Raw genomic sequence first — 72,089 nt, 5'->3', positions numbered from 1 at the left:
TTCGGTAGATCTGCCAAGGATATAAGATGTTCGGTTCTAGCAGACCCTCTTATCACCCTGAACCGAACGTTGATGAATCTCCCTTCGGTATAAGGCTTTAAGACCCGAACGTTAACGATCTTCTGAGCGCTCCATGTTTGGTACTGTGGTTGAGCGGCCTTCAGATAGAACTCGATTAACTCCCTATCGACCTCAGGATTAGGGTGAGGGACTTCATAAATGTTGGAGAAGGCGTGGAAGATAAACGCCTTTCGAGTCAACGGCATATCGAACTACGAATCGACAGAATTATAGCAGTCGAAGGAGATCACCGGTTCGATCCATAGGATGCTAGGAGTATCTATGGCCTGCTTAATCATTCTCTCCCGAGTCCAAGCAGGGAAAAGAGTCTTCCTGCTCTCGAGGAGATCGTGGGCTTCTTTCTTCTTGCGTTCGGATTCTTCAGCCTCTCGCGCCACACGAACATTATCGTTTTCCACATTGCGACTGTTTTTGCGTTTAAGCAAGTCAGCAATGGTTTCCTTGTCATCTTCATCTTCTTCCTCAGCTATGTTCTTTCCTTTATCCTTCACACCCGAACCCGAAGTTTGACCAGTCGGAGGTGGTTCGGTTGTGTGAGCAGCTTTTGAGGAAGGAGGTGGTTTCGATCCGGACTTCCCTTCTCCCCCTTGTTTCGGATTGGACACGAAACTAGGTAAGCCTTCGATTTTGCTGAGAAGGTCCATGGCAGGAGTAAGTTTTTCAGCAAGGGTGCGCCTCACCGAATGATTGAGAATGGGATCGTGTGCTTCCAGGATGTTGGATAGGGCAGCGTGTACATCCGAAACACAAGTTATGATAACCTCCCGTTCGGATCGAAGAGCTTCAATCTGTTGCTGATAGTTTGAAAGCTGAGTTCTCTTGACCTTAAGGGCGGTGGTTTTGCTTGCCAGAACGTCCATTAACGAATTTTCAGCAGCGAGATCCTCTTGAAACTTAGCGAGGCGCTTGTCAATGGAGGCACGAAGGGCCGAGTTGTCGTCGCTGATGGATTGGCGAAGAGTAGCAAACGACTGTAACTCCGTTGAGATGAACGTGGCCAATTGTTGAACGATTGGTTCCAACGTTGTCTTTGTAGAATCAGCGCTCTCCTGTAAGGACTTCAACAGGGAAGAGGCGTCAGTGAATAGTTTATCGACTTTTGCGGTTGCAGCCTCACAAGCTTTTGTGGAGGCGTCAATGGCGGATGTGGCTGAAGCGACCGAATCATGCTGAGCCCTGGAAAAGGCATCAACAATCTTCTAAATAGCGGCTTTAGAGAGAGAGGACTGAGTGTTGGAGGATGACGCAAGAAGCAAGTCAACCTTCTCGTTAAGCTCCTTAAGATGCTTCTTTGTTACTGGAGCATCGTCCTCATCGTCGCTTTGAACCTGAAACGGACTAAAGTAGACCGAATCGTAGGTCATATTTTCCCCTCCAAGGAAAGGGTTATCTTCATCAGAGGCATGATCTGGAGATGTTGGGGGTGGTGAAGCTGGGGGTGTTGTGGTATGTGTAGGTTCAGGTTGAGTGTTGGTAGAGGTAGTTTCGGGTGGTGGTTGTGTGTGGGTAGGTTCGGTTGTATGTTGGGTTTCGGTTTGAGGTGGTTCGGTTACAGGTGGTGTTTCAGTTGCATCGGTATGAACCCCCGTATCAGATACGTTGGTTGTAACCTTTGCAGTTGTTGTAGTGGTATCTGTGAAAATGGGTGGTGGTATAGGGAAAGAGGTTTTAGGGATGGTAGTAGTGGGGTTTATGGTGGGAATGGGAATAGGGATTGTTTGAGTAGGAGAGGGAATGGGTGAGACATGAATTTCCATGTCTGGGGTAGGTGATCGGGGTGGGGTGTTGCCTCTGGGAGGGGTTTTGCCTCTTTGAGAGTCATCCGAACCCGAACTCTCGCCTTCTGAGTCACTCGAAGAGGAAGCGATGATAAGCTTTCGCTTCGGTTGAGTCTTCCTTCTCTTCGGCTGCGGGGACTGTGCAGCTTTTGTTTGTTTCCTCTTCATGGGAGAAGGACCTTTAGGAGCTTTGGTCACTTGCTTCCCTTTATCCGCCTTTTTGCCCCTATTCACAGGTTTGTCAGCATCATGGATGGACTTCAGCATCTCCTGTGTGAGTATCCTAGGACCAGATGCCTTGAACTCTTTAATGGTCCGGATGATCCTGCTATCAGAGGGAACATCGCAGTACATTGTCTCCGGAATGGAGCCAATGAAAGAAAACTTGGATGCATCAGAGACGATGATCTTCGTGGTATGAAAAGTACCGATCGAAGACATCGATGCACCAGCAGCAGTGGGAATATCGAATTTGTCCATCGCCCATTTTGTGATGAGTGTCCAGAACCGGGCATACGACACCTCAGAGTGTCGTGAAGAAGAAGAAAGGCTCTGGATGAGTTGTTGCCAGAGAACCAACCCATAGTCAAGATTGACTCCGTTGTAGACGCCAAACATAATCGACAAGAACAGTCGACTAGAACCATCGGATCCTGAGCTCCGTTCAGATAAGCCCTTGAAGAGAACTGTAAACATGCCGTTCCACTGTGGCGGCAAGCAGGATTTCTTAAACTTCGCGACGGAGGTGAGCGCCTCCGTGTACCCCATGTTGTAAAACATGTTGTAAAGATGCCCAATCGGAATCGTCTCCGGATTAATTCTTGATGGGTCAGTACCCAACCCTAGCAGTGTACCAAATCGTTGTCGAGAAATGGAGGTCTTGTGATCAGCAACCTCGAAGAATACCCGCTCGACTGCTTTATCGTAATGTGCAGTCGCATACACCTGCGATAGGATCTCCATGGGCACAGACTCAACCCTAGAAAGTGCAGGAGCAATCTGTGAGTACTTCAGGCACTCGATGATCGGAGTCATATAGGAATCATACAACAGAGGGGTTAGGTCAATCACTAAACATTGCTGAGGGCGAATGGGAAGGATGTGTGATGTGGCATGGACTGAGGATGATTCTGCCATTGTTGAAGGTTGGAAGAAGAAGATGAACAGGAAAGCTTTTGGGAGTTTTTGCTCTCTTGGAAATTCGGATACAGTAAAGAGGTAAATGGGATTATAGACTGCCTTTTATAGTGGGGGAAAGGAGAGAGAAAAATCGGTTCAAATCTTCTATGGAAATACGAAAAGGTTTTCCGGAATGACAGATGCGTGACAGTTAAGGCATGCGATGATCACGTAGGAGAGAGAGTGTCAGATTCCTAGGAACACGCCGCCTAACAAGCGCCGTTTCAGAACAAACCGCTTCAAATCCACACGCGCCTTTAAGTGCCAGAGAGGAACCGCTCGAAATTCGCACACGCGTCCATTATGTCAGTAAAAAAAATGGGCGTTTCAAATTCGCATGCGTCCCCTTTTTAACCGCCGTTTGAAATTTAATCTTTTGATCTCCCGCCTGAGTCAGCAACCCTTCGTCTTATCTTTGAAATGGCATCTTTTGAATTAATTTCCCACGTGGATGATTTTTGACCATAACTTGATAATTAACCACCAAAGCAATAATACAGCCTGTAATTGTTAGTACCGGAATTTTGGAAAATCAAAGATTTTCGTGCTGAGAGTGTAAAAAAGAAAAGAAATAAAACAACTCTTTTTAGGAATAAATGTGATGTCAATAATGACACGAAACAAATGATCACGGGCACGAATCTCTTCCTTCAAGATCAAGAGAGAACTTAAAGTGTTTATGTGGTTTCCCGTTGAATGACGATCAAACATTTATTAATAAATGTTGAAAGGCTTCTTTTAATTAGGCTACATAAGGGTGGCTTTCGCTTTGATTCAACAATTCTAATCTTGAAATAAGAAATAAAGTGAACAAAGTACTTGTGAGACCGGTGTAGTCTGTTGAACAAGTAGGTAGGAATTAATTTTAAATTGGCTTGGAAAATATAAAATCTCAGAAAAAATTAAAAACTGGATCCCAAGGGAAGAAATGTTATGGTGTTTAACAATTTCATAGGAATCACACAAAAATAAAAAATTTGAGATTTCAGTAAGATACATCCGTCAACTCTTTGGTGAAAACTTGAGCAAATTTATTGTTCACCGTCAATTCAGATTTGGTGTTGAATTTTGGGTTTCACTCAGCTTGTAGTGACACAAAACTGAGATCATAAACACAGTTGTTGTGTAACCATAAACCTCAGTGGTAATTTCTGAGAGTCTCAAGGGTTACGTTGATGAAACGAATGTAATGGAGAAATGTAATGGAGATGGTGTAAGAAATGAAATACCTCTGCTGCGAAAATAAGGACCAAGCAGAAAACTCTTATCTCATGTGAGAAGAGAGTGAGGTAGCTCACGATTAGAATAAATGTGATAGCCTAATTGGGAAGACAAGGTTTGTTTATAACAAGTCATTAAGGCTATTATTCAAAATCTTATGAGGCTTGGGACACATACAGCAGCATGCTTCTAAGGACACTTAAGTAATCCAACAATTATATTCCCATAAACGAACGAACACACAAACAAAATTAAAAGAGAAAAATATTTTTGGGGTTTTTGATATATATTAAAAAATAAAAGAAAATAAAAAAAATAATAATAATAAAAAAATAAGCAAGGAAAAAAAATAAGACTTGGAAAAAGTAAAAAAAAAAAACTTTGAAAAACCGAACCCGAACGCTCGGCTGGTTTCGGTTGAGAAAAATTTGAAAAACCGAACCCGAGCGTTCGGTTGGTTTCGGTTTAAGAAAATTTTGAAAAACCGAACCCGAGCGTTCGGTTGGTTTCGGTTCAAGAAAATTTTCAAAAACCGAACCCGAGCGTTCGGTTGGTTTCGGTTGAAGAAAATTTTGAAAAACCGAACCCGAGCGTTCGGTTGGTTTCGGTTTAAGAAAATTTTGAAAAACCGAACCCGAACCTTCGGTAGGTTTCGGTTTTGGAAAATTTTGAGAAATCGAACCCGAACCTTCGGTAGGTTTCGGTTTTGGAAAATTTTGAGAAACCGAACCCGAACCTTCGGTAGGTTTCGGTTTTGGAAAATTTTAGAAAACCAAGGAATTGAGGCATGCATTCAGAAAATACTTTTGACAATAAGATAAACAACTTTGTACAAGAAATATACAACCAAGAAAACTACCTATGTGGTGATGAGCGAGTCAAATTATTTAACCGAACCTGAACGTTCGGTCAATTTCGCTTCTTACGTTTGAGGATGAGAGGTAGTTTGAGGTACTGACTCTGATTCCATCATGCCTAGCCCTTGTAAAATTCAATTTAATGATGCTTCAGGAAGAGCTTTGGTAAAGATGTCAGCCAGTTGATCAGTGGTTCGAACAAAGTGTACTTCAACGTTTCCATCTTCCACATGATCTTTGATGAAGTGATACCTCAATGCTATGTGTTTGGTTTTAGAGTGTTGCACTGGGTTATGACAGATCCTAATTGCACTTTCAGAGTCACAATATAGTGGGATCTTCTTCATATTGAGTCCATAGTCTCGAAGTTGACTCTAGATCCAAATCACTTGAGAGGTGCAGGATGCAGCGGCTATGTATTCCGCTTCGGCAGTAGACAACGACACGCACGTTTGTTTCTTTGATTGCCAGCTAACCAACTTCCCGTCAAGGAATTGACAGCCGCCAGTGGTGCTTTTTCTGTCGAGTCCACATCCTCCAAGGTCAGCATCTGAGTAGGCTTGAACGAAGAAGCCTGATTTGGAAGGATACCATAGACCTAAGGAGGCAGTTCGCTTGAGATATCGTAAAATGTTCTTCACTGCAAGCATGTGAGGTTCGCGTGGGTTTGCCTGAAATCTAGCACAGTAACACACAGAAAACATGATGTCAGGCCTGCTAGCAGTGAGATACATCAGTGAGCCTATCATTTGACGATAGAGTGTGATATCAACAGCCGGTTTGTCTAGGATGGAGTTAGCTTGGTGCCGAATGCCATTGGGACTTTGACTTTGGAGTCTCCCATCATACCAAACTTTGCTACGAGAGTCTTCGTGTAAGCTTCCTGATTGATAAAGATGCCTTCGGGTCGCTGTCTAATATTTAAACCAAGGAAAAAGTTAATAGGACCCATTGAGCTCATTTCAAATTTAACTCCATCAGCTTTCTGAATTCAGCTGTTAGGCTGGGATTCGTTGAGCCAAAGATGATATCATCGACATAAATTTGAACGATCATAAGGTGGTTACCTTCCTTTTTGCGAAAGAAGGTTGGGTCAACCGAACCTTGTTTGAATTTGGACATCTTTAAGAATTTAGTTAGCGTTTCATACCAGGCTCTCAGAGCTTGTTTGAGTCCATACACAGCTTTATCCAGAATGTAGCAATGATTTGGATATTTTTCGTTCACGAACCCAGGAGGTTGCTCCACATACACTGTTTCTTCGAGTTCTCCATTAAGAAATGCACACTTGACATCCATTTGGAAAACTTCAAAGTTTTTGTGGGCAGCATAAGCAAGAAATATTCTTACAGATTCCAACCTAGCTACAGGAGGGAAAGTCTCTTCATAATCAATCCCTTCCTCCTGACAATATCCTTTTACGACCAGACGAGCTTTGTTCCTTATAACGTTCCCTTCCTTGTCCATTTTATTCCTAAAGACCCATTTGAGACCAACAACCGAGGCATCTGGAGGAGTTGGAATGAGGCGCCAGACTTTGTTCCTTTCAAATTCGTTCAGTTCGTCTTGCATCGCTTGAACCCAATCGGAGTGATCGAGAGCAGTGCTAACTGTCTTCGGTTCAACTTTTGATATGAATGAGTTAAACATACAAAACTCAACTTTGGAAAATAAGGATGTTTGTTTTGCCTTCAGTTGTGATCGGGTCAGAACCTTTTCGGAGACATCACCAACCACTTGAGAGACAGGATGATCTCTGGTCCATTTGGTAAGAGGAGGGTAGTTTGGATCAAAGGTTGGGTCCAGTTCAGCATTGATCATTTCTTCTGGTTCGGATTGGCTTTCGTAGTCGAGTGACATATCAGCTTGCTCCCCCTCGAAAGATGAGCTTTCTGGAATGCTTTGAGAAACTTGAGGTTCAGAGGTTTCTTGTGGTGCTGGGTTTTCGGGCGTTGATGCACCTTCGGATGGTGAAGCACTTTCGGTAGGAGTTCTTTCGGTTGCAGTTGGAGAGCTTGGCTCCCCCTCAACATGTGAGCTTGGCTCCCCCTCGACTGAAGCATCGTTTGATGGAGGTTCATCAGAATTCGATCCTCCTTCGTTCATTCTCCCGGTAGCTTCTTCGACAATTTGCTTCATATGGTCTACCTTGTTGTCTGCTGCGCCTGCTTCTGAGAGAGTAGCTTTCTCTGGTTCGTCAAATAGCTCCATAAACTTCTCGAATAGATTAGCGATCGAGACTGTGACTTGGCCAGTTTGAGGAAAGATTTCCCCAGCTGTGTCTTCTTTGGCCTGTAGCTTTTTGACATAGTTATCGTCGAAAGTCACGTAATAAGTCTCTTCGATTTTTCTTGAACGCTTGTTTAGAACTCTGTATGCTTTGGAAGTGAGAGAGTAGCCCAGAAAGATTCCCTCGTCGGCTTTGACATCAAACTTGTTGCGGTGTTCTTCAGAGTTAAAGATGAAACACCGTGAGCCGAACACGTGGAAAAATTTCACATTGGGCTTCCTGTTGTTGAGAATCTCATATGGTGTGAGCGTGAATCGCTTGTTGAGATATGACCTGTTCTGTGTAAAACAAGCAGCAGAAATAGCATCAGCCCAAAAATAAAGAGGTAAGGAAGCGAAACTTAGCATTGTTCGGGCAGCTTCACACAAAGATCGGTTTCGTCTTTCGACAATTCCGTTCTGTTGGGGTGTGTAGGGAGCTAAGAAGTTGTGACTTATTCCCTTTTCTGCCAGAAATTCTTCAAATTCTTTGTTTTTGAATTCCAGACCATTGTCGCTTCTAATGTTGCGAACGACCTTCTTGAGCTGTACTTCAATTTGCTTGATGAACACTTTCAGCTTATGAGTCGCTTCAGATTTGAGCTTTAGAAAGAACACCCATGTAAATCGCGAAAAGTCATCAACAATAACAAGAATATACTTGCTACCACCGATGCTTTCGATAGATGATGGACCACACAAATCAATATGAAGTAATTCGAGTGGTTCAACAACTTTAGTGTTAATTATAGATGGATGACTTTGACGACTCTGCTTCCCCATTTCGCATGTAGCACACAAATGATCTCTGTCGAACTTGAGCAATGGAAGACCTCAAACATGACCTCCAATGACAAGTTTGTTGATATCTTTAAAGTTGAGATGAGAGAGTCTTCGGTGCCACAACCAGCTTTCGTCAGATTGTGCTTTTGATAACAAGCATATAGCTGGGTTTCCTTTGATGGGTTTGAGGTTTAGAGGAAACATTTCACCCTTACGCTCTGATTTGAGAATTACTTTCTTCGTCTTCTTCTTAATAATTTCAGAACCTTCATCGTCGAATGAGACTTTAAGATCTGTACCTCCAACAAGCTGAGATACACTGATGAGGTTGTGTTGTAGTCCTTCCACGTATGCCACCTTTCTTATAGTGAAATCACCATTGGTAATCATTCCGTATCCCTTTATGGTGCCGAAGGAGTTATTTCCAAACTTGACACTACCACCATTTGAAAGAGACCTGTATTCCCTGAGCTCTTCTTTCCTCCCTGTCATGTGACGCGAGCAGCCACTATCGATGTACCATTCTTCGTCAAACTACTCGTCACTTATAACCTGCAAAAATTAAGCAGATTTAGGAACCCAAAGTTTCTTGGGTCCTCGTGAGCCTTTCACAGGTACAGGAATAGTAAGAGAGATGTCAACAAGATATGTTCGTTTTATTAGTGTTGTTTCATCTTTCTTTTTGATGGTAAAAACTTTGATTTTATTAGGATTAGGTGCGTTCGGTTTAGACTCTGGTTTGGATTCAGAAACCTTCTGTTTGCCTTTTTGTTCAGATGACGAATGAGATTTTTGAGAATGAGCTGAGTGAACTTTAGAGCGAGATGGAGATGAATTGGAAGAATTAGAAGAATTAGATGAGTGAGAAGGAGTGGACTTAGGTTGAGATGACTTCTTGGCTAGAGACTCTAGGTGACCCTTTTGCTTTTGATCATTGGTGGGACTGACCTTAGAGTTTTGATCTCTTTTGATATCGGAACCGAACCTTTGCTTTCGGTTGGAGTCGTTCTGTGAACCGAACCTTTGCTTTCGGTTGGAGTCATCCTCAGAACCGAACCTTTGCTTTCGGTTGGTATTCTTTTCCGAACCGAACCTTGGCTTTTGGTTGTTGTGGCTCTCATGCTTTTTGACAGGATTATTCTCAAACTTCAGATTCTTGTCTTGATGTGAGAAATATGCATTCTGGGATTGCCAGAATTGTTTCCTTTCAGAGAGATTCTTCCTGTATCTCTGGTTCCTTTCACGTTTCTGATTCCTCATCTGCTTCGGTTGATGATGGATATTGGCTTTCATTTTCGGTTTCTCTTTGGCTGGTTCACTTTGAACTGTGGGAGTTTCACTTTGAACTGAGGAACTAGAGGGAATGTCTTCTATGGCCGAACTTCCATTCTCTTGAGGAATGTCTTTCGTACCACTGGTACTTGGCACATCGAAATTATCTGGCTTGTTCAATGGTTCTGGTATGTATCTGCCTTTACTTATCCATGAGGTCCTTTCTGATAAGCCTACCGTTTCATCTGCGTTATCGATTGGAGCTGACCAGAAGAACTCATCGCAGCCATCAACATTATCTTCGTTAACAATTGATGTGAGTTCAGCAGTCTGATGTTCGGTTACTCGTGTGACCTTGTATACTAGATTTGGAGTGGTCCTAACCTTTTGATATACAACCGCTTTCTCTGCTAAGATCGGGGACTTTTGTTGGGACAATCGAGCGACCTCCACTGAATTTTCTGAAATTAGATTCTTGTGATTTTCAGGTTCGCTTTTCACAAATTCTGAGCAGTCAACCGTGTCCTCTACAGAAATTTCACTCATATTGTCATCCTCATTAAGCTCAGATGCATTTTCAACATCAATTTTGTTTTCTGAGCTCAAGTTGGCGTTTAAAGAGTCAAATTTTTGTATGGTTTCGGTTCTCAGTTTAAGTCTATCATTTTCATCCAAAAGGTTTTTGAGCATGTCCTTATGGTCCTTGGATTTAATGAAAATTCTATTTTGTCCAGTCCATACATATAGGTCGGATTGACGTCGTCAGATGATATCACACTCTCACAATTATAGGCTTCAGCATCAATTTCATCCTCCTTAAACTCAAGGAAGGGCAAAATCATGCGATGGATCTTTTGTCCTATTTCACAATCCAAGTGAAGCTGAGTAATATTAGTGTAAAGACATTTTGCAATTAAAAAAAAAACATTTCGCTGTTTTAACAGCTTTAAATTGTCTCTCTGTAAATAAATGTTTTCGTCTTTCATTTTAACTAATTCTGACTCCTTCAACTCGATCCACATGCGCCGCTCCTCACTCTTCGAAGACACCCTGCTTAATTGATCAGTTAGGTTAGAATTGGTGACTCGAGTTTGAGTTAAACTACTATCTAAATGAGAGATTCGTGAATTAACACTTTTTAGTTCTTTTTCATATGAGCTTTGTGGTACTTTAAATGAAACAAAAACCGATTGTACCTTCTTGATCAGTTCATCGAGTTCGTTGAGCTGCACGCTGAGCGGTTTGGCCGTAAAGCACATATCATGCTGCTCCTTCGGTTCATTGCTTCCACCATCAGTGTTGTATCCCCTCATCTGATATACTTCAGACACCATCAAGCACCTTCCTCCACTGCTGTCCTCTTTAGCCACACAAGCCTTTCCATGAGAAGGCTTCCTCACTTCATCGTCTTCAGAGTCGGTTGACCAAACTTCCACGCCACCGAACTCGTCATCAGCAACCGAACCCTGCACAATTAGAGCATTCATGGAAGGGTTAGCGGTAGATTTCTTCTTCCTCATCTCATCAAGTTTTTTCTGCAGCAAAGCTTCCTCATCCTTTTCAGCCATCTTTTTGAGGACACAATCCTTAGCATAGTGATTTTTCCCTCCACAGTAGTAACAGCTTACTCCAGAATCACCTCTTCGGTTCCTTCTTGGGCTCTTCAACCTTCGGTTCATTGTTAACCTTTTCTGAACTATAACTCCCCTGCCAGTTTCGGTTTTTGTTGTTGGGGAATCTCTTCTTAATGAACCTCTTGGGGTTAGACACCATCATGGCATAATCCTCAGACGTGAGGTCATAGTCCTCCAAGTTGAGGTCTTCGTCCTCCATCACAGCTTTACTTTTTGACAGGAGGGCCAGCGAACCTAGGCTTGAGACAACATTCTTTTCCTGTAGCACAGTCTTCTCCTGAGACTTGAGAATACCCACCAGTTTCGCCAAAGAATATGATTTAAACTGCTCATGGGCTTTAACTGAAGACACCACTGCTCTCCACTCTGACCTTAGACCATTTAAAAACGTAACCTTCTGCTCGATAAGCTTCCTTTCGATGTCATGTTTGATCATCTTGCTGAGAATATGATTGAAGCGATCGAACGTTTGGGTCACAGTTTCTTCGACTCCTTGCCTGAATTCTCCAAACTCAGATAAGAGTAAGGTTTGGATAGAGTGTTCAAGATCCTCGTCTGTAGAATACAGTTCACGAAGTCTATCCCAAACTTCCTTTGCCGTCGTGCATGAGCTTACCAACCTGAAAGTGTCGGACTGAAGGGCGAATCTGATCAATCTTAATGCCTTGATATTGCACCGTAATTTATCCTTTTCATCTTGCGCAATATCTTTAACATCCTTCAGTAGATCATTATACTCCTTTTGAGTTTTAATAATCCTTGACGTTGCAGAGTGAGAAAACGGTCCATTGATAATTGCTTCCCAGATGAGGTATCCATTATCCTCAGATCCTATAACATAGTCTTCAAAGTGATGCGCCCAGACTTCATAATCATGGGTGTATAGGATGGGAATCTTCGTGGTTGAACCAATGCTGTTGGAAATATTGATGGGATTCGATTGCGACTCGTCCATAATGATCGAATAACCTGTTCAAAGATCAGACTTGTAATAAATCAGATTAGGGCAAAACAATAAATATCAAGATACGTCAATAATGAGATGACGGCTCAATAAATATCAGTAATTGCGGAAAAACCCTAATTGAAACTTTTTCACAGAAAAGAAGTGTATCGATTACACAGCCTCCTGCTCTGATACCAATTGATGTGATTAAAACTTAATCTAGAAGATCGATTAGATCTTAAACAGATAAATAACGATTAAACAGCAAGAAAACGAAAATAATGAACAACTCAAGAATGAATCAAACGAGTCGAATGATTATAAAATAACCCTCAGAAGAGCTCGATCAAGAACATCAACTGTAGAGGGTTGGAGGTTTACAAGAACGATAAAGAAATCTGCAAAGCTATCGTAATAATCGTTTTCTCTAAAATCGTTAACCTAATATGCATGCAAGCATATACTTATATAGTAAACCTAACAAGCTCATGGTTGGACAGGCCCAAAACCGGAGCACAAAACAAATGGACTAACAGCCGAGCCCAAATGACGCAATCCTTAAGCGAATCTTCAACCCAACAGTTTTCGATTGTTGAGTATTTCATATGGAGTGACATTGAATCTTCGATGAATGAATGACCGATTCTGAGTAAAACATGCAGTCGATACAGCCTCAGTCCAAAGATATTGAGGTAAGTTCGTGTATGTTAACATGGTTTTGGATGCTTCGCATAGAGATTGATTTCTTTTTTCAACAACACCATTTTGTTGTGGAGTATATGGTGATGAGAAATTATGCTAAATGCCTTTGCCTGTAAGAAAGAAATCCAATGTTTGATTTTTAAACTCAGAAACATTGTCACTTTTAATTCTGCGAACACTCCTTTTAAGACTAATCTCTATCTTTTTGATAAAATCAATCATCGTCTGAGCAACTTCAGATTTTAACCTGAGAAAAAAATACCCATGTGAATCGAGACAAATCATCAACAATCACTAAAATGTACCGCTTTTTGTTGATTGTAGCAACAGTCGACGGTCCACATAAGTCAATGTGAAGAAGTTCCAGTGGTTCCACGATCTTTGAATCTATCACAATTGGATGACCTTTTCTATGTTGTTTTCCTTGTTCGCAAGCTGCACACAAAATTTTAGTATAGGTAAACCTCAAACTAAATCTTGAGTGACAAGTTTGTTAATATTGCGAAAGTTCAAATGCAACAATCTTCTATGCCAGAGCCAACTAACATCATTGGAGGCCTTTGATAGTAGACACACTGCAGGTTTGCCCACAATTGGTTTGATGTCTAGTGTAAATATTATTGGATATAGTGTCTAAGTCCATAACTATATTTGGTATGTACTTGACCCGACCCGGCATGGTCCATTTGGGTTGCACTTCACCCGAACAATTTATGGATAATCTATTGAGAATAGTACAAGTTATGATTTATTAATATATTATAAGTTCTAATATATTAATATAAGATCATATTATTTAATTAGTATTGATCTATAATTAATCTAGGATTAATTTAGAGATCAAAGATATTACTAATTAAATATGGGCTTCTATATTTATATAGTGTGGGCTAAGGCTTATTTGGAATGGGCTAGGCTTGCATGGAAAAGTCCATGGATACTCCATGGAGCTTTAACCCATGGATCTCATGGAAATGAAGAGACATGGGTATTAGGGTTTACATGGATGTAACCCTAATCCACCACACTATATAAAGGAGGCTTTGGTTCTTGAAATCAAGGTAATGAACACTAGTTGACACTTGTTGAGGTGAGGGCCGATTTCAAGATAGTAGTGACTATTCTCTCAAAGTTCCAAGTTTGTGGTGATTTGTGATTTCCATTTGAGGCATCCACACTATTGGTGCTAGGATCTAAAACTCCAAACAATCAACGACAACTACAAGGTAAGTATTTCTACTAGCTTTATTTGATTCATGTTCCCCATGCCATGCTACTTAGGATATGAACCTTGGAAAAATAAATATTTGCATGTATCTTAGAAAAACATAGATCCAAGGTTTATTAGGGTATCATGTACACTTAGGAAGTGTTAGAATGCTCAAAACCCCTCAGTGGTATCAAAGCCTAGGCTTGTTTGTTTGATACTTGATGCAAATTAGTTGAAAAAGTCAAAAAAACTTGCTTTCTGCCTGATGAACTCGCCGAGTCCATGGGGGGACTCGCCGAGTTCATGTGTATCTTCAACCTACTCGCCGAGTAGGTTCATGCACTCGGCGAGTAGAAGCCATAGAGTGGAGATTTTCGACTTTAGTTGTTGGAAATGGACTAGAAACATTACCCTAAACTGTTTTGGTACTTGAAAACTTGTTTTAGATGGTGTAATGTCTTTGCTAATCCATTTACAACAACTTGTTATCAAAATTACAAAGTTTTATGTGTAACTTTTTGATTCATGAAAGTGTTCATATTCATGTTCTTGATCTTATGATGTTTAGATGATCATAGGAATTATTTGTATCCTATGTGGTAGTTTAATTCTTGATCATAATGTGTTTTAATGGAGTCCATAACTTGTCCTTAAGTTATGGAAAACCAAAAGTCACTTGAATTAAAAACCATTAAAAGAACACAAGAGTTAGAAAAATGAAGAGTCTTCATTTTTATTACTCTATTAAACTCATAAGTTACAAGAAATGAAAAGTTTTGAAAGTTTAAAAAACTTTCCTTCAAGTTTTGGAACAAGTAAAGTCATATTAAAAACTTTAGTTCCAACCCTTAGAATTTTAAAAGTTAAAATTCAACCCTTATACTTATAATATTATAAGTTAATAATATATATATATATATATATATATATATATATATATATATATATATATATATATATATATATGTATAAGATTAAAGTCGTCTTACCGCTAGTACGCCTCATTCACGAAGCCGGTCTATAAGATGGGTATAAGGTTGTTGCCTATAAAATGGCAACTTAATGGGTGTCCACTCTCACCCACCGCTTGCTTGACTGGTGGAGGGTCGTTAGCCGAACGGGTAAGACAAAGACTTATAAATTCTCATTAAAAGTATGATGAATATTATAAAGTAACTAAATGTTTTATTAAATTCCCAATCTTAGTTACTTTAGGAAAAATGTGAATAAGGTGCTAATCCATGAAATTACACTTTACACTTTGTCTAAGTCGTTAGTGGAGCGTGTGTGGTTAACCGGCACACTAACTTGGACTTAACAAGGTAGGTAAAGGGTGACTTAATATTTATCATAGTATCGATGGAGCGTGTGTGGTTAACCGGCACATCGATTGAGGGGTAATTTATTAAGGGTACCAAGTAATTTGCATGGTTACTTCACACCTCGTTTTGTGATCCTCGGCATCCCAGTCACAAAACTTGGAGGGCACACTCGAGATTGAAACATGCCTTTGAAAAGTTCATTGAATCTCAAAAGAATCTAGGAGTTTCTAAGAACCAAATTAAATATTTTAATATTTCGACTTTGGTGGAAATTGGTGAATCGCCATTCACCTACCTTTCAAATATGTTATTACTTAGATTACGACATACCTCTTCTAAGTATAATATATTGTGATTGGTTCATAGCCTTAATATTACATTTGGGTGTTTTATTAAGGACTATCTCTATATCTAAACTAATTCTTTCTTTCTTCTCTTACTAGATATCTACAAACAACGCTGCTTCTGGCTCTAATCCTAGTGGCTCCTTTTCTCTTATGAACTTGTGTGGGAAAGTCACTTTTGATGGATCCAACTTTAATGAATGGATCAAAAACATCAGAATGATTACTCGCTACGAGGACAAGGAATATGTCCTCGATAAGGAGCTTAAGGAGATTGGTGAGACAGTTGCTACTCCTCAAGAGATTGCTGAGTTTAGGGAACATGAAAGGGATGCCACCAAAGTGGCATGCATCATGATGGCCACTATGACCGCGGATCTCCAAAAATCCTATGAAGATTTCTACCCCTATGAGATGCACCAAGACTTGATGGAAAGATACCATCAGAGTGCTCGTCAAGAGAGGTATGAAATCATCTCCTCCATGATAACAACTCGCATGAAGGATGGAGAACCCATCACGGGCCACATGCAGAAAATGCAAAGATTTGTGGACCGTTTGTTGAAGCTTAATGTGAACTTCCCGGAGGAGCTAGCAATAGATATTATTTTGCACTCCTTACCTTCATGTTATGATCAATTCTGCATGACATACCACATGAACAAGGAAGAGGCCACTCTCAGCAAACTTCAAGGACTCTTAAAGACCGCGGAAAGTGGTCTTAAGGGTAAGGCGGTTGTTACTACTCCTACGCCTACCAACTCCGCCCCTGTCTTGGCAATCGGGAAAGGATGAGGGAAGAAGAGAAAGAGTTCTTCGAAGGGTACCAAGGTTAGGACCCTTGATGGCTCTTCTTCAAGTGGAACCAAGAAAGGTTTCATCACTCCTTCTTCTGACCCAAAAGAGGCTGAATGCTTCTATTGCCATGAAAAGGCACATTGGAAGCGGAACAGCCCAAAGTACCAGCAAGATGATAGTTGCGAATCATGCTTACTTGGGAAAATGACAAAGTCACCCTTCACAGGTTCTTGTGAGAGGGGTGAAGGTTTGTTGGACCTTGTACACACAGATGTGTGTGGACCATTCAAACATGCCACAAGGGATGCTAATCGTTATTATTTGACTTTTACTGATGATTACAGTAGATATGGATATGTCTACTTGATCAAGCATAAGTCAGAGACTTTCGAAAGGTTTAAGGAATTTAAACAGGAAGTCGAGAATCAATTGGGCAGGAACATTAAGATGCTTCGATCCGATCGAGGTGGTGAGTATCTTAGTTCAGAGTTCCTCGACTATCTTAGGGAATGTGGGATTGTCTCACAATTGACACCACCCAGGACACCACAGTTGAATGGTGTAGCTGAGAGGCGTAATCGAACCTTGTTGGATATGGTTTGTTCCATGATGATTCGAGCTTCGCTACCAATCTCATTATGGGGGTATGCCTTAGAGACTGCCGCCCATATTCTTAATCTAGTCCCTACAAAGAAAGTTGCCAAAACTCCTCACGAGATGTGGACTGGTAAAGTACCCAACCTAGACCACATCAAGATTTGGGGTTCCGAGGCTTTTGTGAGGCACGAGACTCATGACAAGCTAGAACCCCGAAGCGAGAGGTGTATTTTCATCGGCTACCCACAAAGATCCTTTGGTTACCTCTTCTACAGACCTAGTGATAATGTAGTCTTTGTAGCAAGAAGAGGAGTCTTTCGAGAGAGTGAGAGTTTATAAGCCAAGGAGACAGTGGGGGGCAAATTGATCTTGAAGAAATTCAAGAGTCAAGTGGTGAAGGAACTTCAAACGCTAGCCCTCAACTTGAGGAGGAAACTCCTGTTGATCCAATTGACGAATCTGTACATCTGAGGCGTTCCACAAGAGTTAGGAATGCACCTGAGCATTACTATGGTTTCCATATTACTGCGGAAGGTGAGACACTTATTAGTGATGAGATGCTAGTAGGTCTGGATGAACCTAACAGTTACACGGAAGTCGTGGCAGGCCCTGAGGTTGCTAAATGGAAAGAGGTTATGGATAGCGAGATACAGTCCATGTATGACAACCAAGTTTGGAACTTGGTTGAGAATGTACCAGGTCGTAAGACTGTAGGGTGCAAATGGATCTTCAAGAAGAAGACCGACATGGATGGTAATGTACACACTTATAAGGCTCGACTAGTTGCAAAAGGTTATTCTCAAACTCCAGGAGTTGATTATGATGAAACCTTTTCACCAGTGGCCAAGATAAAGTCTATTAGGGTTCTGTTAGCCATTGCTGCATTTCATGACTATGAAATATGGCAAATGGATGTCAAAACCGCTTTCCTTAATGGAAAGTTGGCTGAAGATGTTTACATGTTTCAGCCAGAGGGTTTTGTCAGTACAGAGTACCCCAATAAAGTGTGTAAACTCGAGAAATCCATTTATGGATTGAAACATGCACCTCGCAGATGGAATCTTTGCATTGATGAGAAAGTCAAGGAATTTGGCTTTTCAAAGAGTGAAGATGAATCTTGTGTCTATATCAAGGCTAGTGGGAGCATAGTCAGCTTTTTGGTACTGTATGTGGATGACATACTACTCATAGGAAATGACATCCCAACCCTGCAGGAAGTTAAGTCCTGGCTTGGGAAGTGTTTCGCTATGAAGGACCTTGGTGAAGCTGCCTATATCCTAGGGATAAGGATTTTGAGAAACATGAGTAAAAGACTAATTGGACTTAGTCAAATCACCTATGTGGACAAAGTGTTGAAAAGATTCCACATGCATAACTCCAAGAAAGGTGAGTTACCCATTCAGGGTAATGCCAGATTGAGTTAGACACAAAGCCCTAGTACTGAGGCTGAGATAGCAGAAATGAGTCGACTACCTTATGCTTAAGCTGTAGGATCGATCATGTATGCTATGACGTGTACTCGACCTGATGTAGCCATTGCTTTGAGCATGGTTAGCAAGTATCAGGGGAACCTTGGCAAGGCACACCGGATTGCGGTAAAGAATATCCTCAAGTACCTGCGGAGGACTAAGGACTGGGTCCTTACCCTCGGTGGGAGTGATGACTTGAGAGTTGTAGGGTATAGTGATGCTAGCTTCCAGACTGATAGGGATAATTTCCGTTCTCAGTCGGGCTGGGTCTTTACCTTAAACAGAGGAGCAATCACTTGGAAGAGTTCCAAGCAGGAGACAGTGGCTGATTCCACTTGTGAATCAGAGTATATTGCAGGAAGTGAGGCAGCAAAGGAGGCTATATGGCTAAAGAACTTCATCGGAGACCTTGGAGTTGTACCAGCTATAAAAGAGCCAATGGAGATTTTCTGTGACAGCAATAGTGCGGTTGCCTTAGCCAAGGAACCAAGAGATCATGGGAGATCCAGGCACATTGACAGAAAATATCACTTCATCAGACATCGAATAGAAGAACGAATCCTCGTGGCAAAGAGGGTATCATCGGATGAGAACCCAGCAGATCCCCTCACAAAGGGACTGAGTAGGGTTAAGCATCTCCAGCATGCTCGGAGCATAGGGTTGAAGGATGATATAAGTTTTAGTAGTTAGATAAATTATGAAATTTGTAAAGTGTAATTGACATTAGATGATGAATAAAAGGTGTTTTATTTATGAGTAAAGTGTTGCTATCTCTTGTCGATCGTTTACTATATTTCTTTTGCATGTTTTGACTTCCAGAATAATTATGTTTGGTATATCATATTATTCAAACCTCCACAGTCGGTCATATGTCGAAAGTAGGTATGAATCAAGACTGTCATGATTGGTTAAAGAGGTCTAAGGTGTTGGACATGGCTACAACAATCATGAGTGCTCATAAGTTCTGAGCATTGGACTCAACCCACGCTCATTGGAATCACTTCATGGAATTTTATCTCGAGTGATCATGAGACGGTAATATCATATAAGTCTTCAAACCTAGAGATATGATTTGTTACTTACGAGTTGGTTATGCATTGATTGTACGAAAACGCATTGGTAACTCGATGTTATAAAACGTGCCTTTGTGTATAATTCAATGAGTGGTAGAACAAACATATGAGTCGAAGCTTATATGTTCCTTCTTGGATTAGAAGCTGATATCTGGGCCCCTCGATGATTTTGTTTTGACCTATGTACCGGGCCCGGTCATAACTAAATTGATGTGTTCAGTTAAGTTCTATGTCAAACAAATCGGAAATCGGGAAACAAATGCTGGGCAATAAGTAAGACCATGTTCCATGTATTTGTCCGGCTGATATCTAGAACAGAGGATTATATGATCACTTATCTAAAATGGCGCGTTCTAGTTCAACAGAGTTTAAAGAGCTACGATTGCTGATCGGTTCCTGAAGTCATACTTGCAACTATAGTTATTAGACTTATCCAAGTGGGAGACTGTTAGATATAGTGTCTAAGTCCATAACTATATTTGGTATGTACTTGACCCGACCCGGCATGGTCCATTTGGGTTGCACTTCACCCGAACAATTTATGGATAATCTGTTGAGAATAGTACAAGTTATGATTTATTAATATATTATAAGTTCTAATATATTAATATAAGATCATATTATTTAATTAGTATTGATCTATAATTAATCTAAGATTAATTTAGAGATCAAAGATATTACTAATTAAATATGGGCTTCTATATTTATATAGTGTGGGCTAAGGCTTATTTGGAATGGGCTAGGCTTGCATGGAAAAGTCCATGGATACTCCATGGAGCTTTAACCCATGGACTCATGGAAATGAAGAGACATGGGTATTAGGGTTTACCTGGATGTAACCCTAACCCACCACACTATATAAAGGAGGCTTTGGTTCTTGAAATCAAGGTAATGAACACTAGTTGACACTTGTTGAGGTGAGGGCCGATTTCAAGATACTAGCGTCTATTCTCTTAAAGTTCCAAGTTTGTGGTGATTTGTGATTTCCATTTGAGGCATCCACACTATTGGTGCTAGGCTCTAAAACTCCAAACAATCAACTACAACTACAAGGTAAGTATTTCTACTAGCTTTATTTGATTCATGTTCCCCGTGCCATGCTAGTTAGGATATGAACCTTGGAAAAATAATTATTTGCATGTATCTTAGACAAACATAGATCCATGGTTTATTAGGGTTGCATGCACACTTAGGAAGTGTTAGAATGCTCAAAACCCATCAAACATGTCACCATATCTTTTGGATTTGAGAAGTACTTCATTTGTTTTTGCATTTGAAATGATACTTCCTTCTTCGTTAAACACAACCTGATTTCCAATACCCACAACAAGTTACGAAACACTAATCAAGTTATGTTGAAGACCTTCAACATAAGCAACCCTGTTAACTGTGAATTGTCCATTTGTGACTTTTCCATAACCTTTCACTTGACACTTGTGATTATTTCCGAATTTGACTACTCCAGCGTTTTCCAAGCTTCTATAATCTCGCAAGTTTTCCTTTCTTCCAGTCATGTGACGAGAGCAACCACTATCAATATACCATTTCGCATCATATTGCTCGTCATATATCACCTGCATTTATTGAAAAAATTTAGGAACCCAAGACTTATTGGGTCCTTCATTAGTGATATTGAACAAATTCTTTGAATTTAAAAACCATGTTTTCACTTTGTCTGTGAGACTATCCATTAAATCAACATCATCAGATCTAGATATTGAAGTATAGTTGTTCAATAGTTTTGGATTTCCATTGACTTTCATCTCATCCTTCACAACATTCGCAACTTTCATAACTGGTTTCCATTTTTGTACCGGAACTTGCGAATCATGAGAAGATGAACTACCAGTAGAAGACTTATTCACAAACTTGTCAAATGCAGTCTTTATCTGTTGCTCTGAAAACTTCCCATTTTGATATTGTTTTCCTTGCGCTTCAAGCCAACGGTTGATCGTACATACATCAAATTTTCTTTTTGTATATGAAACTTTGGTCGGTTTTGAGATCGAAGGATTTGGAAAATTTGGTTGTTTAGGTGAAAATTTTGGTTTTGCTTGAGTTTTGACATTCAAAGTTGATGAATTATTCGTTAATTTGCCAACATTGTGAAAGTTATGATCATTCACAAATTTTGCGAAGTCTCAAATTTTCTAATGTTGTCATATTTCCGAACAAATTTATCGTTATTTTTCATTGGAATTTGTCAACAGAATATATTGGTTTGTGAAAACTTATATCCTTTTGGTGATTTATGTTGGGTTTTGAGCATTCTAACACTCCTAAGTGTACATGCAACCCTAAATACCTTGGATCTATGTTTTCTCTATTATACATGCAAATAAGAACTTCCAAGGTATTATCCTAATCTAGCATACAAAACAATGACTATAGCAAGATAGAATACATACCTCTTTGGTGTAGAATGTCTTCATGAAGCTTGAGTGCCTAGTGCCCCAAGTGTGACACCTCAAATGGAATCACAATCATCAAAACACTTAGAATAACTTGAGAGAATTCTTACAACTCATGAAATCAGCTAGCCCTCTCTAGAATAATACTAGTGCCGATTTTGCCAAGAATAATATCTTTATATAGTGTTACAATTAGGGCAAACCCTAATTGTCATGACTTTCCATTTCCTTGGATCCATGGGTTCAAATACACCATGGAGCATCCATGGACCATCCTATGGGTTTTAGCCCAACTTGATTATCCATGGAGCATTAGCCCACTATACAAGTATGGATGATTTACACAATCAACCCATATATTTAATTAGTCTTCTTTTGATCACTTAATTAATCCTAGATTAATTCTTGATCAATACTAATTAAATAATCTTATTATTCTTATTATTAATATACTAGAACTTATAATATATTAATAACCATAAGTGTCTTATTTCTCTCATTATAGTCTATCCAAGTGCATGATGGTATGCAACCCAAATGGACCATGCCGGGTCGGGTCAAGTCTTACCAATTATAGTTATGGACTTAGACATTAATCCAACAATTTATTCTCTGAAATTTTGATGATTTTTTCTTTGAAATTTGTGCTTTTTCAACTTTTGGTTTATCATTAGACATAACTTGCCAAAAGATTGCTTTTCTTGCTTTTCTTTTTGAAACATTATTTTCTGTTGAATAATTTCCAACCATCAATTTAAATTCATGAGAATTTAATTTCACTTCCATCTTTGGTTTTTCATCTCTTTCAAAAACTTTGTTTTCTTTGTCACCTTTAACCACCCATTTTTGTGACGATTTTTGACCTTGAAAAACATAAGAATTTTGAGTTAAATTGTTTTCTACTGTATTTTGATTTGCAAAGAAACCTTCAGTAGTTGACTTTTGATTATCATTTTCAACCATTTTGTTGAATTCAGGTTTAATTTTCTCAACATTTCCAATTGTGACAAAAACTTGATTTGGAAAAATTGTATTATCTGTACATATAAAATTTGGATAAACCACAGTGTTACTTTCCAAATAATGTGCACCTTTGTCATTAAGAATTTTGCCGAATTCTTTTGTATCACCAAACGCATGATTAACAACAACTCGTTGAGGTGTTTCATGTGAATCCTTCACTTCTTCTTTGTCTTCATCAGTGTCATCAGCCTTCCAGCTTTCAACTTCCATATTATCAAATTCACAATGTTGCGAAGTAGAGGGTTTATAATTTTCATCCTTTACTATCGAATCAACGATAATTTCTTTACCTTTGACCTTAGATGTGATATTAATGATTGACAATTTAGAACAATCGACCTCTTCTTCCTCTTCGATCTCACTGATTTCACTCACATTATCTGAATTGTCATCGACATCAGCATAATTGAGTTGAGAATCAAGAGTTGAAGTTTCAGTTTTCTTTAAGATTTTCACTTGTTCATTCTTTGTCAAACTTTCATTGACAATACTAACCAACTCATCAGCATTCAAGAATTCATCAATTTTGACAATTCCATATGTGAATCTATCATCAGGTATTTTGTCAAATTGAGCAATTGTGTTTTCGCAGTCATAAGAAACAACATCAAATTTTTCGCGTTCATATTCAAGAAAAGGTAAAAGTTTCCTATGTTGTTCTTTGCTTATTTCAAATGAATGATGTAAAGCAGTTAACTTCGCATACAAACGTTTAGCAGAGTTACAATAAATGTTTCGTTGTGCTAGTAACAACCTAACTTGTTTTTCAAGATTGTCCTTATCACAATTTACATTTTTCATCTGTAATTCAAGTTTATCTACCCTAATTCGTTTTATTTCTAATTTTCTCCTTGTCTCAACTAGTTGCAAATTTAGATTTTGATTTTTCAGTACTAGCAGACACAATAACCGAATCAAAATAAGCCACAGTATCATCAAATGAAGTAATTTCAACATCATAAGCAGATAAAGGAATATTAAAAGATTTAAGAATAGCACGTACCTTGGTGGTCATTGAAGATTTATCAGTGGACTTGGACACAAAGCATCGTCCAGAGACATCCTCTTCGCAATTATCTTCATAACTTGCGAACATTGCACCATGAGTTGGATGCCTCATTTCTTCATCATCAGATCCTGAAGACCAGATCTGATATGTTCCACTTACTTCTTCATCAGACTCTCCTTTCACAACTAATGACATTCCTTTTGCCTTCGCACGCACCACTTCAAGCTTTTCTGAGTAGTAGGCTTCATCTTTGATTTTGCTTTTCTTCTCCTCTTTCTTTCTCAGCATGCAATCAGCTACGAAGTGATTTGCACCATTGCAGTAATGACAATAAATTCCAGAATCACCTTTTAGTTTCTTCTCTTCCTTCGCATCTTTCTGCATTTCTTCAACCTTTTCCAATTTCTTCTTTTCCTCACCTCCAGCTTTTATGAAACCACTCTTCGCATCATTTGACTTTCCTTTTGGATTGAAAGGCTTTTTGAAAAATTTCTTAACTCTGTTGTTTGAATAGAATGCAACTGCTTCGTCATCAGAATTTATTAAGAAACCTTCATTGTCTGATTCTTCCGTTTCACCAGTATCAATTTCTGAAATCTTTGAAACCAAAGCCAAAGGACCTCCTAGTCTCTGTTTTGATTCTTCAAACATTTTTGTAACTTCGCTTTCATGAGTTTTCAACTGATTGTAGAGATCATTCAACGTGGAAGTATCAAAACTCTGTTGGTTCTTTATGATCATACTCACACTTTGCCATTCCTTGCGAAGGCCCATGATGAATGTAAGATTGTATTCCATGAGAGATCTTGTGATTCCATACCTGCAGCAACAATAAAGAAGCTCATTCAGACGATCATAGTAGTTTTCAAGAATTTCAGCATCCTTTTGTCTGAATTCCTTAAGTTCAACAAGACATTGCTTAACAGAATTGATCTTCGTCTTTTCTCTACCTTGATACTTCTCTTTAAGAGTGTTCCATATCTCCTTGGCTGTTTTACAACTACGAATGTAATTATAAACCACAGGAGGTAGAGCACCTCTTAGTTCCCTCATACATCTCTTCTCATTTTTCTTCAAGCGGTTCTGTTGTTCAGCAACATCATTTGAAGTAGCAAACTGTCCAATTGGTTGAACATTTACAGGAGCTTGAACAGTTCTATTGATACAATTCCAAAGTTCTTCATTAATTCCATTTAAGTAATCCTCCATTCTATCAACCCACTGATCATAGTATTCAGGGATTAACATTGGAATTTTGGTTGAAGAACCAAGTAAGTGAGAGAAAGAAGTCATGGTATTCATGTTGAAGTTCGCCATTGATGAACACAAGAATTTTTAGAAAGCTTGAAAAACTTGATGAATTTGTGAATTGATCAAATGAAATGATCACCGATTGCTAATCGATCACTCGACTAAACAATTCAGATGCAGAATCGATTCAAATCTGAAGATCAAGAGAGATTTTTAGAACCAAAATACGCGGAAAATTTTGAGTAAAGTTACTACTCAAAAAGCAAATGATTCTAAAACGAAAATCAGATCAATGCAGTTTGAAATCCTGCTCTGATACCAATTGAAGAGAATTGTGATCGAGATTTAGAAAGCAATCATGATTGTATGAATGAAAAGTAAGAACACAGAAATTAAATATTAATCAGATCTTATATTGATAAAGAACTGATTACAGAGTTAAGCAGAGAGAACTTGAGAATTATTAATGAAGCACACCTGGCTGCACACATGTGCTGGCAGCACACCAGGCCGCACACACACATATAGTGTGTATCTTGAACGTACACCTTCTTGTATAGCCTTATAACCCTTCAACAACATGCATATTGGGCCGTTAGCCTGACTGGACCCCCCTACAGGGCCTACATTCTACTGCATCTTCACCGAGCCTTCGGCATGACGGGACTGCCACGTGCGCCTACAGTCTTCCCGGACCGCTCATAAGGTATGTTGGCCTTCAACACAAAGCAGGACCGCCTCAACCCAAATCAACGTGCAAACAATCATGTACATAAAACTAACATATATTGGCATATATAAGCATCAAACATAGCTAACTCACTAAACAACAATCATAGCAATCTCTCATGACTAGAATACAGACCTAGCAGGCCACTAACATCCCGATCCCTAAGGATCATAGAAGCATAACATACTGTCTATCCTGATTCCAATCTATCAGATCATAACCATATATATATATATATATATATATATATATATATATATATATATATATATATATATATATAATAACGATAACAACTAAAGGGTCGGCCTTGGTGCCTTAGACCCTTTTGATATAATGAGGATAACTCACCTCACAGATGTCGACTCGGTAGATAAATCCCAACTCTCAGATCAATCGCCAAAGACTCCTCCACCTATTACCATAGTACGAGCATACTCATAAATCCTCAACCTCACAAGTACTCCATAAACCAACCAGTCAACCCCAGGTCAAAGTCAAAGTCCTCAGTCAAGGTCAACAGTCCATGTTGACCTTAACTCGTCGAGCACCCTCGGCTACTCGCTGAGTTCCTTGAAGCACTATCCAACTCGCCGAGTCATCGAGGTGACTCGTCGAGTTCCTCTGATTCTTGATCACACTTCTAAGCCACCCGTCGAGTTTCCTTCTTGCAACTCGACGGATACACACGCATACATATGCTGGAGAAAACTCATCCGACTCGTCAAGTTGTTCATACAACTCTCCGAGTCTATGATAATCTTCATCGGACTCGTCGAGTTGCTCATCCAACTCTTCGAGTTCAAGGCCATCTTCATACGACTCGTCGAGTCAACCTTGCGACTCACCGAGTTCCTTCAGCCCTTAAGCCATACAGACTCATTTAAGCCATGCAATGGCTCCAAATTACAGATCCAAGCTTCTAGAGCATGCTTTTCACGTAAAGTTGCAAACTTTACGTGTATGCATGGCTAAAAAGGCTCTTAATGGCAATTCTAAGCTCTTAATGGGGTTTCATGCACAAGGAGGGTTTTAATCACCCCCACACCCGCAACTTTATGACTCTAGGACTTAGGAAGGGTCCAGATCTGAAGTTACAACTTCAGATCTATCCCATAGCTCCCCATATCAACTCAAAATCCATAAAACCCTAAAACTCAACCAAAAGAAAAGAGATCTATAAGGAAAGGGAAGTAAATATTGCAACTTGATACCTCCAGAAGATGCTAGCTGAGGTAAGTTCTGTTTCCCACACTTCCTTGCTTCAACTCCCTTGTTCTTCAAGCTTTTCCCTCCTAGCCAACCTTCTTTCCAAGGCTTAAATCACACCAAGAAGAGTACCACACGAATTAGGGTTTCACTGAACTTCTCAAAGACTGTAAAGAGGCCATAGGAGGCTGAGGCTCCTTTAAATAGGGTGCAAAACCCCGGGATTTAGGGTTTCATCTGTCAGCTCCTACGCGTCGAGTCCCTATATAGACTCGGTGAGTAGGTCACTACACATGCGATCCCACCCCGCTGCTACTCGACGAGTAGGGCAACCAACTAGTCGAGTAGGACTTAAAACCAAAGAACCTTTTATATAATCAATACCTGAGAATCTGGGCATTACATACCGATATCTTATTGTGGATGTCAGAGCTTATTAGCTTCTTAAATTCACATTAAATGCTATCTACCCAACCATCTAATTTTTTATGTTCATCACCATTACACAAGGAGTTGAATACGATAAGAATGCAAGAAACAAATCTACAAATTTGGAGAAGAGAAGCCCCAACTTCAGCTTTCTATGTTTATAAGTTCAAATTTTGGCTGCAATTTATTTATATATTATTTTATAATCACAAGAGGACCATATTATCTGTCTTGGTAAGTTAGTATGTTTTACCTTTTAAATTGTATGGTTTTTATATAATTCATATAAACTGATGAAAATATAAAAATGTTGCAGTTCTATAATCAAATGTCTCAATACTGTGGATAGATTTAAATTCATTGTTCAATACGTAACTTGTTGTATCTTTCCATAACCCTTGACTTTGCATTTGTGATTATTGCCAAACTTAACCACTCCTCCATTTTCTAGGCTTCGAAAATCACGCAAGTTTTCCTTCTTCTCAGTCATGTGACGTGAGCAACCGCTATCAATATACCATTTGTTATCATATTGCTCGTCACAAAGTACCTGCGATCATTGGAAAAATTTAGGTACCCAAGCCTTGTTGGGTCCATTCATATTAGATTTGTTTTTCAATTGTAAAGTATAACCGTTAACCCAATCACAAACTTGTATTTTCAAACTGTCAAAAAATTTAACATTTTCATTCGAAGGGTCAGATATATGAGTTTTTACTATTTTCAAATTTTCACTGATTATACCCTTCGCATTTTGAGTTTGTGATTCTTCCCTTTTTGCTTTTGAGACCGGCTGCCAAACTTTAACTGAAATATTTGACTCTTTGGATGACGAACTACCATTCGTTGAAGGATTAGCATACTTGTCATACGCCTCATGTATCTGTTCTTTCGAAAACTTACTTGATTGATATATTTTTCCTTTTCCTTCCAACCAATGATCAATATTTCTTTTCGTTGTTATTCCCTTCACATATGAGACTTTGTCAGCTTGTTTCTTCAAAGGATTATAACATTTTGCTGAACTTGGAACATAATCCACTTTTGGTTTTGAAATATATGATTCATGATAAGATGTATTGATTTGTGATTTTGAAATCTATGTTTCAACCTTTTTCTGAAAACTTTTTCTTGGAAGTGTTGTTTTTGTTCTACTTGAAAATGAATCATTTTTCTTTTCAAAACTTTGAGACTTTAATTTTTCTCTAAAAACTTTTCTTCCTCTTGAAAAATTTGTTGATTTCATATTTAATGATTCAATAGTTTGCCAAAAAAATGTTTTTCTCGCTTGACGTTTCGAAATATTATTTTCCTTTGAAAATTTTTCAACTTGAGCTTTAAATTCTTTTGAATTTAATGTTATTGCTTTGTTGACTGTTTTAACATCTGTTTTAACACCTTCGTGCTTTGTAAACACATTTTCAGTTGAGTTAACTTTCTTCTTTTCAACTTTTGACTTTTCAACCCATACTCTTTTTGGTTTTTGATGTTGAAATTTATATGAATTCTTTGTAAGATTGTTTTCAACTGTGCTTTGATTCGAAAAGAAACCTTCATTTGAAGTTTGCATATTGTCTTCCTCAATCATCTTTTTGAATTCAGGATTTATATTTTCAACATTACCTGTTGTTACGAAGACTTGATTTGGGAACACAACATCATCAGTGCATTTGAAGATTGGATACACAACAGTATTCGATTCAAGATAATGAGCACCTTTTTCACTAAGAATTTTCTCAAATTCTTGTGTATTCAAATAGACTTGATCAACAACCACTCGAGGAATTCCAATTTCTTTTGATCTTTGAATTGGCTTCGAATTTGTATTTTCTTCCTCATTGTCACTATCATCGGTTTGACTATCATGTATTTCCACAAACTCCATATCACAAACTTTCGAAGTTGAGGGTTCATCAGTGTCAATTTTTAAGAATAAATCTTCACACTTTTATTTCCCTTTAAAAGAATTTGCTACATTTATGACAGACAATTGAGAACAATCTACATCCTCTAAATCACTAATTTCACTAATATTATCAGAATTATCTTCAATATCAGCAAAATTAGTTTCACAATTAGATGTAGAATTCTCAGTCTTTTTCAAAATTCGAAGTTGTTCTGATTTAGATAAGGTCTCATTTACAATTTTTACTAAATCATTAGCATCAAGATAATCTTTGACTTTAGCAATTCCATATCTAAACCTATCATCTGGAACTTTGTTAAAATCAGAAATTTCTTTTTCACAATCATATGAAATACTATCTACCTTAGCTCTATCATAAGCTAAAAATGGTAGTGATTTTCTATGTTGTTCCTTACTTATCTCACTCGAATGATGTAACTCAGTTAATTTTCCATACAATCTTTTCGCAGAATTACAAAAAATATTTCTTTGTGAACAACAAGTTTATTTCCTTTGCTAAACTTTCCCTATCCTCCATAATATTTGAAACTTGCAATTCTAAGTAATCAATCCTAGTGACTTTTGAATCCAACTTTTTTCTTGTCTCTAGTAATTGATCACTTAACTTTTTCGCTTCATTGCTAGCAGACACAACAATTGAATCAAAATAAGTAATAGTTTCATCAAAAGATACTAACTCAGAATTATATGCAGAAACTGGAATGTTAAAAGATTCAAGAATGTTACGTACCTTGGTAGTCATGGGCGACCTGTCAGTAGACTTTGAAACGAAGCATTGCCCACACACTTCGCAAGCCTGTTCTTCATCTGAATCCTCTTCCATCTTTGCATACATAGCTCCATGTGATGGATTTTTCATCTCTTCATCATCTGAACCCGAAGACCATATTTGATATGTGCCATCTGATTCAGTTTCTCCATGAGCCAATAATGACAAATTCTTTGCTTTCTTCTTTACTTCCTCCAGTTTCTCAGTGTAGTATGCTTCATCCTTTGTTTTATTTTTCTTTTCTTCGTTCTTCCTCAACAAGCAATCTACTGTCAAATGATTTGCTGCATAGCAATAATGGCAATTAATACCTGTATCACCTTTCAATATCATCTTCATTTGCTCCAACTCATTCTTCGAATCTGTCTTCATTTCTTTCTTCTTTTCATCCAGTTTGTTTTTGTTCTCAAAACTACCCTTCGAATCCGATGACTTCTTTGGATTAAAAGGTTTCTTAAAAATTTTCTTTACTCTATTGTTTGAGTAGTATGCAACAGCCTCGTCATCAGAATTCATCAGAAAACCTTCTTCTTCATCAGACTTCGATTTTTCATTCTCTCTTTCTGAAACCTTCGAAACTAGTGGTAATGGTCCACAAAGACTTGCTATCGCTTCCTCAGCTATTTCATTAACTTCATTTTCATGAGATTTTAATTGATTGTACAAGTCATTCAAAGTCGAAGTATCAAAACTCTGTTGATTTTTCGCCATCATACTCACACTCCTCCACTCCTTTCGAAGTCCCATTACAAATATCAAATTGTACTCCATTGATGATCTTATTATACTATAACGGTTACAACGATAGATTAGCTCGTTGAACCTATCATAGTATGCTTCAATAGACTCATTATCTTTTTGTCTGAAATCTTTGAGTTCTACCAGGCATTGTTTCACAAATGTGATCTTCGTCTTTTCACTTCCTTGAAATTTGTCTTTGAGATTGTTCCAGATTTCTTTAGTTGTTTTGCATGTTCTGACATAATTGTACACAACAGGAGGCAACGCACCTCTTAATTCCCTCATGCATTTCTTCTCCAGTCGTTTTAAACGATCGGTTTGATTATCAACTTCTGAACTACTTGAAGACATTCCGATTGGCTGAACTTGTGCAGGTTGATTGATTTCTCCTGTGATACATTTCCATGATTCTTCATCCAATCCGTTCAAGTAATCTTCCATCCGATCTGCCCACTGATCATAATATTCTGGAATAAGCATCGGAATTTTTGTGGATGATCCAAGCAAATGAGAAAATGATGTCATCGAATTCAGATTGAATGACGCCATTGTTGTACGGACAAGAACTTCAAGATGATACAAAAACTTTTGAGAATATTGAAATCAAATTGTATAATTCATCTCAGAATCACACAACGAACACTCGATTTACAAATATTTTTGCAGAATCAAATCCTAGATTGAGATCAAGAAGAATTTTTCAATTTCAAAAAGGACGGAAACTTTTTAAATCAAATAGTAGATTGAAAAACCTTTTTGATCGTATGAAAATCAAATCACAGAAAGGATTCCTGCTCTGATACCAATTGATGAGATTTGTAATCGAGTTTAAGATCAATTCAATTCAGAATTCAGAAAGAAGAAAAACGATGAACACGAGAGTAAATATAATATTTGTTCAGCTCATATTATGCTTTTGATTTTACAGAGTACAAAGAATAATCTGTAAAAGACTGAGTGAAAAGTTCTTATACTCACTTAGTACAGACCCATATTTATAGGAGAACAAAAGCGTAATAAAATACTAAGGACTAGACATTAAGACTATTCATTATAATGCCTTAGTAAAAATAACATTACATCCGAAGACACTTCTTACGAAGACAAAAGATACTTCGTAACAACCTAACTAACACTTCGACATATTACAACATTTAAACCCTAACAAAGTGATTTATTCTGTATATTTGTTTTTGAATTTATGGTTAAATCACTTTTGAATGTGTGGTTTTATCGATGTGTTTAAATTTATTGGTGGTTTTATTGAGTTTTAAACAGAAAATGTGTTTTTTTTCGTCTTAAGGCTATCAGGAGTGGGAAGGAAAAGACGCGTGGGAGCTGACGTGTCAGCCCCCTTCACGCATGAACACCGCCCCACCTTCTGGTGGGTGTCTTGTTCCGTGGAGCTGAAGACGGGTGAAGACGATGGATTTGATTGGCACTTTCTTTTTGACCGTTGCTTTATTACCGTTTGTAAAAAAAATTATTAATTAATTAATTACTACCAAATCTCTATATATATCAACATATATTTTACCTTTCAAACACACACCAAACTTTGAACACAAACAAATATACTCTCATTCAAAAAATACACTTTCCTCCATGGATCCAAACCAAAATAACCCACCCACCCCAAATACTCCAAATGATCCGTTAGCAAACATTGGCTATATGCAATTGTTATCATCCCCCGTTCAACAATAACATTTATTTACCAATCTTTCATACCACCCACACTACTAACAAAACCAACCACAACCACAATTTGTTCAAACCCAATTTCAACCCTTTCAACAACAACCTCCTCCGCGTTTTCAGCTCCAAACTTTCCAACAACCACAACCAAGTTCACAACCATCTCAAGTTCCATTATCGCAATCTCAACCCGTAAACCTCGACGATGAAGACGACGACGAACGGGTTCAAGAAACACAACCAATTCGTAGAAGGCAAAAAAAATCCAAAGATTCAACAAAGAAGAAAAACACCCAATGGACCGAGGAGGAGAAGGCGATTTTAGCTAAAGCTTGGATTGCCATATCACAAGACAGGGATGTCACCAACGCGCAATCGGGACATAGCTTTTGGAATCGTATTTTAGACCACTTCCACGCGTTACTGGGAAGGCAAACGAGTCGGACATATGATTCAGTCAATGCTAAATGGCGCGATCTTAGAGCAACGTGTACCAAATTTAACGACGTATTTGACAATTTAAAAAATATGCATCGAAGTGGTAACAACGATTTCAACATTTTGTCAACGGCGTTGCACCAATACAGAATTACCAACAATGGTAAACCTTTTGGCAACCAAAAAGCGTGGGAAGTTTGTCGCAATGGCCCAAAATGGGTCCTTTATCCGGAAACGGCGCATTCGGGATCTACCACCGGTTCCAACAAAAGGCCGAGAACGTCCGAGTCGGAGATCGGTGCTAACCTCGACCTCAATGATGAGTTCGACGCCGCCGAGGGTGAGGGTCCATCGGACATCCATCTTCGTCGACCACCGGGTAGGGACAAAGCGAGAAAGGGGGCTTCGTCTAGCGGAAAATCAACCAACGAGGACGTGTTAGCGGAGAAAATCTAAAAAACTCTACATTTTTTAGAAAAAAAATTTGATTCAACGGAGGAGCAACGCCGGCGACAATTGGCACTCACCAATCTTCAAATTGTAAACACAGTGCCGCAACCCGATCTCGACCCGGAAAATTTAAGGGTCTTTATGAAAATTCAACAAGAAGTTCTCGACCAATATCGCAACTAGATTTGATGTTTTTTAATAATTTAGGTTTAATTTTCTAAGTATGGATTATGTTTTTTTAGTATTTTAGTTTTAATTTTCTGTGTTTTAAATTATGTAATATGGTTTTAATTAATATAAAATATGTTATTTATAAAATATATTATTTATTTAATATTTTATTTATTTAACAAAATGGTAAAAAAAATAAAAAAAAATAATATAAAAGTGAATGTTGTTAGTGGTGACCATTTCCATAGTGGAGTGGGTTGGTGGTGAAGATGACGTGGCGCATAGGTGGTGTCACTTTTCCAGTGAGTTTGTAGTGACCCCTCCATATAGCCTAATACTCATAAGGGTATGAAATTGTGTAAAAATGATTAATGTGAAAAATGTGGATTGATTTTTATTGAAATAATCAAAAGAGCTGCAATAATATGAAAATGAAAATAAAAAGTTAAGATGTCAAAAAAGAAGAGATCATATGTGTTATTTAAAAAAGGCAATTATTTTCAATATATATAAATTAATTAAAACGTATAATTTATTAAAAATAGTCCATGACTTATATTAATAACAAAGTAGAATAATTACATTAATATATAAACAAAAATTATATTATAAAATGATCGTATAATAAGATAAAAATTGTGTGGATCTTATGTGTATATATATATATATATATATATATATATATATATATATATATATATATATATATATATATATATATATATATACGTTTCGTGTGTATTATCAGACGTTTTACAACTTCAAATTATCACTTTTCCTGATTGTTCCATGTGTCCCTTGGTTTTCCATGCGTCACAAACAACCTACACGTGTCCCTTGCATGAACACATTGATGCGCTACGTCAACCATAAAATGCGCCACATCCTGTCGTTAACTTTATCCAAACTCAAAGTATGTTGCTATTTTTTGAAATAGCTATATCTTCTTTGATGGCTATACTAAAATTAGTTCTACATGCAAAATAAAGCATAGTCAAATACTCAATTTTTTTGGTCATTACAATTCATTTACCCTTATAATGATACCTTCCTTTGAATCGTTTACAATTCACGATCACGATTGGAAAGTAATCACTTGATTTTTTACACATCTTATAGTTTAAGCTTAGGTATAGTTATTCGAAACCTAATTCGCTTATATTATGGCTCTAATGCCACTTGTAACACCCAGTGGCGGACCTATATGGAGAATTGGGAGTCCCGGGCCACTGCTCAATTTCCGGCTCGTAGTGTAATTTTTTTTTTTTTTAATTTTTTCTATTAGGTGCACCCGCTTAAAGTATGAGGGACACCCCTACTAAAATAGTCTGCGTTCGCCACTGGTAACACCTATACTTTTTAACAACCATTATTTCACTGTTGGTTGTACAAATATCATGACATGTAATCATGATAAAATCCAGCCTTACAAAAACTTCATAAAGTCTATCATAGTTTACAAATATTTGGCATTACCTCAATCCATTCCAAAGACTTTACAAAGTCTTCCATAGCCATCAGTTTCTTTTCAACTTTCACGATTGCAGTATCATGAAAACAAATTTTAATATTTAAGACTTCAACTAGTCATAAACGACAAACATGAGGAGTTTGTTTCCCAACATAAGCTTTACATATAAATGTATATACCGAAATCTATAACTGTGTTTCTCAAAGGAAACCTTTAACGATGTTTCCCGAAAGAAACCTTCAACGATGTTTCACGAAGGAAACCCTTAACAATATTTTTCGAAGGAAACCTTTAGCGATGTTTCACTCAAGAGAACCTTTAACGATGTTTCCCTAAGAAAACTTTAACGATGTTTCCTGAAGGAAACTTTTAACAATATTTGCAAAAGAAAACCTTAAACAATGTTTCCCATAGGAAACCTTTAACATTGTTCCACTCATGGGAACCTTTAACTATATTTCCCGAAAGAACCTTTAACGATGTTTACCAAACGAAACATTTAACGATGTTTTCCAAAGGAAACATTTAACAATGTTCTACTCACACGAAACTTTAATGATGTTTCCTAAAGGAAGCCTTTAACAATGTTCTACTCACACGCACCAAAGGAAACCTTTAACAATGTTTTCCTAAGGAAACTTTAACAATGTGTTCCAAAGGAAACCATTTTTTAGTCTCGTTGAGTGGACGACCTTTTTATTCCACACGAGCTCTAAATTAGAATCAATTATCTAAACAATGCTTGTGGCCAATACGTTTCATGAGAAAGTGAGAAAAACTCACATGCTAAAGTATCATGTATGGTAGATTGAAAATACAACAAGAACCATACATTTTGCAATTTAATCTCAAATGGGTATACTAGTAATCAGAAATTAAAAACAAATGTTCAAAAACAAATTGTATTAGCTTTAGGGAAGAGTAATAAAAAATCAAACCGTCTACTATGGCAGGAAACGGAGTCGACGTGTCTACTATTGTCGAAGATGAAATTGTATCTAGATGTATGAAGCCATGGTGGGCTCATGTAGAGTTAGGTTACTATAAAACTATAATTATTCGAGATTAAATTGTAAAATCATTTTCTTTTATCAGTTTTTTAAAAATTATATCTAATTTGTTTGAATACTTTTGTGAAACACTTGGTAAAAAACTCCAATGAAGTGACTGATTATGTTTACTTTAATCAAATCACACCCTTAGAACATCTTTAAATGCATAAGGTGTTGTTTGTTTTTTTGAAGCAAAAATCCATAAAGTTTGTGGACCAACTCTGCAACCATCTGCAGTAGAAGAGGTGGACAAAATGGCTGCATATTGTAATAAGAAGCGAGTTTGTTTTTTTAACATCTGCATGTTATTGCAGATATTAAAAAAAATTAAAAAACTGATTTTATAATCCGAAAATAGATTTTTAATACCGAAATTTTAATAATGTATGACATTTCAGCAAAAATTTATGATATTTCAGCAAAAAAATAATGATATTTTAACAAAAAATGAAGATATTTTAGCATAAAATAATGATATTTCATCAACAAATTATTATTAGTCAATATTAAAAAAAGAAAAAAATTTCAATAAGAATAAACAAAAAAAACGAAAAAATGTGAAATAAGATTTCGGCAATATATAATCAATATTTTAGGAAGAACAAAAAAAAAGAGGTTCGAAGAGGTGGGAAGAGACAAAACAAATGTTGCACCAAGAAGAACACGCACAGATGTTTTTTAATTCGAACTGAAAAACAAACAATTGCGAGATGAAAAGTATTGCACATGTGTTGCGTCGCACAACAATAAGAGGTGTGAAGAGGTTTTTTCCGAAAAACAAACAACACCTAAGTCTTTGTAAAGACTTATAGAATTTGCCAACTATATTTTCCTCTAACAAATTGATAAAAATGCTTGAGTCATATAGAATAAACAACTTTTGCTAAAAAAAACATTTTGCTCAGAGGATCATAACCCTTACAAATCTATAGCTATAATATTAAAAACAACTTCGTTATCACAATACAACGACTGAGAAGGAAACAAACAAGCTACACTGATAAGCTTTTTTCTATGGTCAAGCCAGTTCATTGCTAAATTCTATTAAGAAGTTTCATCGCATGTAGTGCAAGGAAACCAAACATATCAAACACAAATGGTATGAACACATGTTGATTTTTCATGTTTTATGATATTGTATTTAGCAGTTTTTAAAGTAGCATGCCTCTCCTTGATAGCCCTCAACTCCATGAGAGAGGATATCCCTGTAAGGTCCATATAAGCATGTTTTCCTCCAACCCATACAAAAATCAAAACGTCAATAGGTTTAAGGACCGATCTTCCTTCCGTCAAGAAACTCAAATAATAACTCTTTAAATGCCCTATTCCAATGATAAAATACTTTTCAAAAAACTTGTGTAAAATGTGTATCGTAGATACTCTTAGAATTTATATAAATTTTTTTCTTAAAAAACTTTTTGCGTGGCGGGTCATAACTTTTTAAATGACCTATTCAAATGATTAAACACTTTTCAAAAAAAACTTGTGTAAAATGTGTATTGTAGATGCTTCAGAATTCAACAGACGGTTTACAGAAAATACACTTTCATTTATACCCCTTCTATTTGTGTATGTATTTCAAAATTTACCTTTTATTTTTAAAAACTTTATGAAATGCCTGTATTATTTTAACGTATTAATATTATACTATAGAATAAAATTTTGTATGTATTGTTTGTGTAGTAAGTCTAACTACATAATAGATCTCTTTTATTCTATATTGTGGTAAATATGTATCAAACTTTTTTTTGTGTCTATCGATATTTTTACTTGCATTTCCTTCTACTAATCAAAATATAGAAATCATGTTTGAATTTGTAGAAGGTGGGCCCGTTTTCTATATATATCATATATGTATTCACTTATCATAGAACATGTTGTTCTGTATTTAATTTGCATTGGAGTAAAACTGTGATCAACGTCAAGAGGACAAATATTATAAACTTGTCGTACCCAAATAGGTGGTTAATGAGTACATGACTTGCTCTTGATCTTTCTTATATTCAAATGACATAAATGCCCTTTTTGCCAAAAATAGATAACCATTGTTGTGTTACCTAGGGTAGAATTGACTGTGGGAAATTGTAGCAATCGAATAAGAACTTTCCCTTTCATGATCACCAAGTATAGTTTGTGTAATGTTGTTGAGTTCCATAGTTTTTTCGTCTATGAAAGGGGGATTAGAAGGGAAGGGTAAATGTTCATCTTTTGCCAACATTTTTAGTACAGTTGACATTGTTGGCCTTAAAGATGGAGCTTCTTGGGTGCAAAGAAGTCCTACATGTACCACTTTTATTGCGTCTTTTTTGAATATAATGTTTGGGTAAATACCCATCAATAGATTCGGGTCAAAGATTTGCTCCACTGTACCTTCCTGGAAGTGCTTCCATGCCTATTCATCCACAAATATAAAATTTCTAAACTTATTATAATTGGAATGTTTTTACTTCTTTTAGAAAAAAAACAAAAAAAAGAACTTGAAATATTATGTTTTAGGCGAAGGGTTTATACTTACAGTAGAGACTATGCTGTCCGTATATTCTGTTGTATTGCTTCTGTTGTTTTCTACACCACTAACTATTTCTAGAAGTAAAACACCAAAGCTGTAAACATCTGCCTTTTCGGTTAATTGACCATGGGCTAGATACTCTGGAGCCATATATCCACTGATGAAGATGAAATAAAAATTAAAAGATTGTTTTAGTAATTTATTCACATCTAAAATAGCTTGAAAGAGGTAATGTTTTAGTCTCATTTAGACCGCTAATTCCGTCTAGAAAAAAAAAAAAAAAAAAACAAACTTTATGTATGCTAACACTTTATCTATACTTGGGGAAAAAGAAACAACCCCTTAATTTGGTAAGTTATGTATAGAGGTGTTTTTTTTTCCTTAAAAAAGAACGACTTACAGTGTACCCGCAATAGCAGTACTGAGGTGAGTTTGATCATCTTGAAAAGATCTGGCTAACCCAAAATCGGCTATTTTAGCACGAAGACGCAAGTCTAACAAGATGTTAGAAGCTTTGATATCCCTGTGAATAATACGGGTCTTGGTGTTCTCATGAAGGTATACTAGACCTTCTGTTGTACCAATAATGATCTCAAATCTCTTCTCCCAGTTTAGTGTTCTTCCCTTTGTTTCATCTGTAGCACAATTCATAAATTTATAAATATATATCGGATTCTTGGATTTTGAAACTTTTTAAATTTACCAAAAATGAAGCGGTCGAGACTCATGTTGGGAAGATATTCATATACGAGAATGCTTTCGGGTCCTGAACAACTGCATCCTAAAAGCCTGACAAGGTTTTTGTGTTCAACACTGCTAATTATGTTAACTTCGTTGTAGAAATCTGCTACTCTGAATTTGTTGTTGACGTAAAGCCTCTTCACAGCTATTTCTCTTCCATCTGAAAGTACCCCCTGAGTGAAATTTTCACTGCCAATATTAGTTTTATAAATATAAAGGACAAGACAGTCTGAGTCTGAGTCTCAGTACCAGTCCAATGCATGTCAAAAGCAGTACCTTGTAAACGGTTCCAAATCCTCCCTGGCCAAGCTTGTTGGATTCATTCCAATTTGCTGTGGCTTTCTCAACAGTGGAGTATTTGAAGTTTAAGCTACTGTCAGTAAGAATCTTTGCCAATTTCTCAGCATCATAAGAGCCTGAAAACATTAAGGACCGATTGAAGGTTGTTTTAATAAATTAATGAAACAAATGGTGTTGAATGAGTTGTACCTCTTCTCCTGTATTGTATATATCTACGTCTCCTAATATATAAAACAATAGTCAAAGCAACTATCAAAACCACCACAAAACTAACAATAGAAACAATAACCGTTACCATCTTTCCTGTAAAACACATAAATAAAAAAGTTAATCAAAAATGAAAAAACGCCTTTATTTTTTTAATGGAAGAGTCCATATTTCGGTTATCATATATTCGTATTTGATTTTATTTTTATATACCTCATCATGATTCTCTATTTTAATTAAAATAAAGATATAAAAGTCTATCATCATATTTTTAAACCTTATTTTTAAATGGACAAATCAAAAACTTTTGGTTTGAAAAAAATAATTTTCCCAAAAGAATCTCTCAGTCAAACATTTCATTTAAAAAAACGTCATATTTTTAAACCTTATTTTTAAATGGACAAATAAAAACTTTTGGTTTGAACAAAATAATTTTCCCAAAAGAATCTCAGTCAAACATTTCATTTAAAAAAACGTTAAAAAATATACATGATTTTTTTATCTCCCAGTGGGTCGTTATTAAATTGGTAGCTATTTTTATAAAAATTAATTTTAATCTAACAAATATGGTTAGATTTACCAAAAAAAAAAAAAAAAGTTGATTGTTACCTCTATTGTTGGAGCTCTGTATCACCTCTACAGGATTCAAAAAATCCCTATCAGAATACCTCATAAAACACCCCGTATTCAACGCCCTTCCCTCCGTCGACGGCAAACATTTCGAAATCGCCGCCGACGCATTCTCCAAACACTTCCTACAATCCGCCGGACTCAAAGTCCTCCAACATTCCGCCATCACAAACACCGACTCATTACCACCACCACCACCACCACTCGCCACCACCACCTCCGCCCTCCCAAAATACTCATCACTACTCAACGCCTCCGACACAACATCCACCACCGCCTGTTGAGTCAAATCTCGAAACCCTAAACTCTCCCTCGTTACATTCCCACAAACAATCGTATCATTAGGTCCTTTATACTCTTGAAAAAAGCTATAATTCTGAAGCCGCATATAACAACCGTCGATGTAAATCCGACCACCGCTATGGGGATAGCAACCGGGAAGAACAGTACGGAGTTGGGCGTAGCATAACATACAATCTTGTGAAGAGAGATCGTTGAAGCATTGAGCGAGAGCGTAATTTTTGTTGAGTCCTGTTCCGATTTCTATGGTTGCGTTGTTTGATGTTCGTAATCGGACGTTGATGATTTCCATTGCTTGTACGAAATTTGGGACGAATATGGTTTGATTGTTTTCGAATCCTTCGTCGCAATACATTTTGATTACTTGTGTTCTAGCATCCCCGTTTGATGTTGATATTAGTAGGGGGATTGTGATTAAAGCGATGAGGAGGGTTGATTTCTTCATCTTCTAGTTGATCTGAAGTACAGAAATTTTTGTTAGTATTGGATTTGAAAAGTGAAGTATGTTTGTTATTTTGGTTAAGGAAAAAAATGAGTTGAAGGAAAAGAATACATAATTGTTGAAGATAAACATTAAACAATAGTTGGTTTCATTTTTGTAAGTAGCAAATCAAAATAAACAATAAACAGAGTCTAATTTGGTGGTTATGGACTTATGGTGGCTTTAATGCAGAATTTCAACTTATCCATTTTGTGGTTCAATAAAGTTTGACCTTCAAAATTTATTTCCCTTTTAGTTTATCGACCTAAATTTATTTTGGTTTAAATCCATCGATTTATTTTTCTACAAACCATATACTATAACAACTATAGTCGTATAACTTTTGCTATCGGGTAAAAAACATCTCAATTATCTTGTTACCAACAAGTTTGGTTGGTATAAAGTTATAATGATAAATACCAATTTTTTCTACTTTTCAATTGTAATAGTAAACCTACAAGAACTAATGATAAAAGTTAGATATGGTTGTATTTATTGGTAGGTAAATATATAAAGTCGTTATCGATGACTAAATCTAATGTACACCGTTGAGCAAAAACGTATTATATGTGATCAAATTTATACTTAAAAACGTACATAAAAATAAACATTAAAACGTAAGAAAACTGAAATTTATCGACATATACATAAAAATAAGTAAGTGTTTTTTTAGTTAACGAACGAAAGTTCGAATATGTGACCAAATTCATTTGTAGAAACATACATAAAAATAAGCATTGAAACGTAAAAAAAACAGAATTTATACAAATACACATAAATAAGTATAAAATATTTTTTTAAGTTAACAAACGGAAGTTCAAATAATCAAAAACGTTTTAAGTGTGACCCGACTCATACATAGAAAACGTATGTAGCAATAAGAATGAAAACATAAAAAATAATCAGAATAATAAAGAACTCACATTGAAATGTAGATTACAGAGGATAAACACGAAAATTTAGAAAATAAATAGGTAAAAACCATACTTTACAAAGTTCAAAATCGAAGGAGTTAAAGTAACATTTTAAAAAGCAAAGAGGAAATGTCATAACAAATATTTTAAAATATAATAGGTGGAAAGTATAATTTCTGAAAGTTAAGGGTGCCATCTGTCGGTAAAGACGTTGGATTTTAGTATAGATATAATGTGGTAATAAATTTGTACATTATTATACCATAATTACTTAATTGGTACGTTACCATCCATCAAAAATTTTGGCTTTCAAACATCTTGACTTCCAAATTTATTAGTTAAGTTGGTCATATATTTGTTGGTTTTCTATATATATATATATATATATATATATATATATATATATATATATATATATATATATATATATATATATATATATATATATATATATATATATATATATATATATATATTGGTTAAGTTTGTTATATATTTGTTGGTTTCTATAGAACATATATTTGAAAGCCGTGGTATTACTATTTCTCTAAATATAAAATAACATTAAATGTAAGGAACTTTTAGTTTTCAATTTTAGTATTTTATATTTTGGGAAGTGATTCATACACAATATGTTTTCTTTCTCTCTCTCTCTCTCTCTCTCTCTCTCTCTCTCTCTCTCTATATATATATATATATATATATATATATATATATATATATATATATATATATAATTGTATATTACAACATTTTAAAACATAAATTATTGTGTATTGATAAAAACTATTGTGTACAAATTAACTATGTTGTATTTTAGCCTTATATATATATATATATATATATATATATATATATATATATATATATATATATATATATATATATATATATATATATATATATATATATATATAAGGCTAAAATACAACATAGTTAATTTGTACACAATAGTTTTTATCAATACACAATAATTTATGTTTTAAAATGTTGTAATATACAATTATATATATATATATATATATATATATATATATATATATATATATATATATATATGAATATAAGTTTATTTTGATTATTAGTTATAATTTAAATGCATTAACTATTATATCTGTAATATTATATTATATTTTAAGCATATTTAGTTAATCAAAAATATAAAGTTTAATATTTATCTATTGAATTTAAATATATTTAAGAAAAATAAAAAACAAAAACATAGTTTATAAAAACTTATAATTGAGATATATTTTACCATTAATATAATTTGTAAAGTATACCAATAATTTGTTTAGTTATAATTTTATGATAATATCATTTATAAAACTGTTTTAATAAAAACACACACATTCTTGTTAAAAATCTAGTTAATTTCTTTTAAACAAAAAAACTCGTAATGTAAAAGTTCAAATAGTTTTTAAAAACATTTGTTTTTGTATAATTTTACACATTTCAAAAATTTGTAGTCATGTTTGTCAAAAACTTCAATACAACTAAACATTATATATTCCAAACTTCCAACTATTTTTGCTTAACATACCCTAAACATAATTCTAATTTTATATTATGTATTTTCTAAATTATGTAATCAAATGAAAAATAAAATGAGCAGTTACGCACTTCTGTGTCTACGATAAAATCTATTATATATATTTCAATCAAAATTATAAGTAGAAAATGTTGGATGTTAAGACAAATATAAAACTATGTTTGATGAATTCACTGAAAAAATTGATGATAGATTAAAAAAAAAACATTTTAACTACAAACTTTTAACTGATAAATAAAATAACCTTTGATTCAACCATACCAATTTTTATGATGTTAAAATTGTGATCAATTCTTTTTATAAATGAAGTATTTTTTTTTTTTTTTTTTTTTTTTTTTTTTTTTTTTTTATTAATGTACCTAACTTTGTCACAAAGGGGAGAACCAAAAATCCTAATGCAAGAAGCGTAAGACAAAATTAATAGCCCAAGATACCGTGGCCAAACTTGTTGGTTTTTGAAAATAAAGTTAGAGTCTATAAAGTTAAAAGAAGAAGACATTCGTAGGATTCCCTATTCCCTAAATAGGAACTTTTAGGTTTGTTGACTTCCAAAATTATCAATGATTTAAAAGGCTTCATTGAAAAGAGACTATTCGATCTATTTAATAAACTTAAAACCGAAATAAAGGGAGGCAATATCATCAAACTTTATAGAATTTACATGCAATTTGTTAACATTTATACTATCTAAAAGAAATTAAAAAACTCACGAGTTTGATGTCTTGTTGATTAAGTCAGATTCAACATCATATGAGGTTCGAAACCGCAATACGAAGCAAATTAGAGTTTTTAATTATGATATTAAACACATAGTCAAATTTAGTATGTTATTAGACCAATAAAAGATATATTATATTGTTTTTAGTCTTGTTGATTTATCTAAAAAAACCAAAAGGTATATATTCTCTTACATTTTCTTCATAAGTATTTTCTTGAGTTCTATCATTATTTAATATAAATAAGAGGATAGATAAAAAAAATATAGAAAAATATTTAATTTCTCATAATATAATAATAAGTAGGTAAAAATTATCATCCAACTTATAATTTATGTTTTGCCACATAGTATTAATGCATGTGGTACCATGTTCTATGAATTAATTGAGCAACACAAATTCAAAACGCATCATTCATTACAACTTCCACTGTTCAACAACTCTACAGATTTTCTAAAGGCGCTGGGCCCATTGTGGCGTATATGTGGTGTGTTGAATGCGTATACAATTACCAATGGATATGTGATGTGTTTATATATCTAAACATATAATGGAATAAATATATATTCCCAGTAAGTAAAGTACAAAAACAATAAACAAAATTCTGCAACAACCTAACAGATACTTATTTTGTAACAGAAGCATCAAATTGGTTGCTATAAACTTATATCGATGTTACAACATCATTATTTCACAGATTTACCATGAATAATTGACATAAAACTCCTCCGTTTCTTAAGATTTAATCAACGTCATAATATGTGACGAATCAGATTGGGATTTGTTCGTTTTGACTACATTTGTATAATGAAATCGCAAGAGTAATTTACAGAAAGGGGATGAAGAAATGCTGAAGAAAGGAGCATCAAAATTATATGCGCTAAACTACGTGAAGAACTTGAAGATATTTAGTAAACAGTAGAATTTTATAGTTCTAATCAAAGTAATCGCTGAAATTCCTCTGTTTCTTAAGCTTCTAAAGCTAGTAGTAATTTAGCAGAAAGTAAGTAAAATCCGTTGTTGTCGCTAATGAAAAACAGTTTTGGTATTATCAATCGCACAGAGTTTACGATGATCATCAATCAGAACACTAAAATCTAACTAAACTCGATAAATATCACATGTAATCCTGATAAAAGAGTATAAACGAAAAAGAAATTGAGATCCGAATCGTACCTTTTTCACTACACTTGATTCATGGAGTTTAATGGAGGTTGATCGATTTTTGGTTTAGTATATATAAGTCCTGGTCGTCTGGATTAATATAGAACGTTGAAGCCACCTTCTGTAGACAGAATTTGAGTGTAGACTGTCCAAGGAGAAGAAGAAAAAAGGAAGAATATTTGACCGAAGCTAATAATGTTGATATTAATTCGTTTTGCTCATTTTCCTACCTTTTTTGTAGTTATCATTTGTAACTCATTTGTTTTGAAATTATTTCAAGTGACATTATATTTATAATTGATTGATAAAATTTCTAATGTTAGTTTAAAATAAGATAAAATATTTTAAATGTTGCCTATAATATATTAGGTTTTCGAATTATAGCTTGCCAACCATGTTAAAAGTTCAGCTTAAATAAATATGTTTGGCAAAATTAATTAGGGATGGGCATCGGTTCTAACCCTGAGTGGGAACTAAATGCCCAGGAACTGAAATGCATAGAAATATAGGACCGAAAGCTAGACCGGTTAAGTGGATATCGATTTTGATGGTGGCACTGATTTTCGGTTCCAGAACTAGGTTAAGCTAACGAAATGTTTTTTCAAAAATTGGTTTTTGGTTCCAAAACCGTGTTTAGCCCATGAAATGTGTGTGTTTTTTTTTTCGAAACCGATTTTCAGATCTAAAAGGGGGACATAATTCCCGAAAACTGAAAAAATGGATATCTTGGAATGGGAAGCCGTCCCAACAGTATGTAATTCCGGTCCAGGGTTAGTTCCGTTTCTACTAGGCCAAATGTTCATTCCTAAAGTTAACTATTATATAAGTTGGAAGCTAGTAGTTAGACCATCTCCAACCCATTGCTATTTTTTTTCCCAAAAAATGAAGTAAAAAATAGGATAAATAGTGTTTCATCTCCAACCCTACTTTATTTTTTACTCCATTTTTACTTTCAAAAAGTATATTCCATTTTTATAACTTATATAAATTGTCAAACACACTCGTTCTATTAATTTGGTTTTAACAAATATATAATCTATATTTTTTTTTTCATTTTAATAATATTAAATAAATAAGATTATATTTATAATACATAATTATAAGTTTTTGTAAAATACGTTATTATGTTTTAAAATTTCAATATGTATTTAAATTTCAATATGAATTTGATAAACAAAAAACAAACTTTATATTTATAATTAATTAATATAATTTAATATATAACACAATATTATAAGTATTAAACATTACGTTTAAATAATAATTAGTAGATAAAAAACCAGAAATGTATAAATATATAAAACGAGAGACTAGAACCGACAATTCAAAGTTCATTCCATTTTGGGGGAAATGAATAGTATAACACCAAATATGGTGTTATACTATTCATTTCCCGAAAATTTGGGAATAAATGGGATAGGGTTGGAGAGTAATAGGGGAAAAAATAGGAGAAAAATGGAGAATGAGCGTAGGTTAGAGATGCTCTTAGACCATCATCTCCAATCCATCTCCATTTTTTCTTCCATAATGGAGTAAAAAATAGAGTAAATAGTGTTTCATCTTCAACCTTACTTCATTTTTTTATCTCTTTTTTTACCCTAAAAATTATATTCCTAAAATATTTCATTTTTATATCTTATATATTATCAAATATACCCCTCTACTAATTAAACTCTATATTTATGATTAATTAATATAAATTAGTATATAACATATATTATAAATATTTATTATTGTATTTAAATTATAATTAATAGATAAAATAAACTAGAAATGTATAAAATAAAAACAAGAGGGACTAAAATTGACAATCAAACTTCACCTCCATTTTTGGAGATATGAATAGTATTCCCCCATATACGAGGGAATACTATTCATATCTCCAAAAATGAGGTGAAAATGAGGTAATGTTGGAGAATAATGGGGGAAAATGAAGTTTAGGGGTGGATTGGAGATGCCCTTAATAGTTAAAACTAAAAACTATAACTTTTAACTGAAAGATTTTATAAGCTTTTGAACACTATGAAATAACAAAACACAAAAACTAAAATATAAAAGCTTTCGAAAACTATTTGAGTTTTTTTTTATTATTAACTTTTTTTTTTTCTGAAAAAATTGTTATGAAAAAATGAACATTGGTGATAAATACCATTATTTTTAAGAAGTTCTAAAAATATTACAAATATAAAATGGCACCTCTAAAAAAAGGTAATTACACCGTAAAAGAATGGATATGTGTGGTTCTAAAATAATTGTTTTCACTTTCGTTGAGAAAATTTTCAGAAAAAGAGTGAAAATGTCATTTCTAGTTTCTATGGGAAAATTAAGAAAACATGTATTGTTTAAAATGATTGAGTTTTGATTTTTTATTTTTTTTTCAAATAATATAATCTTTAAGATATTTGAACATGAAACAAAAATTTAATATAAGAAAAAAAAATTAATATATGATATATGATTCAACATAAAGTTAAAAATAACAATAAATAATTTTAGTAAGATAGTTTTACTATTTTAATGTTATCAAGATTTCAACTCTATGTGACGATATTGCATATATATTTTTCGTAATATCTTAATACTTGAATCTCTAACTTGAGGCAATTATCTTGACTAGTTATATCTAAAAGAAAAAACTCTTTTCAGCCCTCGTTTAGACTTTCTTTAACATCTTCAACCAAGTTGCTAGTAAATAGAAAGTTCAAAAAAAAATCTTAAAGCTTTTTAAGAAACAATATTAAACCAAACACGTTTTAAAAAATAAAAATAAAAACATCTTACAATTCTGTTTTTTTCTAGAAAACAATGTTTTTTGTCATAATGAATTGAATTACTCGCAAATGGTCTCTATAGTTAGCTCAAAACTGTTATTTTGGTTTTAAAATGTTTGGACTAGTACAAGAGGTCCAAAATTTTCATTTTGTTGTGAGTTCGGTCCAATTTGCTTTGAACTTTTTTCAATGATAGATTTGCCCTTATTAATTTCTTCTTTTAATTCTTTTATAATTTTATTGTATTTCTTATTTAAAATCAAATAAAATACCCCACCCACATACCTCCAGAAACATTAACACACACACACACACACTCTCTCTCTCTCTCTCTCTATTGTTGTCGGACCAACACCTTCTATCGATCACCACCGACGGACATCCACCACTTAATGGACTGTTGGGAATGAATCTGAGATGACAAATGCGGAATATCATGAACAATCAAGAATCAATAACCATAATATGCAAGTAATCTGATAAAGGGTTTTTGTATATTGATTATCTCATGAACGAGAGAAAAACCCTAATATGGTAAAAAGCTTACACCAAAAGTAAACCTAATGATTATTTATAGGGAACAATAAATATCTACCATAAATATAAAATAAATGCCTAATATAAAACCAATGTCTTAGCAGAGTTCGATTAAGAACTTCTAGTGTAAAGGCACCGTAGGGAATCATAAAATGATTAACCCTAAAAAGGCTTCCCTAAATAACCAAATATGCCATATCAGTTTCAATTCTCAAATACTCAACAATCTCCCCCTAGATGTTGAAACTGATGAAGATCACGATTTCAGATCTTCTTGGCATTTCTCCCCCTAAATTGTGATACTCATCAGCACATGGGGTCTTCAAAGCGAGAGAATTAGAAATAATCTTCCAAATACGAACTCCCCCTTGAATAATCATCACTCCCCCTTGAATCTTCAACAAATACCATGGAGAGAATCCGGAAAGTTAAGAAGTATCAGCAACAATCATCAAAACCCGTTAGATATGATGAAATAAATCCCGTTAGAATAAACCCATTTCTCAAAAATTAAAACCGGAAAAATAACAAAAATTAATTTTGTATTTTCCAATATTTAAATTTAGACAAAAGAATAGAATAAGAAGCAATTATTTTAGAAGGGTTTGAAAAGAATAAGACCAAAGAAAAGGATAAGAAATGAAAATATTTTGGAATGAATGGGTAAAAATCCGAAAAGTTTGGAAAGAATTTGGGATATGTGGTTAAATCCATGAAGTTCTGAAAGTCAGGGGGCTGAAGATGAAAATATATCTCATTGCTTCATTTTAACGCTAAAAGAAATAACATTGAGTCATCTTCTTCGTTCATTCAGAGAACGGCGTTTCTTTGACTTTTAAAAAGTCCAAATAGATCCCGCTTAGAAATTTACTCCTGATACGAACCCATTGAAGCTCCATTTGAAATTGCAGAAGAACACAAACATCATTCAAGCAAATAGTTCCGATTACAATATCAAGTTTCGGTTTTGATTTGTAAAATCTGACTCCGAGTCAGTCCAATTCCGTATTCAATTTTGATTCTCGAAACTTTGATGTTTATAACGACGAACAGATTCCGATCGTAGTTTGATTGGTTCAGATCCCAAATCGCTTTTGATACTATTGATTTCTGTTTTCAAACAAAATCCAAATCGATTTAGAATAATGACGTCGACTGATTTTTGTTCCTATTTCCCAGTGTCAAATTCACAAGCTAGAAGACCCGTTATCATATTTGGAGTGCCGATTATATAAAATATCAAACAGCGACTTCACGATGCCGACGATTTTTGACATCTAATTCCAACAAAAATTCTGATTTCAATTTGCTTGAACCCCGATTTCAGTTTCGTTTTGCTTTCAGTATTCACATTTGAAATCGAACTCTCTTGATTTGAGCGAGGGTAACTGAGTTTAGAAACATCGACAAGGTTCGCTGCAAGTTCAATGGTGCAAATCAAGGCAGCCCGGAATCGTTGACCTCTCGCTCCTATGAGTTTTGCTTCTTGATTGTAAGGTTCTGGTGAGTTCGGTTCTTGATGAACCAACCTTCACCTCTTGTGGCATTCGGTTCCAACTGTGAATCCAGATTCGTTCCTATCGCTCCCAATCGAATGTTCATGAACCGAAAGCTAATCAAGGACCGAGAGCAGGTTCGCTTCAATTTCATACCCAAAACGAAATAGACCGAACGTTCGGTCTATTTCGGTTCCAATTGAGTTTCGCTTCTTAATCTTGAGTTCGGTTCTTAGGTTCGCTTCAAATACAGTTGCAGGTTCGCTCCATCAATTACACAATCGAAAGCGAAATCAACTGAACGTTCGGTTGTGAACAGTAGATTTGGGTTCGGTTGTTAATCGAGAGTTCGGTTCTTTAATTGTGAGGTTCGGTTCTTAATCTGAGTTTCGCTTCTTTAACTTGAGTTCGGTTCTTATTCGTGAGGTTCGCTTCTATGAGTTTGGTTCATAATCTCCTTCTTGACTGAGACTTTCGTTTTTGAGTCGGCTTCAAAGAAACATAGATATACAGTATGCCGACTGCAAATGAACAAATGAAACCTTGATTGCGATTAATTGCAAAATTGGAAGTCTATACCAAAGTTATGATTTTGGCCCCTAGAGAATCAGCGAAGTGACACATTCATCCCTTTACATCTTCATAGTTGAGAAAAGAACCTTTTATTGAGATTAAATCCGGAAGCAACCCCTCCTGTTACAACAAATTGACAGTTTGTACGCTTTAAGCAGAAAAGTGTCAGAGAGCAGCTTTATTTTTGCAGAATAATGACACTTTTCACCCCTTTTTCAACTTTTTCAGCTTTTTGTCAATTCCAACACACAAAAAAACAATAAATTTGATTTCTTCAATAAGATTTCATATCTTTGACCCAATATTCACCAGATTTCACCAAGATTTTGTCCCCATTTTTTTTTTGTTTTTTTTGTTGTTTTTTTTAAATAGAGAGCAAAATTGTTATGGGACTTTTGGTACCCATTTAAGGTTCAACTTTGAAGTTGGTTTCTTGCACACCCACTTATTTGAAGAAAATATATCATCCTCTGAAAATAATACCCTCTTTTTAGCTGGAAAACAAAAATTTCCAAAAACTTCATTGATACTCTTTTCTCTTTTCTCCAACTTTTACCATATTCATCTGAAGAAAAGTGTGAACGGAATTTCTTTTGAACATTCTTGACTTCAACTTTCTAAACTTTTTCACAAGCATTGGTTACTTGTACCTTGGGCATCCAAACTTTCTGCATTTTACTCTTGTTCTTTCTTTTCTTATTTCTAGGCTTCAGAAACAAATTTCTGATTTGAACAACCTTTTCATCTTTCTGAATTTGATCATCTGTAGTTGTTCCATTAGAGCAAAACTCCTTCACTTTCACGATTTCCGGAGATATACTTTGAGATTCTTCTTCAGAACAACTAGATTCGGATTGTGAAGCTTCTGAAAAACTTGAAACACTTGACTCCCCCTCAACAAGAACATCTGGAGTCGCTTTTTCTTCAGAACCTTAAAGAACATCATGAACTTCTTCAAGAATATCAAGAACATCTTCTTTTTCTTTTCTTTCTTTCTCTGACTTCTGTTCTATATGCTTCAAAAGTAAGTATTCTTTGATGATAATAAATTGTTTTAAAAAATCTTTATCTTGCTCTACACAAGTACTTTTAAATCCACCACTAGAGATCTGTGTAAAATCACCAATCATCTCATCAACATAGAGATTATACATCTCAATGGCATTCTTTAACATAGATTGTTCAGGAACATCCCAAAACAAATATCCTTCTTTAAGACGAAACTTTGGATCTGTAACTTTTAATCCTAGTCTCTTAATTTCTTTTAACACCTTATAATCTGCCATTTAATCTTCAACAAGAAAGAAAACTTGAAGAGAGAGAAAGTAGATCTGATGAGAATTCTAGAGAGAGAAAAACGGATCTGAAAGGGTTTTTAGTGAGAGAAAACAGATATGAGATGGATTTTAGAGAGATAAAGTAGATCTGAACACGAAAATTCAAACAAACACAAAATTTTCTTCTAACTCTCTTCCAGAACACGATTCAAGAACAAATCATATGATAGAATGGGTAGAAGATAACAGATCTGAACAAGATTTTGCAATAAAACGAGATATTAGACTTTTTCTTTTCATAAAACTTACAAAACTTGAAGAACAAGGTGAGATTCAAGATAAAATTTCGCCAAAAACAAGTTCGATTCTTGCAATAATCGCTGAGATCTACAAGAACCTGCTCTGATACCACTTGTTGGGAATGAATCTGAGATGACGAATGCGGAATATCATGAACAATCAAGAATCAATCACCATAATATGAAAGTAATCTGATAAAGGGTTTTTGTATATTGATTATCTCATGAACGTACAGAGAAAAACCCTAATATGGTAAAAAGCTTACACTAAAAGTAAACCTAATGATTATTTATAGGGAACAATAAATATCTACCATAAATATAAAATAAATGTCTAATATAAAACCAATGCCTTAGCAGAGCTCGATTAAGAACTTCTACTGTAAAGGCACCGTAGGGAATCATAAAATGATTAACCCTAAAAAGGCTTCCCTAAATAACCAAATATGTCATATCAGTTTCAATATCTCAAATACTCAACATGGACCACTATCATCTGTTGGACCACCGTCGTGTGTCAGCCTATCTTAGTCGCTGGAGAATCTTTTTTTGCTAGACCACCCAAAACCACCTCCGACGACGTAAATCTGAATATTCGACGATGTAGATCTGAAGCACTGCCACCTATCGGTATCTTCCTAAAATTTCATCGTCGCCAGGAAACCCTAGATCTCCGGTGAAACCCTACCAAATATTGAAACCCTTCTCATTGGTCTCTTATAGAATGTCACCGCCGTCAGAAAACCATACCAGATCTTGAAACCCTTTGCAAGTATTTCGATCTATCTCGATGTGATGACGATTCTAGGTGATAACGATGCTACCAGAGAAGATGGATGGTGGTGATGACTGTCATACCCCAAAACCACGAACGGCGGAAACGTTCAGGGGTGGAGTACGTCATGTACAGTATCACAACAGTGTAATATAATAAATAAGCAACAACATCATCCATTGCATTATAAGTAAAGTTTAATACATGTGTGTTCTTTCATTGTAATAAGACACCAAAAATATACAATCAAAATAAAAGATGAGACTTGTCTGCTTCGTCTTCTCAAAACCTGGCCATCGTACCTGTCTACTGTTGACCTGAGAATACAAGTTATTTTGAAAGCGAATATCAGCTTTAAAGCTGGTGAATTCATAAGTAATTAAGTGTCGTTGTCTTGCTTATGAAAATCTGTTATGAAGGCCATGTAAACCTTTAAATGAAAATGTTGATGTAAGTATGAAATCCCTAGAAAATCCCTTATTTTCTATAAGTATGAAATGTAGTCTTCTACCAAGACCCGAATGTTTTGTAAGTAAAATGATAGTTTTCCTTTAATTGTTTAGTACTAAAGTACTTAGTCTAACTCATCGTTTATGTGAAAGTATCACAAAATAAAATAAACAAGAAAATGTACTACTATAAGTGTGGTCATTGGGTACTAAGACTAACACAACATCGCATTAAGCGAAATATGTAACCTAATGAACATCCAAAGATTGTCCAGAAAAAGTAATAATGTAAGTGTCGTCGTTGGGTACTAGGAGTAACACAACATCGCATTAAGCGAAAGGTATAACCTAATGAACAATCGAAGATTGTCCACTTGTCCTCTGTAGCAGCAGCAGGTGGGTGGAGGGGTTAGCCCCGGTTATCGATCTACCTACTATAAGTAGTAACCTTAGACCTCCGTAGATGGTCATCGACCACTGGTGCTAATCAGTGGGGTTCGGAATGGTGAGTCCCGCCGAGCTATCCCATTGAACCGGGATAGGAAAGATAATTTACACAGTAAGTACAAATAAATCATCCACGTAGTTCTAAGTACAAGTATCCAGGTAAGTGAATACAGGATAATGTACCTATGTAAAAGTGTTCCTGTATGGTATTCATGTATGTGTGTCCATGTAACAGGTAAGTATATGTAAACATATTCATGTATGAGGTAAACATCTGTAAGTACTCATGTATCAGGTAATGTACTAGTATAGACTCATGAATGAACTGACTCTTGTGTGATTCCTTGTAATAGAAGTAATGTTTGATATCTTCAAATTATCCCTATGATAATTTACTGTAATATAACTGGTTGATCATGTAGGTTTATACACTCTTACTACTCAAGGGTGTGGGAAACTAAATGAAAGATGTAAACTATAACATCAATACATATATAAGAATATAAGTGTATATGCATAGTTTAGTTCAAGAATGTAAAATGGTTTTGTAAGACATCTTATGGGTTTTGAACAATAATTAACAATGACTTGATGTCATTTTAATAAACATTTCAAAGATAAAACATTTGATAACAATGTGTTTTTAAGATTTAAAACCATTTCATGCATCACATTTTGTAGCATGTGAAATCTGTTAAATGACAAACACAGTTATAAAATACATATTAATGATTTAATAACATGTTTGTTTCTACTTGTATTCCCGCCCCCCTTTAAAGCATTTAAAATCATTTAAAACATTGATTAGGGGTATGAACTCACCTGAAGTTGGTGATTGGGATGAACTGAACGGTATAGGATTGCTAGGTGTTAAGCGAGGACTTGTACACACACTACGATCCTAATGAACATATAATCACACATATATGCACTCAATTAGTCTCAAATCACTAATTGATAATGTTAAGACATCCTAGACATAATAAACACTTTATATAAGTGTTTTAAGCCCTAAGGATTGCATCTAAGCTATTGTGGGACAAGGTACTTGTGTTTAGGGTTCCAAAGGACCCCATATATGAGTTTACTCCCCATATACCATCACACATGGAGTTTAAGGTTGTAAACTCTTGAGTTTACGGCCGTAAACTCCCAACCATGGGGGTATTGTTTGTTTTGAAGTCCCAAATGATTCCTAGAATTATTCCAACTTGGTGGTTCAATTCTTGAAAGGGTTTAAGGTCTAGAAACACTCCAATTAGGAGTTTACGGCCCTAAGGCCATTTCCTTTGGAGTTTACGGCCGTAAACTCCATTGGAATGGTGTTCTTGTTGTTTTCAAGTCTCAAGCATAGGTGGTATAAGTTCTAGGCTTTTATTCCAAGCATATGAAGACATTAGGCACACTTTGGTGCCATCCTTTCATGTTTACGGCCCAAGAACAAAGTCTTGGCCGTAAACTCACTTTGATAAATGATTTTGATGTGCTTAAGGCCTTAGATTAAATGGGAACTAGTCTTGATAAAAGTCTTAAAGCTTTAGGTGCCTTAAAACACCATTTTGAGTTCGAAAAGGGAGTTTACGGCCTAAGAAACTCTTGGGCCGTGAACTCCCGAACTTGGGTGATTCTAGGTTGTTTTCTTGCCCTAACACACATACATATGAGTCTAAGGCAGTTGCATAACACAAGGGTCGGTCTCGGCTTTGTTTCGGGAGTTTACCGCCCAAGAACACCTTGGGGAGTAAACTCCTAGATCTAGTGATTTAGCCTTCTAAATCATGTTATAAACACATATAAAGCTTTCTAACATTAATAGAAAGAGGTACTCACGATTTGGGATATAAATCCAAAGATCCGTGAGAGAGAAAATGACTTTTCTCTAGTTGGAAATGCGAATAATGAATGAATTTGGTTCAGAATTCTATTTATAGTCCTGAAATATTTTTGGCAGAAAATATTTTTATTCCTGAAATGATCTCTAATATAATAGAGTGTTGGAATAACAGTGTTGCACAAAACCCTAGTGCACCCACTCTCCTGATATTTCCTGAAGTGTAAACCCTAAATTACTCAAACTTATGCGAAAAGTCTGAAAATTAAATGTGACTGCTACAACTTCTATTAAAGTGATATAGTTTGTACAAAATGGAGATTCCGGGTTGTCACATCATCCCCCCGTTAGAAGGAATTTCGTCCCGAAATTAGAATTTAAGCAAATAAGAAATTACAAATAACTAAGCAAAAAGGTGAGGGTATTTCAGTTTCATCTGATCCTCATATTCCCAAGTGAATTCCATTCCACGCTTTGCGTTCCAGCGCAACTTCACTTTCGGGATACGGCTCTGCTTTGTTTGCTTGACCTCTCAGTCCATGATCTCTACTGGTTCCTCCACGAAGTTGAGGCTCTCGTTGATCTCGATCTCGTCGAGTGGAATAACAAGAGTCTCGTCGGATATACACTTTTTCAAGTTTGACACGTGGAAGGTAGGATGTACGTTACTGAGTTCGTGCGGTAGATTGAGTTTGTAAGCCATAGGGCCGATTCTTGCAAGAATCTCGAAAGGCCCTATGTATATTGGATTGAGCTTCCCACGCTTTCCAAAGCGTATCAAGCCCTTCCAGGGTGAGACCTTCAGTAGGACTCGGTCGCCCACCTGGAACTCCAATGGTTTCCTACGCTTGTCAGCGTAGCTTTTCTGTCGGTCTGTAGAGGCTTTCAATCGTTCACGAATTTGAACGATCTTCTATGTCGTTTCCCGAATGATCTTAGGACCCGTGAGAGCGCTTTTGGGAATTCGTCCCTTAGCTAACTGGGTATCACCCACTTCAGCCCAACACAAAGGGGATCTGCACTTTCGGCCATAGAGGGCCTCGAATGGAGCTGCCTTTATGCTCGTATGATAACTGTTGTTGTAGGAAAATTCAAAAAGGGGTAAATGGGTATCCCAATCTTTTCCAAAGTCAATCACACAGGCACGCAACATATCTTTTAAGGTTTGGATAGTTCTCTCACTTTTCCCGTCGGTCTGTGGGTGGTAGGTTGTACTCATGTCCAGCCTAGTTCCTAGGGAACTTTGTAATGACTGCCAGAATCTCAAAGTGAATCTACTATCTCGGTCCGAGATGATAGATAAAGGAACACCGTGCAGCCTTACAATCTCCCTAATGTAAGTTCTGGTAAGTTTCTCCATCTTGTCTATTTCTTTGATCGGTAGGAAGTGTGCAGACTTGGTCAGTCTATCGACGATGACCCATATGGAATCAAGTCCACCCGTCGTCTTGGGCAACTTGGTTATGAAGTCCATAGTGATCCGCTCCCACTTCCATTCTGGTATCTCCGGTTGTTGTAGAAGACCGGAGGGTTTCTGGTATTCGACCTTGACCTTTGCGCAAGTAAGGCATTTACTCACGAAGGTAGCAATATTTGCTTTCATGTTAGGCCACCAGTATAACTTTTTAAGATCCAAATACATCTTATCTGAACCCGGGTGGACGGAATAACGAGTGTTGTGAGCTTCGGTCATGACCAAGTCTCTGAAGCCACCGTGTTTCGGTGTCCAGATCCGATCCATGAGGTATAAGGCTCCGCCACCCTTGATTTCTAAGTTCTTATCCATCCCTCTAAGGGATTCACCCGCCACGTTTTCAGGTTTCAAAGCGTCGAGTTGAGCCTCCTTTATTTGCGTGGACAAGTGTGAATGGATAGTTAGAGTCAAAGATTTGACTCTACGACCAGTATATTCTTTCCGACTTAGCTCGTCGGCTAATACATTGGCTTTACCCGTATGATAACGAATTTTGCACTCGTAATCACTAAGTAGCTCGACCCACCGTCGTTATCTCATGTTCAACTCTTTCTGGTCGAAAATGTGTTGTAGACTCTTATGGTCTGTAAAGATCGTGCTTTTTGTACCGTACAGGTAATGTCGCCAGATCTTCAGAGCAAACACAACTGCTCCTAGTTCAAGATCGTGGGTTGTGTAGTTAACCTCATGTGTCTTCAGCTGTCTCGAGGCATAGGTGATGACTTTACCTCGCTACATCAGAACACATCCGAGTCCTTGATTGGATGCATCACAATAGACAATGAAGTCTTCTATCCCTTCGGGAAGGGATAGTATCGGGGCGGTGCACAAGGCTCGTTTGAGCGTTTGGAACGCTCTTTCCTGTTTCTCTTCCCAGTCAAAGGCCACGCCTTTCTGGGTCAGGGTGGTAAGAGGTTTCGCTATACTGGAGAAGTTCTGAATGAACCTGCGATAGTAGCCAGCTAGACCTAGAAATTGACGTATTTCAGTAGGTGTCTTTGGTGCTGACCAGTTCTCGATGGCCTTAATTTTGGAAGGGTCCACGTGTATTCCCTCTTCACTAACAACATGGCCCAAGAATTCGACTTGCCGAATCCAAAATCCGCACTTTGAGAACTTCGCGTAGAGCTTCTCCGATCGCAATGTTTCTAAGATTTTACGGAGATGTTGACTATGCTCCTCCTTACTTCGAGAGTAGATGAGTATGTCATCAATGAAGACGATGACGAACTGATCCAAGTAAGGACGACACACCCGATTCATCAGATCCATGAATACTGCGGGTGCGTTAGTTAATCCGAACGGCATCACTACAAACTTGTAGTGCCCATAACGATTTCGGAAGGCTGTCTTGGGAACATCCTCCTCTAACACTCGTAGTTGGTGATATCCGGATCGCAGATCTATCTTCGAGAAGTAGTTGGCTCCTTGAAGTTGATCAAATAAATCGTCAATGCAGGACAAGGGATAACGATTTTTAATGGTAAGTTTGTTGAGTTCTCTATAGTCGATGCACATGCGAAACGATCCATCTTTCTTCTGGACGAACAAGACCGGTGCTCCCCATGGTGAGAAGCTTGGTCGAATGAATCCCTTCTTGAGAAGTTCGTTAAGTTGACTGGAAAGTTCCTGCATTTCAGCCGGTGCCAGACGATAAGGAGATTTAGCGACGGGGGTAGCCCCTGGCACTAAGTCGATTTTGAACTCGACTTGGCGTTGTGGTAGTAAACCGGGAAGTTCTTCTGGGAATATGTCGGGAAAGTCACGTACTTCTGGGATTTTCTGGATGTATTTCAGCTCTTGACTGGTATCGACGACGTGTGCAAGAAATGCATGGTACTCCTTCCGCAAGCACTTCTGGGCTTGAATGCACGAAATGATGCGAAGGCTCGTACTAGGTTTTTCGCCGTAGATAACTAAAGTTTCATTGTTAGGAAGGTTAAGACGAACTGCTTTTTCGAAGCACATAATGTCGGCGTGAAGAAGACTCAACCAATCCATACCGATGATAACGTCGAAACATTTAATTGGGACTGGCATGAGATCTATGTTGAAAGTATGGCCATCTAAAGTTAAGGTACAACCTACGTATATGCAGTTTGTACTCTTTGTTTTCCCGTTATCCATTTCTACCGTGAATGAATTATCTAATGCACATGGTTTTTGTTTAAGCAGGTGTGCAAATTTGTGACTTACAAAACTTTTCTCGGCTCCACTATCGAAAAGTATGCAAGCATATGAGTTATCGAGGAGGAACGTACCAGTAACTATCGTAGGATTAACTACTGCTTCCTCGTGGCCTAGGGCCATAACTCTTCCTACTCCGCTAGCCATCCCCGCTTTAGGTCAGTTCCTCTTGTAGTGGCCCACCTCGCCACAACCGTAGCAAATTTGGCCCATACCGGCATTAGGAACTTGGGCGGCTTGAGCTGTTGGAGCCTGGCAGAAACGGGCTGTGTGCCCTTTCCTGTTGCAGTTGGTGCATTGCATCTCCTTGTAAGTCCCGCGGTGGTGGAAGCTGCATTTGTTGCACTTCGGGAGAGACCCAACATAAGTTTTTGCTGGTAAGGGGTTCGCAGGGAAAACAGGAGTCGCTGTGGCAGCATTGATCGCCACACGTTGTTGTTTATTGGAGGATCCTTGCGAAGCCCCTCTTTTCCTCTTATTCCACCCTTTCTTTTTGTTGTCGGGGTTGGACTTTTGGGGTATGGGTGTAGGGATTGTTGGGTTCTGAGGTTTCCGGTGATCGATGAGAGATTATGCCAGTTCTTTGGCGCTATCAAAGGTAATAGGCCTAGAAGCAATCACACTTGACTGGATCTGGGGCGACAGTCCCCAGATATATCTCTCTATCTTTTTGCTCTGGAGAGAAACCATGTCAGGACATAAGTTTGCCAGATCACAGAACCTATTTGTGTAGGTCGTGATGTCGGATCCAACCATTTGTAGACCCCAAAATTCTTGCTCGAGTTTTTGTATTTCACCTCGAGGACAGTATTCTTTCATCAGCATGTCTTTCAACTTTTCCCAGCCGATGGAATACGCCACCACCAAGGTCAGATATTTAACATGGCTGTTCCACCATGTTAGTGCTCTGTTAGAGAAGGTACAAGCCGCAAACTTGACCTTGTTGCCTTCTTGGCATCCGCAGATCTCGAAGACAGATTCCATCTTCTCAATCCACTATCTTAACACCATAACCCCACCAGTACCATTGAAGCCGCGGGGTTTGGCGTTTATGAAGTCCTTGTAGGTGCATTCTCGAGGGTGTCCATGGCTTTCGCCGTGGTTCAAGGGTGGTGCACCTGTTCCTGATCCACTAGGGGAAGGAGCATTGATTGCTGACACAGCAGCTGCAACTGCTGCTGTGAAAGCTGCCTGGAACATGTTGGCATCAAAAGGATTAGGTGGTTGAAGAGGTTCAGGTGGTGGTATTGGTGCTTCGTTGTTTGGGTTACGTCTTGTACTTCTGCGTGGCGGCATCTTTAACTGTACGTTTAAAAGATGACGACATGGATAAGAATAAATTATTAATGAATGTGTCTCATGGACTAACTCCCCATAGTCCAACAACAGAATGAATAGAATGATTTAAATGAAGATGACAACATTTAGATAATGATTTCCATAAGATTAGATATCTGTCAATAATACTGGAATTACAGATGTAAAAAGTTCGGGAAAATGGCCTAGAAGTAGGCCTTACATCAACCAAGATGGAAAATTTTGACAGAATTAAGACTAGATCAAGACCTAACAGGTCTAAGATTTATAAAGACAGGAAATTTGACCAAAGTTTTACATAAACTAGGTTATATCCAAAAGATGAGTTGAGGATATTCTATCGGCGACGAGAACTGCTAGCATGAGTCCTCAATCCCGACAGTAGACGTTCAATGTCCCTTATACGCCTATCCGACCTTGCTTGTTGAGCTCGAAGTTCTCTAACTTCAGCTTGGGTTTCAGCAAGTTCCCTTTGCAGATTTGCATTGCGGACCAGAGTCCTTTCATAAGTAGACTCTAGTTGGCGAATGTGGATAGTGTTAACACCAGAGTTGGCGTCAACTTCCAAGACTTGATTGATAGTCGCCTGAGCCATTATCGAGTTCCGAGAAATCCTACGCACCATGATCGGTAGGACTCTATCAGCAGAACCTCCTTCAGTGAGGTTGTAGAAACTTCGGTCTCCATTGTAGGGAATGGGCTGACCCTGTTCATGACTCCAAGTAATCAAGTCAGTGGCCCACAGAGGTGTGGGTCCTTGAAACACAAGGCGAGGGTTCAGGTTTGGGTTTTGAGCACCTGGGGGTAGGTTGTTGACTTCAGGCTCTGAGTTAGAACTATCGGAAAAACCCTCAGCATGGTGATCATCCAAAGGGATTGGGTGATCATCTTCTGGTTCTGCCTCTAGCCAACCAGCATTGCCTTGGTTTGGGAAGTACGGATCGCCATGGTGAAATCCAGCCATTTTAATCTACGCGAGAAAAGGGATGTAAGGAATAGCTAACTAGACGAACTGACTAAGATAATTACAGTAAGGCCAATACCCTTATGGTATTTCTTTATGGTTGTGTTGGTAAGTTGTTAGACTTGTTGCCATATCACAACCATTCTTGGGCATATTCTAATCACTCCTCGGACCAACATAGTTGATCAGGCTATGCCATTCCCAAGACTGACCATATATCCTCAGGCTTACTTGTGATATTCAACAATCGTAATACTTTTGTACTTGTCGTTGTGACACTGATTTTAGTATGAATGCAGGCATGTATACTTTGTTAAATATTTTATTATTTAAAAGTATAACTCTTAGACAGAGTGTTTTAATCCAGATGTATTTATAGTTAGTATATCTTTTATGGGTTGATATACTTTATTCACTATAAACAATGCTCTGATACCAATCTGTCACACCCCAAAACCATGAACGGCGGAAACATTCAGGGGTGGATGACGTCATGTACAGTATCACAACAGTGTAATATAATAAACAAGCAACAACATCATCCATTGCATTATAAGTAAAGTTTAATACATGTGTGTTCTTTCATTGTAATAAGACACCAAAAATATACAATCAAAATAAAAGATGAGACTTGTCTGCTCCGTCTTCTCAAAACCTGGCCATCATACCTGTCTACTGTTGACCAGAGAATACAAGTTATTTTGAAAGCGAGTATCAGCTTTAAAGCTGGTGAATTCATAAGTAATTAAGTGTCGTTGTCTTGATTATGAAAATCTGTTATGAAGGCCATGTAAACCTTTAAATGAAAATGTTGATGTAAGTATGAAATCCCTAGAAAATCCCTTATTTTCTATAAGTATGAAATGTAGTCTTCTACCAAGACCTGAATGTTTTGTAAGTAAAATGATAGTTTTCCTTTAATTGTTTAGTACTAAAGTACTTAGTCTAACTCATCGTTTATGTGAAAGTATCACAAAATAAAGTAAACAAGAAAATGTATTACTGTAAGTGTGGTCACTGGGTACTAGGACTAACACAACATCGCATTAAGAGAAATATGTAACCTAATGAACATCCGAAGATTGTCCAGAAAAAGTAATAATGTAAGTGTCATCGCTGGGTACTAGGAGTAACACAACATCGCATTAAGCAAAAGGTATAACCTAATGAACAATCGAAGATTGTCCACTTGTCCTCTGTAGCAGCAGCAGGTGGGTGGAGGGGTTAGCCCCGGTTATCGATCTACCTAGTATAAGTAGTAACCTTAGACCTCCGTAGATGGTCATCGACCACTGGTGCTAATCAGTGGAGTTCGGAATGGTGAGTCCCACCGAGCTATCCCATTGAACCGGGATAGGAAAGATAATTTACACAGTAAGTACTAATAAATCATCCACGTAGTTCTAAGTACAAGTATCCAGGTAAGTGAATACAGGATAATGTACCTATGTAAAAGTGTTCCTGTATGGTATTCATGTATGTGTGTCCATGTAACAGGTAAGTATATGTAAACATATTCATGTATGAGGTAAACATCTGTAAGTACTCATGTATCAGGTAATGTACTAGTATAGACTCATGAATGAACTGACTCTTGTGTGATTCCTTGTAATAGAAGTAATGTTTGATATCTTCAAATTATCCCTATGATAATTTACTGTAATATAACTGGTTGATCATGTAGGTTTATACACTCTTACTACTCAAGGGTGTGGGAAACTAAATGAAAGATGTAAACTATAACATCAATACATATATAAGAATATAAGTGTATATGCATAGTTTAGTTCAAGAATGTAAACTGGTTTTGTAAAACATCTTATGGGTTTTGAACAATAATTAACAATGACTTGATGTCATTTTAATAAACATTTCAAAGATAAAACATTTGATAACAATGTGTTTTTAAGATTTAAAACCATTTCATGCATCACATTTTGTAGCATGTGAAATCTGTTAAATGACAAACACAGTTATAAAATACATATTAATGATTTAATAACATGTTTGTTTCTACTTGTATTCCCGCCCCCCTTTAAAGCATTTAAAATCATTTAAAACATTGATTAGGGGTATGAACTCACCTGAAGTTGGTGATTGGGATGAACTGAACGGTATAGGATTGCTAGGTGTTAAGCGAGGACTTGTACACACACTACGGTCCTAATGAACATATAATCACACATATATGCACTCAATTAGTCTCAAATCACTAATTGATAATGTTAAGACATCCTAGACATAATAAACACTTTATATAAGTGTTTTAAGCCCTAAGGATTGCATCTAAGCTATTGTGGGACAAGGTACTTGTGTTTAGGGTTCCAAAGGACCCCATATATGAGTTTACTCCCCATATACCATCACACATGGAGTTTAAGGTTGTAAACTCTTGAGTTTACGGCCGTAAACTCCCAACCATGGGGGTATTGTTTGTTTTGAAGTCCCAAATGATTCCTAGAATTATTCCAACTTGGTGGTTCAATTCTTGAAAGGGTTTAAGGTCTAGAAACACTCCAATTAGGAGTTTACGGCCCTAAGGCCATTTCCTTTGGAGTTTACGGCCGTAAACTCCATTGGAATGGTGTTCTTGTTGTTTTCAAGTCTCAAGCATAGGTGGTATAAGTTCTAGGCTTTTATTCCAAGCATATGAAGACATTAGGCACACTTTGGTGCCATCCTTTCATGTTTACGGCCCAAGAACAAAGTCTTGGCCGTAAACTCACTTTGATAAATGACTTTGATGTGCTTAAGGCCTTAGATTAAATGGGAACTAGTCTTGATAAAAGTCTTAAAGCTTTAGGTGCCTTAAAACACCATTTTGAGTTCGAAAATGGAGTTTACGGCCTAAGAAACTCTTGGGCCGTGAACTCCCAAACTTGGGTGATTCTAGGTTGTTTTCTTGCCCTAACACACATACATATGAGTCTAAGGCAGTTGCATAACACAAGGGTCGGTCTCGGCTTTGTTTCGGGAGTTTACCGCCCAAGAACACCTTGGGGAGTAAACTCCTAGATCTAGTGATTTAGCCTTCTAAATCATGTTATAAACACATATAAAGCTTTCTAACATTAATAGAAAGAGGTACTCACGATTTGGGATATAAATCCAAAGATCCGTGAGAGAGAAAATGACTTTTCTCTAGTTGGAAATGCGAATAATGAATGAATTTGGTTCAGAATTCTATTTATAGTCCTGAAATATTTTTGGCAGAAAATATTTTTATTCCTGAAATGATCTCTAATATAATAGAGTGTTGGAATAACAATGTTGCACAAAACCCTAATGCACCTACTCTCCTGATATTTCCTAAAGTGTAAACCTGAATTACTCAAACTTACGCGAAAAGTCTGAAAATTAACTGTGACTGCTACAACTTCTATTGAAGTGATATAGTTTGTACAGAATAGAGATTCCGGGTTGTCACAATGACTTGATCTACAAACCCTGGCGTTGTTGATATGAGAAAGGGGTGATATACATTTGAAAAAAGGGGGCAACTCGATGCTAGGGTGGCGAGCTACGCTGCTGCTGGAGATAATCTGCAAACGATTGCCACTTTTTCGTCTTCTTCCTTACAAATCTGAGGTGGTTTCAGGTGGCGTTCCAATGGTGGTTCGGTGACTGCTCTATTACTCCAATGGTCATCGGAGAAGGAGCAAGACGAAGACGACGGTGCTCTAAATCTCCAGTGGTTGTAATTCTAGTGGTGGTGACAGCTCGAGGGGTGTTTTACAGATTGGTGGTCAACGATGAGTTTTCTAACGGTGGTGCTATGTCCGATGGTGGTGGTGGCAGACACCAGTAATCAACAGTGGTGGTGGTGGTGGCAGATAATGGTGAAAACAAGTGTTTGTTCTTAAATGTGTGTTAAAAGTGTTGTTAAGTATTTATGAATATGTGTGCGTGTGTGGGAGAGAGAGAGAGAGAGAGAGAGAGAGAGAGAAAGGAGGGTGGGTGGGTATTCTTTTTTATTTCGGTTAAAAAATTATAAAAATAAAATAGAAATGGAAAATTTTCTTTTTATTTTTTCTTTTAATCGGAAAACTATTTAATTTAATAAATAAACTGAAAACGAAAAAAATAAAGGTATAATTGTCATTATAAAAAAGTTCAAAGCAAATTTGACTAAACTAACAAAATTATGTGGTTGTACCAAAATGAAGAAGGGGTTGTGAGTTTAGTGGTGCATCGGTGGTCAAATTTGACTAAAACCACATAAATTTGACTTTGTCTTGTTCCTTCTCTGACGACCATTCAGAAGAGTGAAAATGATCCCTGTGCTTGTCAAAATTATGTGGTTTTGGTCCAAAAAAATTTGGTGGTGCATCGGTGGTCCAATTTCGGATACTTTGTGTGATATTGGTCCTTATAGTTAGCATTTTTGTGTGGTTTTGGTCTATACCCCACCTAAAATGACTAATATGCCCTTAAAATTGTTTTTTTCTATTTCTTTTAATTGAATCGTAATTCCTTTAATTAAAAAAAACAAAAAATATATATCACCCCACTTATCTCTCTCTCTCTCTCTCACACACACACACACACAACACACACAAAGAACTTAACTTTTCAGATCAAACATTCACCCAAAAAAAACCATTGGTGTTCTTCAATGTGTTCATCAACAAACTCTTCAGATCACACGTAGCTCAAATCTCAAATCGATGCACCCCTCCTTCTTTCACAATCACAGGTAGTTTACTTTATATTCTAGATTCAATCCACAACAACCATGACCCTCCCTTCCTTCTTTTATGTTCTGATTCGATTCTCACCACACCTTCTTCGATTCAGATCGCAAGAGCTTGGGGACAGTGAGTCTGGTAGTGTTGATCGGATATCTATGCTAAATCAAGAAGAGGTTAAGGCGTGTATTTGTTTTTTTTTGTTTTTATTAAACTCGATCACAACCCCTTCTTCTTTCTCTCTTCTGAATCAATCTCGTTTTCTGTCTTTTCTTTTCTTTTTATCTTTTTTGATGGCAGATGTGTGTTGGCTTACAGGTATGTTGGGTTATGGTAGTCCGGTGGTGTGTGATGTGGGTGGCGTTAAAGGTTATGTTCAGGATGATGGAACAGAAGAGCAGAATGTGAGGATGGCTGATTAGAATGGGTGATGCCGGGATGGTTGTAATGGAGTTCAAGGTTTGTGGTGTATGGCGGTGATAGTACCGATTACGATCCAAAAGGAGATCACATCAAATTTGGAACTTGAAAGATTAATCGTTAATCAAAATGAAGAATGAATGAGACATACAAAGATGATAGAAAAAAAAGGGAAAATTGAGTAATTTGAACCTTGACTTCTAGTGTTCTTAAAAAACAGAGAACAACTTTGACCCCGACTTCATGGGCTTCTACCTTGATTTCTGATTTTCGGGTAACGGGGGATGGCGATGGTAGTGACCGTCAAGGAAGCGAGGAAGATGATAAAGCTTTGGGTGGATAAGGTCATCGACCCATTTTTTTTCTGTGGGTTACACATATGGAGAGAGAGAGAGAGAGAGAGAGACAGAGTGAGTGAGAGAGAGAGGCCTTTTTCTCAATTTTAATTAATGAAAAACATTTGAATAAATATAAAAAATAAAAAAACAAATATAAGGGTATAATAGTCTTTTTATGTTGATAAGGACCAAAAACAATAGAAAGATTAAATTTTGGACCAGTGGTGCACCAACATTTTGTTTTGGACCAAAGACACATAAATTTAACAAACCACAGGGACCATTTTTGCAATTTTGTCTAAAAAGTTTAAAACTCTTATGCTAGTCCAAATTTTTTTGGACAAAAATGACAATTTTAAAGTAATAGTAGGGATCATTTATGGAGTTTTGTCTAATGAATTCAAGTTGCCAACATTTCAATGTCGAAATAAGAAATATTAAACCTAACGTTTTTATAATTTTTTTTTAAATATTTTTTTACAATCTTTTCTTCATTTTCTATAACTTTTGACTTTTTTGTATTAGTATTTTCAAATCTTTTTTACAAAAAAAATTACAACTTGTATTCAATGTTTTTATATTTGTTTTATAACATTTTTTACAATATATTTTTATATTTTTTACACCACTTTTTCTTTTTTTTTTTTTTTAAATTTTCTATACAACTTTTAACTTTTTTGGTTATGTGTTTTAAACTCTTTATAAAAATAATTTACATCTATTTTTACGTTTTTTCCAATGTTTTTAAACATTTTTACATTTTTTTTAAATAATCTTTAGAACTAACACAAAAAATAGATCAGATAAAAAAAATATATTGAAACTAAAACAACTAATCAAGACACAGAAAAGGAAAAGAAAATTGTAAGGCATAGAATCAACGAACAAAAAAAAAGATCAAAACCATAGAACAAACGTTCAATCTTCTCGAGATGACACTTCATCGGAAGTCGCCAAAGTTTAGAAAATTATGTTTGTTGTGATTCGACCGTCAAGTTTGTAGCTAGCAACTATAAATGGGGGTGTAAACTCCGTATAGATCTATACATACATCTCCTGTTCGCTTAAGATTTAACAATTATATGTCGAGATTAGCTAAAAATTATTTAGCTAAAAGATGAACAATGTCTCATTTAACAATTGTTTTCGTGTAGCCATATCGTATACCTTGCTTTCCGTTGTTATCTTCAGTCATACTTAATATATATATATATATATATATATATATATATATATATATATATATATATATATATATATATATATATATATGTGTGTGTGTGTGTGTGCGTGTGTGTGTTTTGTTATATATTAAGTTATTATAGTTTATTCCAGTAGGATATTTAGACATAGTAACCACTAAGTACAATGTTATCCCAAAAGTTGGCCAAGGTAACGACTAAGTATAATACTTTCCCATTGAGTTGGCTACCATACCGACTAGGTATGATGTTAAAAAGTTGACCAGAGTAACGACTATGTATAATTTTTTTCCGAATGAGTTGGTCAATGTAACAACTAGGCATAATATTATCTTTAAAGGTTTGGCAAGATATCTACCAGACATAATATCATCCTAACGTTTTATAGACATAATTATATCACTAATATCATACAATTAGAAATAATTATAAAATTAGTAGTGTAGTAGTATCATATGTGTCCACCCCCTCCCTCCGAAAACATTTGAAAATCAAAAAAGTAGGGTCGTGAAGTCACCTTTGAAGTGAAAGTCTTCCGTGTACAAGTTCTACTTTCGACGACCTTTATACCCACATGAAGGTCTCAACGAGTACAGTTGGCTTTGCTATCTAGCTAGGAGTGTATTTTTAGTATGAGATTTTCGAAACTGTTTGATGTTATTAAATGTTATATCGTTATTCTTTTACGTTCCTATGTATCATTGTTCCTATCAGGGAGCGGTGATGCATTTTCTCTTGGTTGTCATATTTTCCTCCTGTTAAAAGAATTTCATCCCCGAAATTTAACTTGTGGTACTATGGTAATCGTGTTACATTAAGCTTCTATGGGATTAGTTTCTACTTCATAATTATGGAGAAATTTTGAACAAGCGCAGTTGGCATTCTATTGCTATAGAACCCTATATCATACACTCTATTAGGTGTGGAATACAAATTTTGTCTGTCTGGTGATAGCCGAAAGGATTTGTTATACATGATTCATATATATTCCATAATTATGCAACTAGTCAGATTATGATTTCTATAAATGGAAATAAGTAGGAGAAATCTTGGTACGCTTTTTTTGGCTGTCTAAACTTGCTAAGGCTCTCTTTGCTTGTCTATTTTGCACCAATAGGAAACCCAATAATGTCTTTGATCATTTTTCTGAAGATTTGTGTAGATGGTCAATATTCCTATTACCAATTGTATCCATTCTAAGGTTCATCGAAAAAACTAGTCTTAGATTTGAGATATATGTTATTGAGTGTTTGAATCCCAAATGGATTCGAATAATGTGGTCTTATATATTAGGATAGTAAGAAGATAGGTACATCATGTATCCTACTAATTTTATGGACTTTTAACTAAAAAATTGCAAGCTCCTTTATTCCTTATATTGGGTACATTATTGTTTTACATGTAACATGCTGGCTCATTTAGGTAGCTTTCAGAGTTACATCATTTATGCTACTTCTGGATACCTTGCCTCAGAAATTTCTTCACTGATTTTGCAGGAAGTGCCTTTTGAAGTGTTCTTCCTTTCCATACTTAAAACAATTATGATGGCTACTAGAATCGTGTTTTGGTTTTCGGTGCGATCTGGGCTTCTACAAGACTTAGCAGTATAGCCTTTCTTACCACAATATTTATAGACTAGTCCTCAACACTCTCTTACATGTTAGTATTGGTACTTACTACATTGTGGAAGCCTTTCGGCATAAGGTTTGTGTGTCGTAATAAGAAGTTTCTTGATAACTTGTTTCTCCTCGGAAGATTTACTTTAATTGTCATCATATTTCCTCTTGTTAGCCTTGACTTTCTTTGCATTCTTTCATTCGATCAATGCTCTTCCGTAAGTTGTTCGTTTTATCGGGCTGAAGGCCAATTCTTTAGCCTTGTGGCAGGTATTGGGTTGAGCGTTGGTTATTTCTACTTGAATTGATGGTGTTAGTCCCTCAATGTATTTCTTGATCTTATTTTCCTCTAAATTTATCAGCTCCAGACATATGGTGGCTAGGTCCTCGAAATGTTTGGTATATGTTGACAAATTTTCTTTTTCTGTAGTTAGATATCGGAGCTCTTGCTCCATTATTGATATTTCTCCACTGGGATAGAATTTTGATACTATCATCCTTTTCATTTCATCCCCAGGGATTACGTAGGTTGTATCTGTTGTATTAGGTGTCTAAACCCATAACTAATTGGTGTGTACTTGATTTGATAGTAGCATAGTCCTTTTGGGTTGCCTTCACCTTAGCAACTTGACATGATGAATTTTGGAGGGAGAAGTTAAATTTATTATTTGGAATAATAATTTGATTTAGTAATGTATTATGAAAATAATATATTAATTAGAAATCATATAATTTAATTAGTATTTAATCAGAAATTAATTTGAAATAAATCAAATTGAACACATTTCCAATCACACTCATTTCACAACTCCGATTCCTTTTCACAAGTGAAAGAATATCAAATTCTTGCAACTTATAGAATATGTTAGATTCTAACATTTTATGCAACGATCCTTTTGTAATGTCACTGCACTAAAGTCACAATGACTATTGCCAATGAAATTACAAAGTCCTCTATCGGAGATTGTTACAATACAATTCCTTAGATATGATGTCTCGCACTCAAAGTACATTCCTTTGAACATCCTTTTGCATAAAAGTTTCTAATCTAGACATTGATTCTCAATATCCAACTCCCAACATGGAAACCTTTCCATACTTACCATATGACAACTCATTCTCAATAGAATCTTATCTATACATAATAATGTCGATATGGTCCATCCAATACTATACTTCCAACTACTCACAAGCGACCAATCCTCGACGAACTTTGGATTGTCCTTTGATAGTTGTTTAATTATCTTAGTCAAAACCGATTCTCGTCCTTTTTCCCTCTAAATGCGCTAGACATATGGAAAATTTTAGAATGGTCAAATATTATAGCATATGCAATCAATCCTATACCCGAAGTGTATGGGACACGATGCATAATGTCTTACATGAAGATTCGATACTTTATCAATCTTCTGCCATAATATTTTATGTGCTACGTTCTCAAAATTCGAACTATGAAGAAGAATGTCGTAATCATAATCGAATTTTTAAGAACGCACTATGTTTCCTTGACTAAATTATTAACATTCCATAACCTAAGCCTTTAGATTTGAAATGAAGCATAATATTCTCTCCCTTAATTATAGCAAAACAACTATTTAACC

The 72,089-nt window shown here is 36.1% G+C and overlaps 1 protein-coding gene across 2 annotated transcripts; it reads right to left on the bottom strand.

Annotated features, from left to right (window-relative positions):
- Window positions 1-38,228: 38,228 nt before the first annotated feature.
- Window positions 38,229-46,023, bottom strand: LOC111893834 (cysteine-rich receptor-like protein kinase 2). 2 transcript variants are annotated; one of them, XM_023889921.3, is made up of 8 exons: window positions 45,840-46,023; window positions 40,680-41,457; window positions 40,053-40,166; window positions 39,840-39,979; window positions 39,526-39,736; window positions 39,223-39,457; window positions 38,829-38,979; window positions 38,229-38,705 (listed from the first exon to the last, which is right to left on the bottom strand). In XM_023889921.3, exons 2-8 carry the CDS (start codon window positions 41,443-41,445, stop codon window positions 38,367-38,369), a joined length of 1,956 nt encoding a protein of 651 aa, XP_023745689.1. In that variant the 5' UTR covers window positions 41,446-41,457; window positions 45,840-46,023; the 3' UTR covers window positions 38,229-38,366. The 2 variants fall into 2 exon arrangements, with proteins under 2 accessions (XP_023745689.1, XP_042753585.1); XM_042897651.2 differs by lacking the exon at window positions 45,840-46,023 and having other exon boundaries at window positions 40,680-41,777.
- Between the last annotated feature and the right edge of the window lie 26,066 nt (window positions 46,024-72,089).

The sequence above is a fragment of the Lactuca sativa genome, chromosome 8 (assembly GCF_002870075.4).
Source record: "Lactuca sativa cultivar Salinas chromosome 8, Lsat_Salinas_v11, whole genome shotgun sequence".
Lineage (NCBI taxonomy): Eukaryota > Viridiplantae > Streptophyta > Magnoliopsida > Asterales > Asteraceae > Lactuca > Lactuca sativa.
The sequence above is the reverse complement of the archived record's forward strand: the minus strand, read 5'-3'. Positions and strand labels throughout refer to the sequence as shown.

Bases quoted from the DNA above. Each gene is read 5' to 3' on its own strand.
- LOC111893834 (XM_023889921.3), bottom strand. From the start codon at position 41,445: ATGAAGAAATCAACCCTCCTCATCGCTTTAATCACAATCCCCCTACTA. The intron at 39,980-40,052 runs GTACAACTCATT...TAATGTTTTCAG, and splicing joins TATACAATACAGGAGAAGAG to GCTCTTATGATGCTGAGAAA. The intron at 38,980-39,222 runs GTAAGTCGTTCT...CATCTTCATCAG, and splicing joins ACTGCTATTGCGGGTACACT to TGGATATATGGCTCCAGAGT.